We start from the raw sequence: 69,923 nt of genomic DNA, 5'->3' as shown, positions 1-69,923 counted from the left end.
TGGTCTCTCCCACTAGCAGTTTGGTTTGTAATTTACCATATTCGTGTCGAAAGGAAGCCTGGGGAAGGAAGGTGGGCCGTCTGGGCCTCACGTCGCCCGTCACCTGGGAGGTCGGGCAGTGTCGGTGGCTGTGCTGGGGGCCGGCTGCTCGTCAAAACCGCTGAACACGCTGCCCACCTTCCAGGGGACCCACTCGTATTGGTCTCTTTGGGAAGAATGTTTGCTCCGGGCACTCGGGATCCCTCAGAGAAGCAGACGGCCAAAGATCCCTGCCTGCACTCACCCCTGAGGTAACACTCTGGGGGAGGGGAAAAGACAGGCCACAAAGAATAGACATACAAATAAGCAGCTCGTCTCTGTGTGCAACGAAAACACAAAGAAGCAGGGAGAAATAAATAAATAAATGTTAAAAAAAAATTTAAAAAAAGGGGGGGCGCACCTGGGTGGCTCAGTCGGTTAAGCGTCCGACTTCGGCTCAGGTCATGATCTCGCAGTCCGTGGGTTCGAGCCCCGTGTCGGTCTCTGTGCTGACAGCTCAGAGCCTGGAGCCTGTTTCGGATTCTGTGTCTCCCTCTTTCTCTGACCCTCCCCTGTTCATGCTCTCTCTCTGTCTCAAAAATAAATAAATGTTAAAAAAATTAAAAAAAAAAAAACAAAGAAGCAGGGAGTGGGGACGTCATAGGAACAAGCTGGGTGGAAGTCGGTGGCCTGGGTAGACCTCATGGAGGAGGGACCTGAGCTGTGTCGGCCATGCGGGAGAAGGCGCAGGGAGCAGAGAGGAGCACGGTGGCCGGGTGCTCTGGGGCAGGACGTGAGACTGAGGGCGAGGTGAGGCCGGCATGGGCTACAGTGACAGGCAGTGTCTGTCTGCAGGGGAAACTGGGAACACTTTCTGGATTTGGCCCAACGACTGAAGCAAACTAAACCAGCGACTAAGTTACATATACGTGAAATACCATCGGGACAAAATGGAATACTAGTCAGTCGTTAAAAAGAAAAAACCCTGCCATGTGTGACAATGTGGATGGAGCTGAGGACATTAGGCTCAGTGAGGTAAGTCAGACAGAGAAGGACAAATTCTGTCTGTTCTCACCTACATGCGGAATCTAAAAGAACAAAACCAAGAGCAAATTCACAGAAATGGAGATGGCATTTGTGGTCACGGGAGGCCAGGAGGGGGAGGGGAGGAGGAAGGTGACCCTAAGGTACAAACTCCGGTTATTAGACAACAGGTCCCAGGAGGCCACGGGCAACATGATGACTGTAGTTCACGCTGTTGGGTGGCATATTTGAAAGCCTCTAAGAGAATAAATCTTCACTGGTCTCATCAGAAGGATGGACCATTTTTTAATTTATTTTTAACACCTGTACGAGGTGACGGATGTTACACTCACTGAGGTCATCATTTCAGGATATGTGTTGTCACGACATCATGCCATCACCATTCGCTTACACAGTGCTGTGTGTCAGTTATATCTCAATAAAAGGGGGGAAAGGAGAAAAAATAAGTAACGAGAGATGCGCAACGTATGTTGTACCTGGAGGAGGTTGGAGAGTGGCTGGTGCAGGGGTGACGGGTACAGGGAGCTCTGTCACCCGAGGGCTCTCATGCAGGCATCTGAGGGGGCTGATGAGGGAGCAGTCCGCTTACGGGGCCCCCAGGGCCCCCCACAGGAAGGTGCAGAATCACACGGAGCATACTTGAAAGAGTGCACACGGAAGAAGTTTCAAGCTCCTTTGATAATCACTGAGTTCCCAATTCCACGTGGAGTTGGTTCCTAAATCCCAAATTCCCGGGGAGTCACGTGGTAGGAATCCACTGAGACCATCCAAGGTGGCCATTGCAGACTTTTTAAATTGTGCTTGGACTTTATGAGAATACGGTCTGTATATTCACATGAGGGGGAATGAAGTCAACATCAGCAACTGAAACAATGGAAGACAAAGGTGAAGGACCCTGTGTAGTTTATTACCACTTGTGTAAAAGCATTTGCACATGAAGTTGGCCTTTAGAGGCTATGACCTGAAGGCTGCAGAATGAAATTTATTATTTCTTTATCAGCATGCCCTTCGGACCACGAGGGGCCCAGAGACACTCTCAGAAATCCCACGGGTCTTTTCCTTTACCAGATGTGTTTGACTTCGTGTTTCTGTTTCAGTTATATTTTCTAAAAACCGTAAGGACCTATTTCTTGTGAGCTTTGTTTCATGAATGAACTGGCCTTGACTGTGGCCTCTGTTAATAAGGAAAAGGAGGACTTGGGACTAGTTAAAAACGATTCTTCTGCACGAGGCAAAGTCCACTGCCACAATGGTGGCTAAAGGGATCTTTCTCTGTACTTTGGTGAAGAGAGGGATGGGGTTTGTCACCTCGTAACCCAGAGAAACAGAGCCTTGAAGTGGGAACGTACCCACGTGGGGAACAGCAACTTAAGCCAAACAACAATACTGATGCGACTCATCTAAATATCGCTGACAGTAAAGCTTCCTTTGCACCTGATTCTCAATTTTATGCGCAGAATGTCAGGCGCAGAGGGTTCACAGAGCGTTCTTGGTGCACGTTTTTAAGTAATAGAAATTTAAATAATTCATGTCTACACTAGGGATGGATGAGAAAGTGAATCCCCGTACAGAGAGCCTATGCACTACCCCATTCCAGAAACTGCTCTGTGCGAAATCTCTGCAGACCAGGACACCCAGGGCCCGTCGCCAACTCCTCGGGCCCCCTTCAGGCAGAAAGCAGAGCAAAGCCACCACGTAAAGGGCCGACCTAGGTTACACTGGTGCCGACGCTCAGGTCGTCTGCATTTCCCAGAAGACACGGGTGGGAGGCTCCTTTCTTCCTCCCTCCACCCCCGCGTCCAGGTCCAGCGTCCAGATGGGGTTGTGGGTACACGAGGTTGTCTCTACCCGGCCAACCTGAAGCGTAGTGTGTGTTCGTGCGTGCTATTTCTCCGTAGTCCCTGACCACTTTACTCCTTCCCTGAAGGGTCCAAGGGGATGAATAGCGGGGGGCATAAGGCAGAGCACCCCACCAAGAGCGGCTTCGGCGAACGAGGCTTTTCTACATCCTCCTGGAGGAGACGGCTCAGAAGCTCCACGGGGCCTCCCGGTCTCAGGATGGCTGTGGGATCTCAGAGCCCAAGTCCGCACGGCCGACCAGGAGACAGGGGGTTCTCTGGTGGAGACCTCGTTTCTGTTGCCACGCCAAGGACCCTTCCAGAAGAGTCCAGATCGGCTCCCCGGCCCACTGGTGGCCCGGGGCGCCCTGAGACCAAGGGAGCAGAGCCAGCTACCTGAGCAGGAAGGGCGGGAGGAGGGGCGGCTCGGCCACAAACGAGCCTTTCATTTTCATTTTTAAAACACTGTCACGCTGGCGGGTAATTGTAAGAAACCTAAGAATTGTAGGAAAGTCCAACATTTATGAAAACAAACTAAAGGTTTATGAAAATGTGCTCAGAATATCAGCCCGTTATATGTAATAACAAAAACACTCGTTTGGTGTATCCAATATTGTTTGGACAAGATTCAATTCTATTTTTAGGGGACTTCAATTTCCTTTCCCATAAACTCCATGAAATACAGTATGTGGCATATTTATAGTGACCCTTTTGAAGAGTGTTACACTTTTGGACCCTTTAATAAGTCTAGATGAGATGGTCTCCCCCTCACCTCGCTGAGCAAATAAATAGATGGCCGTGACAATCATCGGAATTAGGCACCGTGTCCCTCTGCCTCCCGTGTCCCCCATTGCACGGCTTCCAGGGCCTAGAACAAAAGCTCTCTCAAGACGGTTCTAAGCAATAAAGACAGTATTTAGGGCCATCTGGTGATTCCATTCAATTTATTTCTTTGACAAGACTTATAAATAAGAAAGCATAATTTCCAGAAGCGATCATTAAATTTACTATGCAAACAACAAGCCACAGCCACCCCCCCTGCACCTTTTCCCTCTAGTGCACATGTGGGGCCCACTTACAGCATGAGCATTTCACAGCCCTCTGCATTTTCAAAGCACTCTGCAAAATTAGCCAATTTACTCTCAGAGAGAGGAAGGTAGGGGTGCCTGCAAGGTGGTGAGGTGAGCTAGTAGGGGATTTTCCGCATCTGAGGAAAGCCTCGCTGCCCACTCGGCCGCCATTGGCGGCCACACGCTCGTGGTCCCTGGGGGGGCGTCTGTCTCACATGAGGCGACCCCTGGAGACACGACTTCTCGCCAAAGAGCAGAGCACCTTGTCTCCCCACGCTGAAGGAAGAGACAGCAAAGCCACTGCCTCACCCCCAAGGCAGCCCAGAGCCTACCCTCAGTACCATCCACCCCACAAGCACCAAGAGCCCAATGGCCGGCAGCCAACACGGTCCCCACACCCCCCTGGGATCCCCCATCCCTGACCCAGGGCCCCGGTGACTCTCAGGGGATTCCGTTTGCTTCTCTCAATGAACGCCCCCTGGATGTCGACTCGCGTGAGTAAGGTCTCTTGCGTTGGCATAAACTCATCCCGAGGACCCCGAAATCCCTCAAGACGTGGTGGGAATCCTTTGTGATTTCTTCCCGGGGATTGTGATAACGAGAAATGTATTTTTAATTTTTAGACATTTTTTATACAAGTATAATTAAAATACAATGTTCGATTAGCTCCGGGTGTGCAATACAATGATACAGTAATGCTGTATGTTACTCGGTATTCATTATGCAAAGCGTGCTCTTTTTTTTTTTTAAGTTTATTTTTGAGAGAAAGACAGAGCATGAGCAGGGGAGGGGGCAGAGAGAGAGGGAGGCACAGGCTCCAGGCTCCGAGCTGTCAGCACAGAGCCCGACGTGGGGCTCGAACTCACAGACTGTGAGACCATGACCTGAGCCGAAGACGGATGCTTAACGGACTGAGCCGCCCAGGTGCCACTGAAAAGCGTGTCCTTAACCCCCATCACTTATTTCCCCCACACCCCCCACCCCTTCACTCTGGTACACATCCGTGTGTCTCTATAGTTAAGAGTCTATTTCTTGGTTTGTCTCTTTTTGTTTGTTTAGTTTCTTAAGTTTCACATACGTGTGTCATCGTATGGTATTTGCCCTTCTCTGACTTATTTCCCTTATCATTATACCTTCCAGATCCATCCATGTTGTTGCAAATGGCAAGACTCCCTTCTGTTTTATGCCCAAGTAACATCCCATTATACAGACACACATAAATAATCACATATACACCTTCTTTATCCATTCATCTACTGATGGACATTTGGGTTTCTGCCGCGTCTTGGCTGTTACAAATAATGCTGCTGTAAAAATAAGGCTGCGAGTATCCTTTGGAACTACTGTTTTCATTTTCAGTAGTGTGACTACCGCATGGTAGGGTAATTCGATTTTTAATTTTGGGGGGACTCTCCGTACTGTTTTCCACCACGGCTGCAACACTTTGCATTCCCACCAACAGCGCATGAAGGGTTTCCCCTTGTGTTTCTGATTTTAGCCTTTCTGACAGGTGTGAGGTGATAGCTCATTGAGGTTTTATTTGTATCTCCCTGATGACGAGGGATGTTGAGCATCTTTTCAAGTGTCTGTCGGCCATCTGTACGTCTTCATTGGAGGAATGTCTCCTCATGTCCTCTGCCCGGTTTTAATTGGATTATTTGTTTTATTTATTTATTTTTTTTTTTTGGTGTGGAGTTGCATATACTCTTTATATAGTTTGGATATTAACCCCTTAGAAAAATGCGTGTTGGAAGCATCTTGCCCATCCATGCCACGGAATGCCACTCAGCAATGAAAAGAAAGGAGCCAATGGTACACACAACAACCTAAACGAAGCTCAAGGGATTACTGCTGAGTGAAAAGACAGCCAGGCCGCAATGTTTCCATACCGTGCGGATCCATTTACATAACATTCTTGAGGCGTCACAATTCTGGAAATAGGGAACAGACTGGTGTTTTCCAGGTGTGAAGGAGGGGAGGGGCAGGGATGAATGGTGAAAGGCAGGGCGTCGTGTGGAATCCTGATGGGGGTGGCCACTAGTTGTGGTGGGGTCTGTGCGTGGATCCTTCCAGCTGGTAAAAGTGCACAGAACTAAACGCACACACAATGAACACATGCAAAACCGGGAAATCAGGGCGGGACTGGTGGGTTACACCAACGTCGTTATCTAGTGGTGATTCCGTGCTGTGCTCACGCGGGGTGTTTATCACTGTGGGGAAGCGGGTATGAGGGGTCTCTCTGTACTATTTCATGCGGCTGCAGGCCGCAAATTCTACGATTTTCTCAAAATAAACTATGAAGCTTCACCTAAATGTGTGTGGCATCCCAGGACCTGGTTTACACCCTGGGCAGCATCCATTCTGCTCTTAACCTTGTTCTTGTGTTCTCACCCCTCTTGGCCAAAGCAGCTTGTGGGTGCCACCGCACAAATCAGCATCTGCGAGGCCTGTGGAAGGCTGGCCTGGTGGTGCCGGGCAGACGCCCCCCTCCTCCATCCCAAGCGGTGCCACTGCCTTCTGGTTGTCGTCTGGCCAAATCCGAGCCTGCGGAAAGGTGTGTAGAGGCGAGTTCCACGTCGCTGTTAGGTATTGTCTACATGTCGCTGGGGGAAACCTTCCCAGAACACTGAGCCCATGTGACTGCCCTCGCGAGCAGCTGAGGGCCTCAGGAGGAGCCGTGAACAACACCGAGAGCAGTTCTTAACGCTGCAGCCAGAATCATCCCATAACGCATAAGTGGGATCAGGCGACATCTCTGACCCAGGGTCCCTAAAAACCCCCATCTTTTCTTCATAAACACCCAAGCTATGACCATAGCTCCATGACCCCACCCAGGCTACCCCATGGACCACTTCTCTGACCACGTGCCCCCATCATTCGTTGGTTCCGTACACAGTGGCCTCCTCACTTTTCTCTGGACAGCCCAAGCACACTTCTACCCCAGTGTCTTTGCACATGTTTCTCCCTCTCTTGAAAGCTCGTCCCCTCAATACCTGCCTGCCGGGACAGAGCCAGCTTTTGAGTCACAGAAGCTTATACGGGGTTGAGGCGGGGGGAGGGGATGGGCCTTCTTAAAAAATGCACAAAATTGCCAACGGAAAATTAGACGCAAAAGTCGATATTTATTTAGAAGGATCGCATAAAACAAATTACAAATTTTAAAAGTTTGAAGACCACATATATCAGAAAATCCGAAATGATAATGTGTCTTCTTAACCAACTTCCAGACACCCTTCTATCGTAGCACTTTCCACATTTGTGTTGCTTCATCTTATGACAATGATTTACTAACATCTTCTTTGTACAGAGAGCAGGCTGATGATGGAGGCTGTCTGAGCGAAATTTGCTTTTTATCTTTGATGTCTGGAGTGTGGCCACGCAACAAGTCTGTCCTCTACCAACAAAGTCTGGTAAATTCCATTTTGGTCTCGTCCCATTTTTTTTAAGAAATAGAAAGAAAGAAAAGGGGGTTCCCCACATCGACAGTGGGATGTGCTGCCCAGGCAAGAATAGTCCTGAAAGCAAAGTCTCCTGTTTTGAGCAAACATGGAGGAGACCTGAGTGCCCCCCCGCCCCACACTGGAAGTTGTATAAACGCAGTAACTGAAAGAAGGTTCTGGCACGGTGCACTTCAGACCTGTGTCCCGTGCAGGCACCCACAGACACACCCGCCACAAGCCGGTCCCTCGTCCCCGGAGGCTTCACGCTGGGACCCAGGCAAGGGTTCCCACCAACTGCTATGTAACCGCAGTGTTCACAAATCACATAGGAACATTCACTAAACCCACCTAAGGCACCCCAACCCAACCTCAGCCGAATCAAAAAAGCGTCCGCAGCCCCAGAGCCACCTTGCCCCAGGGCAGTGCGACGGGGCGGAGGGGGAGGGGGGAAGGGGATCCAGAAGAGGAGGGTCCCGACCTCAGGACAAGCCTCCATCCTGGGGCACCAGCCCCGCCACACAGAGAGCGCCCACCCAGCTCTCCCTGACACAGAGCGGGTTTTCAGCAGGTGACCCTGGGGACACCTCCCTTCGCTGTCCTTCCGACCTCTTTATCTCCGGGCCTTTGCATTGTCTAACACCCTCTGTATTTTACATGAATGCACTGACTCTCCCACAGCTAGAATATAAGACGCTTCTCCTGTTAGGTTCATGCTCAGTCTCCGGGCCTAGAAGAATCTTGGCTCATAAAGATGGTTGGGTCAATATTTGCTGAATAAATAGATCAATAGCTCCAACGTCCCTAATAATCCCTCCTCTTGGTGGCGTAAGCGCATCTGGGATGCACGTCCACACACGAGGGCAGTGTGACTTCGGGAAATTCTACCCAGCTTCTGGGGTCGCCTGCAGCGATGGCTTCGCCCTCCGGCCCTTTCAGGGCCACAGGGAAACAACAAACACGGCACCCGGAAGAACCTGGGGCAGGAGAAGGTCTGAGGGCGTGGAGGTCTCGGGGGGGCGCTGGGGGGGTGAGGGAGCCCCTGCTGTGCACCCCATTACCTGGTCTGCTCCCCCCACGGTCCCCTAAAGGCAACAAGGGCCGAACCACTTGCCCCGCAGAAAGGAGAGCTGAGGTCCAGAGCTGGCGCCCAGTTCACGAGTAAGAGCGGCTCACGGCAGAGGTGTGGGCGATCCCCACCGTCCGCGGCTCCCATCGGCGGGCGGGCCCCCTGTGAAAGGGCCCCCATCTCGGAGAAGGTCTGCGGAAACACGCACGGGAGTCCCTTCTCCCCCGTGCCGCCCTAACCCACAGGATTTCCTTGCGCTCAGGTGTTTTTTGAGACATTTCTGAGGTCAGAGCGCATCTGGGAAGTCCGGTGATGAATTCCAGAAAAACTGTTATGAAGTTAATGGTGCATATTACAGTTGTCAGCACCTTAGAATTAGGGAAATGTGATATTTAATTATCCACTCTTCTACCATATTTCCCCCAAACACTCAGAACCGAGTGTAGGAAAGGTGGCTTTTGACGGGGAAGCCAGGGCACAGGGAAGGCTGACCGCCAGGAAAGCTCGGAGTCCGCCCCAACCCCTGGTGCCTTGGAGCACCCCCCCCCACTCCCCATGTAGGAACAGGGCCGCTGCCCCCAGAGGTCCAGGCTGTCTCTCCCGCACCCTCCCTCTCACCCCTGCTCCCCCTTCTGCCCCTCCTCCGGCTCTGAATCACCAGGGCTCACTGCCCTCAGAACAGGAACCGATGGGACCCTCACTGCCTTCCAGCGCCAGGAATCCAAGAGCTCAGCTGCCCTCGGTCTCGCTTTGCCAAATTCCTTGGAGACTTGCCCCACTTCTACAAAGGCTTATTTCGGCACAGACGGGGGTGTCCTCTCGGGGACTGTCTCACACCACGGTCTCCCCCACCCACTGGGAAGCCAAGGGAACCCAGACCCCTGCTGCCCGCTGCCAGGAACTGGGAAGGAGTCAGGCTCATCCGCCCCCGGCTGGACCCGAGAGTCTGACTCTCCGGAGGGGGCTGCGTGGGCCTCTGATCTCCTCAGGACACCCAGGAGAAGGATCCCGATTCCTTCGGGACCTAGGAGGCGGCTTGGGGCGTAAGCGCACCGAGCTCCCAGCACCGCAGGGGGCCCCGGGGCCCTCGGAAGCCCCTGCCCCCCATCCAAGTAGACCGCGACCGTGCAGGGTGGGCGCCCCGTGCGAGACGTCGGTCTGCATTCTCCCGTGCTGGGAGCCTCACGTGTTACTCCAGAGTGGATTCACTTGCTGAATTGTGCTCGAATTCACCACAAAAGCGAGAGCCCGCATTTTCAGATCATAAAAGGGCTTCCCACATGTCTTTGATATGTTGCCGCAGGAGGACCTAACGAAAAGCAGGATCGTTTGGGGGCTTTCTTTCCCCCTTGGTCTTAAAAGAGAACGCTTCCTCCAACTTACTCATTTGGTTGTGAATTTTGAAAACCTTCAAACCCAAGAGAAAGTTTTTTCGAATTAGCACCCTGAGCATCAACATAACTTTCCCCGGATATTTACCGGCCGCTCCCAGGGAGTCCCGCTGGCACCTTCCTCCGGGCTCTGCCCGTGTCCTGCCGCCTCTCTGTCCCCTGCGCGCACACTCACACACTCACACGCACTCACATGCACTCGCACACACATTCTCACATACTCGCACACGTACTCACACACATCTTAGCATGCTCACGCATTCACACTCACACACACACTCACTCACAGACACACACACTCACACATTTTACCTGGACCACTTGAAAATAAGCTATAGACGTCACAACCTCCCTGCCTGCGCCCTTCAGCACGATGGTCCCCTGTGTCACCAGCCAATGCCAACAGCACCATCAGCCAAGGGTTTAACTTCATGTCACAGCACTATCTACTGTAGGGCTCACAAACTTCCTCAGTTGTCCCCAAAACATCACTTAGAGGTCTTTTCGTCTTCAGTTCAATCCCGACCCAACCAAGGCCCAAGAGCAGAATTCAGAGGCCGTGTGTCCTCATTTTCCCTTCCTCCCCCGCTCCATTGTTTATTGTCTTGTCCTTCCTGGTCTTGACGTTTTGGAGGAATGTTCACATTCCGATCTGCTTTGTGTTTCTTCACGACTGGACTCAGGTTGAATATTTTAAGCAAGCACAACTGATGGGTGATGTCTTGTACTGCCCACCGCACCTGCCAGAAGGCCCTCGTGTCCTTTGCTCCATTGAGGGTACCATCCGATCTCTTGGTTGAGGTAACACAGCACAGGCACCCATCCACAGGGGAAAGCTTGAACACACCCCACCCGGTACATCCATGTGGCAGAGGGCTGCCCAGGCGTACAAAGTAACAAAGAGGCTCGCAATGTCACTGTGAATGATTTCCAGCTACGCCTTAAAGTAAAACGATCAAATAGAAAAAAAGTGTAGACACCATGCCACTTTTCAACATTATTTTAATGTTTATTTATTTTTTGAGAGAGAGAGAGACAGAGCGTGAGCAGGGCAGGGGCAGAGAGAGAGGGAGACACAGAATCCGAAGCAGGCTGCAGGCTCCGAGCCGTCAGCACAGAGCCCGACGCGGGGCTCGAACTCACGAGCTGTGGGATCATGACCTGAGCCATAGTCGGACGCTCAACTGACTGAGCCCCCCAGGTGCCCCCCAGCATGCTACTTCTTAAACACAAAGGAAGGGAATATAAATGAATGTTACATGTACTTGCCTACTTTTACAAAAAAGACGCGCAAGAAAGACACAACAGAAACTGACTTTGGGTATGTGTTGTAGGAGCTGGATCGGATGGGCTGGAAGATATAACAACGGGGGGCTAAGGTTTCCTGAAGAACCCTCTGGCATGTGGTTTTAACTTTTGGACACAGAAACACCTTTCAAGGTCAGAATAGTAACATTCAACTAAAAATGAATGCTAACATTGAATTCACCAAGAAAAAAAGTATAACTGTGACCCAGTGGCCAGCACAGCCACGAAGTAAAAAGAATGAATTTCAGCCACCTGTGAGCCAGTGGCCGTCTTAGCCAAAACGCAGAGCCTGGCCTCGTGGGAACGGCCGCGTAAGGACAGAGGGTGGGGACAGGAATCCTCTTTCGGGTGTGTTGGCTGGTGTCTGGAAGGACCTTCCCATTTCCTTGTCGGGACGTACCCCACGGAACAGCATTCGGTTTCATGATTATAAATCGTGCAGGACGTTTCATCTCAGGAAAACTGTTGCCTGCGAATCTGGTTAGTGCCAGACTGGGACCCGACTGGTCCTGGAGGACAGCCGGACCAGCGTGGTGGCCGTGCCGCCCCCGTGGACAGCAAGCCGCCCTGCTTCTAGCTCGGGGTCCAGGCGGGGGTGGGGGGGCTGGAGGAGCCCGGCCGGCTGGGGGCTCCAAGCCGGCCTAGCGCTCCGCGTCCTGTAACAACTATGCAGCCACAAGGCGGCCAAGTGCCCCGGGAACACCATTTCATCTCAACAGATGTGGTTTAGAGGCAAATAAGTGGCACCCACTGAGAATGGTAATGGACTTATTTCCTGGGCTCTAAATCTTGACATAGCGTTTACTATCTGGATTCAGATGAAGGCCATGAAAAATGGACAAACTCAGACATCTCTGTTAGACAGGCCATAAAAGGCACGTGTTGAATAGCTTTTCAATACTTCCCATGTCCCTCTCCCCACAAGGAGAATTAAGTGGGGCCCTGATGGCAGGCGAAGGGGGCTGGTTGCCATTATCACGGAGTTCTGCCCGGGATTTAACGAAGAGTGAGATGTAGTCGCATGACGCGCAGAACCCCCGGCGGTCTCATCATTATGGGCCCTATTTCTCAGTGGGGTGTGTGCGTCTCCTCGCACGTGTGATGCGATGGAAAAAATGTGATTTCAGACTCCAGCACTCCCGGGGGCTGTTTTCAGGGCTGGCACATCCTCCAGGACAGCGAGGCCTCGAGGGATACGCTGCAGCGTTCCCGTCCTCAGTTTCGTCACCTGTAAATGGGTTATTCTCGTATTTGCCCCCCGGGGTTCCTGGGGATGAAGGAGGTGATAAAAATGGGGGTCTGGGAGTGCGCTCCACCTGTCCGCTCGCCCCCGCCCCGTGTCCTAAGCTGCCCCTCTTACAAAGTCAGGAAGCCAGGAAACAGGGACAAAACAGGGATAATGATTTCTGAAGTGCAATTTATAAAACCATAAAAGCAACCCGTAGGACCGCCTCTGAGTCTACGTTCATAAAAGGAATCTCACACACGATACGGGCTCCGCACGTAAAACTCCTTTCTCCTTCCAACTTGGTCTTTCTGTCATATTTTTCCCAGTGTAAGTTCTAACCAGTGCCATAGGCTAAGTTAACCAGGATGTTCTAATGGTGGTGCCAAGGCAGCCCGTCTGGGGAGCTCCAGGTTTGGTATTTTATAGTTCTGAAAAGCTACGGGGGGGTTACCTCTTTATCGGAAGTGAAATACGGGCACCTAAGCTTAATGATCGGGAAGAGCAAAGTTCAGTCGGTGGCTTTGTCATCTAAACCTGAGCCCACGATGAAAGCGCCCAGAGGCCTTCCCTCTGCCAGCTCCTCGTCCCATATCACCTACTGCAGGACACCTCAGTGCATTTGTGGGCTCATAAGGTGACTGCCTCTCACTCCCCATTTCCCAGCCATAGCCATGATTGACGTTACAAGATATTGTGGGCAGAGAAAAGCGGTGTCTAGGACAGAAACGCTCACTCTAAGATTACACGTTTCAAGATACCTTCATTTAAAGGGAATGTCGTCGAACATCAGGGTCTGCGATCGCTTCGGATGCTTGACACTGACAAAGAAATGTGGGGTGAGGGTTCCAGAGGGTTCCAGAGGGTTCCAGATGGAAACGTTCGCGTGTTTAGTCTCTCCAGGGAATTCTTTGGACCGCCAACGCTTCCTCGTCCTCCTGAACAGAGTCATGTCAGGGGCAAATATTCCCCAGATGAAATAGTGGGAAAACAGCAGCAACTACTTTGCCAGGTATGTTAGTAAAAACTCAACGGGAACGTACGGGGACAATAGTAGCCACGGAAGGTCTTACTACTGCCTTTTCAAGCATGTTCCAAATACTGAAATGCCGAATTCTATTGTCGCCACAAGTCCTGGCATGGGGACTGCCATATGTTTACATTTTTTTATGTTTATTTTTTTAAGGAGGTTCTATGCCCAATGTGGGGCTTGAACCCATGACCCCAAGATCCAGAGTCCCATGCTCCACCGACTGAGCCAACCAGACACCCCTTAGGGGTTGCCATATATAAAGCAAAATGATGGCAATGAAAAACACCTCACCTATTGGATATTTTACTTGCTAAAAAGGTTGGATTTACAATTTACATGCCAAGGCTAGTTAAGGAGTGAGGTTGGAGTCAAGACAAGCACACAGTGTTTTGAAGTCTACCCGCACAAACAGCTACCCGGGAATCTTGTTAGGCACCCAAGAATGCATGGGCACATCCGGAATGCAGCACGGATCGGGCCCAGATGGAGCTGAGTGGCTGGCCTGACCCCAGGGACCTCAGGGGACACAGTGGCACTGAGACGGGATGGACAGTGCAGTCTGCTCAGACACCGTGTCACCATCATGGGGACACGGTGAGGGCCACACAAGTGTGTCCCTGCCAGTTTCCAGCTGTATGACTCTGGGAAGCTCCTCAGCCCCAACCCCTCAGTCTGAGCATCTCTAAGATGGGTTCATGCCACCCACAGAGTTTTTGTAAGTAGTCAACTTCACCTTGTCCACAATGGGCTGGGCAGGATGCCAGGAGCATGGACTCCCTTCCTAGATGATGGCCCCTGGAGTAGGTATCTAGGGACATCTCGGTCTTCGACCAAATGGTCGTCCTGGACGCCCTCTTCTGTGCAGCGCAGCTGAATGCCCACGCGGACTGCTTCATTACTGGGACTGAAGGGTTTTCATGTGCCTCCCAAGCACAGAGGATCTGTAAGAAACAATGAGCAGAGAACCCACCGTGTTCCAGCAGCATAGGAGGATTCAGGGTCCTATCCCCCGCCCCCGATGTTCCATTGTAACACATCACCTGTGCAGAGGCAAAAGGTGTTTTTTGCACCTCGCCCACATAGATTTCCAAGTGCAAAAGAGTATCTGGTGGGTCAAGTTCACCATTCCTGACTGCCAAGAATGGAAAGCAGGGCAGGCTCTCACGAGCTGGGAGCCTCCGAGATGGCTATAATGATTTATATTTAGGTGTAACCCCAACTAAAAGCACAGAGCCGAGAATACAACCATGGTTTCTTCTGGAAAACAGTGGGGAAAAACAGCATGGCTGGTTGCATCCTCCAGGCACAGAACAACCACCTCCAATCCATCCGTCCAAGCAGTCAGGAAGGAGGAGTATTGTTACCACGCAGAGTTGTACCAAACACAAAGTTTCCGTGTACACGGAGGGGAGGAAATCTCATGGAAAGTTCAACCATTCCAAAAATGAAGCTCGTAAAATATTTTTGAGCAAATGACTCTGCTTTTAACAGTTATTTACTGGATTTTATAGCTCAATGTTAACCCAAGTCATAAAATTATAATGATTTAGACTGTGCAAAAGTAGCAATGCTTTTCAATTTTCATTCCCAGAATAGCAATGCATGGCTTTAATGTTTAGTTGGGGTTACTTGGATGTCCCCAAAAATGTGTTATGCATTGCTGTAGAAATTAGAATTAATTCAACAGAAAAATAAAAGACATTACTTCTCTCCCCTCCTTCCCACCTTCAACCCGACAACATGGCCCTTTGTCCTCCTGTCCCCCATGTGCCAGCCCAGCTAATGAGGCTGACACCAGGCAGGAGGCAGGAGCAAACTTTAATGACTTTCTCCTGGACTTGCCTGACATCCAAGGCAGCCATTTGCGTGATAGATCTTCTCCAAAGGGAAAACTTTGCTTTTGCTAACTTCCTAGCAGAATTGACTCGTTACTGCTCAAAGTGACAAAAGATAAGTGTGCCCTCAAGACAAGGCAGCATCAGATCCTGAAAGATGGAAAGGGTGGAAAATGCCCCAGAGGATTGCAAGTCTGTGTCTCACCTGGAAGGAAGCAGGAAGCGCTCGTCGCTGGGCACCCAGGGAGCCATCCCAGCTCCAGGTAAAGGCAGGAAGGGCTTGGGCAGTCCAGCTGGATGTCCCCACACCAACAGAAGGACACAGCCCTCCACTGTCCCTGCCTGTTACCCCTGGACCCCAGCTACTGCCATGTCTTCTAACTCCTCCCTCAGCTCCGTCGGGAGTGTCCCTGGGGTTTCTGAGCCACGCGAGCCATTTGCCGGGAGCTCCAGTCCTCGCGTGTGGGGACAGCTTCACCCCGAAGTCACATGGCGCAGCCTTGCCTCTCTGGCATCACTCCTGTGATGGAGTGGGTATTGCCACATGCCTGACTCTGCTGAGGAATCAGGTCAACGGGAACTAAACTCCGATTACAGCTGAGCGTCTCCTGACAGCCACCTGTCACGAGCCAGGGTAGTAAAACTACACTGTGTGGGGGGCGGGGGGTACCCGGGCTAGCCCTTGATTCTCGGACCCCTGCAGGGGTCAGAGGGGAGAGGAGAGAACAAAGGAACCCACACGACTGGAAGAGATTCCCCACTACCCCTGGGGACAAGCTCATCAACCCCCTTAGAATTCCAAACCTTGTGGCCGGAGACGGGAAACCGTCAAGAGAGGTGCTGACCATTCGCCAGACTGCTGAATGGTCCTCATCTGTACGACTTCTCCCTCCGAGGGAACAGAAAAACGCAGAAGGGAACCAACATTTGTGAAGCACCTACTATGCCCCAGAGGCTGTGCGAGGAGCTGCCCATGGCTCATCCCCTCATCGTCCCGTTGGGCACTCAGGTGGGTAGGGGCCCTGACACCAAAGGCTCGGCATCTTTCCCAAGGTCAGGCTGCTAGAGGGGGCAGCAGCGACTGCCACCCACATCCGTCTGCCTCGGACGGATGGAGGAGGGGCACCTCTTCCTGACACACGTAAGCTGGGCTTGCTGCTGCTCGCCCCCGGTCCTCACGTGGGGAACAGGGGGCGGAGGGCAAGCGCCGTCTAAAGATTAAGCCCCATCTCTGCCCTGAGACCCCTGTGTACCTGAGAGAGTACACGGAGGGGTAAGTCAACCCATGGCCATCTCTTCCGTTTCCTCGGGCCCCGGAAGAAATGGCGCGTCCAGGGCACTCCCTCGCCGCTGCTGGGGAACGTCAAAAAGAGCATCTTCGTGCACTGCAAAGAGCTGAGGCCAACCATGAAAAAAGCCTTTGCTAAGAGAAATAATCCCCACTTGCATCCTTGCCTTGTACAAAGCATCTTTTATCACGATACAGCCGGATGTGAGATGCATTTTCTGGGTTGAGAGCTCCGTGAGCTCCCACTTACGAACTAAAAGCTGCAGGAAAGCTTCCACATTTCTGGAAACAGTACCCACCTGGGCGCCCCTTCTGGACGAGGGGGCGAAACAGAGCTGAGGCCCTTGGGGGAGCGGGGGGCATCCCGGGAGAGGAACGTGGCAGCGAAGGTCTCTGCCAGCCCCCGCCCCCCGCCTCCCCGGCCCAGCCGGCCCTCTGGAGCCCAATGCCCAAGCTGTTTTCCTGTGATGAGGAAGGGGGTGCAGGCAGCCTACCCCTGACAGGTCCACGCAGCCTTCTCCAGGGTCCCTCCATCGAGGCTGGGGAGCCCATGTCCTGGGCTTGCACTGGGGACACTGATCGGTGTCGTCCTCCGCGGGGATGCTGACCTCTGACCTCGGTCCTCCAGAGGCACACACAGCACTCGGGGGCTCGATGTCACGGCCCCTGACAGAAATCGCGTCCAAATCGGGGACTCCAAAGGCAGGGTGGAGATTTCCAAATGCTCTAGGCCAGCTGCACGGTTTCTACTCATTTCTGGACTCTAGGTACTCCACCAGCTTTCCAGCTCAAATGACCGCTGCTGGAGAACGAGGGGCAAAGAGAGAGACGGGGCCACTCTAGCAACGCCAGGGGGCCCGGGACAGCCCCACCGCTCCAGCCCGTCCCTACAGACGGGGACGGGAGGAAGACCCGGGCTCAGCCACCGGGCCCTCCTGGTCCATGCGGGACGGTGGACACGCGCCTCCCTGCTGCCCGCTTTGCTTCCCAGTGCGGCGGGCGCTGACTGCTGGGGAGGACCCTGACCTCGAGGGGCGGCAGGGCCTCCATCACCACGTGACGGACCAGAGCCCGGACCCGTGGGCACGAGGGGGGACTGCCGGATCCCCCTCCAAGGGCTCTGACCGACCGCACACAAGTGCAGGGGTGGGCCCGCGGGGGGGGGGGGGGGCGCATGGGGAGAGAGGGAGGTGCCCAGGTGGTTTCCACCAAGGTGTTTCTCAGAGTCAAAGGCGCCCCCCCCCCGGTCTCAGCTTGGGCCACATGAGGAAGGGGTGACTCTGCACCCAGATCACAGGCAGCCCAGCCATTCGGTGCAAGACGTTACCGCTTAAAAGCAACACTCTGAAGGGCAGTTTAGCTAAATCCCTTCATCGTGGACTGTAATCCCCTTGCGACAGCGACATGTGCTCTTGGTGCCTCCACCAAGAAGACACTCCCAGGGTCCTCACTCCACAAGACGCAAGAAGTCTACACCCAACAAGGCTCAACCTCCATCGCCTCCCTCCACTGCCCCCCAAGAATGCCCCTCCCCCCACAGCTCCCATAAGAGCTCCCCTCCCCCACGCCCCCCCCCTCGGGCCCACGCAACCAAGTGCTTTCCCGTTTCCCCGCTCTCAGCTCCACAGGCCTCGGGTCAGAGCTGAGTGCTCCCCGGATGGTGCTCTGCACACACCTCACTTTCCAGGGGCTCCTGGGTGTCAGGAGCACTAACTCATTCTCTTTCCCGCTTCTCCCTTCGTGGGTTGTTGAAAGCGGGGGGTGAGTTTAGGAGCTGGCTGCCTCTCAAGAAGCCCCTTTTCCAGCAGCAGGGCAAGCGTCCTCCCCCAGGACGTCCCGGGGCAGCAGGGGTGAGGCCCAGGGACACAGGTCCAGTGAACCATGACTGAGTGGCGGCAGGGACAGGACCGTCCTCCCGGCTCAGGTCAGGTCTCGAGGCTCGCTCCCCTCGGCACGACGGGGCAGACGGCCCTTCCGAGCCCCTCGCGCGGGGGCAGAGTCAGCGGGCAGGCTTGTACCAGGCCCGGGGCCAGTGAGGATGGCACGGGGTGCGTAGTGGGACTGGCCTCCTGTCCGGAAGCTTCCGCCAGAACCCCAGAGTTGCAAACTTGAGGAAAATGTGTCTTCACAATTAAAGAGGGCCTGGAGGCTGAAGACTTTTTCCCAGAACTTTGCCAGTGCACTGGGTTGAGTAGTGTCCCCCAAAATGTTAAGCACAAGCCCCAACTCCCAGAATCTATAAATGTGACCTCTTTGGGAAAAGGGTCTTTGCAAATATGATAGTTAAAAGTCTCTGAATGAGACCATCCTGGGCTGAGGCAGGGCTCTATATCCCATGACAGGTGTCCTTACATGAGGGAGTCACAGAGAGATTTGAGCCTCAGACACACAGGGAAGGAGGCCAGGTGAGGACAGAAGCAGGGACCGGGGTGACGCGGCCACAAACTGAGAACCCCCTGGAGCCACCCTGAGCTGAAAGAGGTGGGAAGCACCGTCTTATGACACCTTAACTTTGGACTTCTGGCCTCCAGACCTGTGAGCACGTAAATGTCTGTGGCTGTAAGTTGCACTGGTGAGTGAATGAGTAGGAAAGCCCAGGAGATGGACCGATGAGAGGAACAGTAATGCTTACGGAATCAAAATTTGTAAAATACTTTATTTGTCCCAATTAAGCAAAGGAGAATCGATAAACCAATAACTGGAGGTCCAAATGGTGACGGGTTACAATTGTTCGTGCCCGTGGTGGGGCAACTCTAGACGCTATAAGACCTCCAGACCTGTTTCACAATCCAAATATCCATGGCAGGATCTCTACTGCAGGAAGCCAGAAGGTGTTAACCTAAGGATGTGGTTTCCCCCATCATAGCCCTTGTGAGAGGACCATCTGAGACATCCGTGAATGTCTTTATAAGGAGCTTCCACAGTAATTTCAAGAAATCGGTGTGATGTGCTGCTTGCCGATTATACTAAAATTCTGTAATACAAATTAGACCAGGCTCCGATGTCTTTGAAACGCACTGTGTTAAAAATGGTAGGTACAGGTTAAAAGATACAGATTCGAACACCAGGATTTACATGAAATTATCACACAGGCTTTGATAGAGTCCTGGACTGATTCAAAAGAGCAAGTTTCATATGAAGCTGTCTCATTCTCTTTGAAACGGCCTTGATCGCCGCATAGTCATCTATTAATTATATTACAGATAAGGTAAATAAAAGTGTTGCAATATGGAGATCACAGCCTTCTTTCTTCTTGTGGAGACGAAAGGTATGGTCTCCTGTGAAGTCTGCGGGCAGCGAGGGAGGATAAAGGTATCCTATAACTGAGAGACTGTATTTATTTTGACACGTGACGGAAAGATCTGAAGTTCAGTAGCTGAGGGCAGAACTGGAAGGGGGCAGCACAGACGTGGCACGGGGGAAGGGGGGCCAGCGAGGGTGCGGATTTGAGGCCGGAGAACACGGTGAGGGAAACCTTGGGTTTCGAATACTTTTATCCCTGCTGTCATTGTCGATGTTTGAATAGACTGTACTTTGTAGAGCAGATTTAGGTACACGGCAAGACTGAGCGGGAGTGCAGAGAGCTCCCATATACCCCGCCACACACACACACTGCATCCCCGCCATCAACACCCGACCCCAGAGCAGTGCACCTGTCACCATCAACGCACCTTCCTGGACAAGTCACTGTCACCCAAAGTCCATACTTTACATTAGGTCTTTTTGTAATTTTTTTTAAAGTTTATTTATTTATTTTGGGTAAAAGACAGAGAGGGACCAGGGGGAAGGGCAGAGAGAGAGGGAGAGAGAGAATCCCAAGCAAGAATCCCCCTGACATGGGGCTCCAACTCACAAACTGTGAGATCACGACCTGAGCCGAAATCAAGAGTCAGACGCTTAACCAACTAAGCCACCCAGGCACCCCTACAGTATGTCTTTTAAAATGATTAGAGTGGGAGAGAGCCAAAGCATAAGAGACTCTTCAAAACTGAGAACAAACTGAGGGTTGATGGGGGGGTGGGAGGGAGGGGAGGGTGGGGGATGGGTATTGAGGAGGGCACCTTTTGGGATGAGCACTGGATGTTGTATGGAAACCAATGTGACAATAAATTTCATATATTGAAAAAAAATAAATAAAATAAAATTATTTTCATCATACAAACCATGCCATATGTCCTAAACTGTGACAGAGTGCTGTCCATCTGTGTGTGTGTTCTGGGCAAACGTGAGATCCACCCCAGGGACCCCGTCACTCACACTGGCATGTTCCGTGGCCTTGATACTGAAGTTTTTCCATGGTGAAGGTGATTCAGAATATCTGTTCTCAAATTTTAGAGGGGAGAAATACATCCCCTTATCCACGGGGCAACATTCTAGAGTCTCCACAGTCACTTACCAGTGTGGTTCAGTAAAGCCACATTTGTCTTTTGGGGAAAGGGGAAGAGGGAAGGATGAATCCCAACAAATGAGTCCTTTGTCCTTCGCCATATCGCGCACCTCGGAGTGTGGTTCGTAACAGGGTTTAAACAAGTATTTGTCGAGTGAGTGGGTCCCATGTTGTGTGTTGCCTTTTTTTGCTCTTGTTGCCACACCCCTATTACACCATAATGTCGGTGCATTTGCCTCTACTCTCCACGTTCCCGATGCTACAGGCATACTTTACTAACCTTGTAGCTCTGCCTTTACTGTAAGCATCTGAGACCATTTCTAGAATAGATGGGAAATAAGGAAATAAACTCACTAGAGCAAATGCATGCTTTGGATATCTCCATTAGGCTTAATGTATTGCATACAGGTAGAAGTCAAGTTCATAGCCTTATTTTTCACTGTGACTGATTGTTTTTTGATTGCTTCAACTTGACGCACCTCAAAGAGCTTCTCAGAAAATACCACCCGCTTTAGGCTCTAAAAGGTTCTGAATGAATCATCTCCGTCCCCAGGTTTTCCTGTGATTCCTGCACACATCCATCCTGAGGAGATGTCTGAACGTTCCAGATGCCAGAGATGAAACCCTGCACCAGATGGTCATGGTCTCAGCCCAGAGGATGGGGCCTTGGTCTCCCTGGGAAAGGGGGAGCAAGGTAAAAGTCCCGGGGAGCTAGCAGCTGTGAATCTATATAAACGTGTTTTGAGAGTCAACCCGAAAATATTTCTAAAAAATAAACTTCATCAGAAACTCAGAGCCACTTTTTGGCACATTGTTGAGAAAGAAGTAATTACTTCCGGGTAAAGGCTTTGTTTTAAACAGTATCTTAGAAACCATCCGAATGAAGATGGAAATTACAACAGAGGAAGAGTAAGACACGGCCGTGGCCTGAGAGTCTGAGAATACAGAGGTCTTGGCGGTAGAGCCCTAGGCATCTAAAGAAGGCTGGTTGACGTCTGAGCTCCTCACATCAGGCTCCACGTTGCGATGCTAGCACAGCTGGGGAAGAGCGGGGGTGGGGGGTGTTCACGTGTGGCTTCTGTCTATAAGATGACGTGTCCATTCGTGCAGGTAGCCTCTGGAATTCGGAGATGTGTACCTGCAGAGCGGCCACAAGGAGCAGAAGAAGAGAAGGCCTAGTCCCTTGAGTCTCCATCAGGTCCCCCCAAAAATGTCCCAAATAAAACTAACTAAATAAAATCTCTCGCCACGGAAACACAGTTTCGAGACACAACCCCAGTCCAATTTCTCACCATAATGCCGCCCCTGGGCCCCAGCATGAAAACTCCAGAACGATCGGAGACTGACATCCCACTGTTCCATAGGAGCGAGGGGTCACATAGCCCAGGACAGAACTCTGGCCACAGCCTACTGTCAACACCGCCACACGGGCTCTGACTGACCCACCCACTAAACCGTCCTCTACGTTCCATTCGAAACCACTTTTCAGCTACAGCTTTTCACGTTATTTGTGTTTTGCTGATGCCATGACCGTAAGGATAAACAGCAACCACGACCCATTTGTAGCTATGGAGAACCCAATCTCATAAAACCTGGCTTAGCTAGCTGATTAATCACGATCTCTGCATCCGGAAGGGGGAAAAATTAAACAAACTCTGGTTAGCAGAAGTGGACACAACAGCATAGGAAGCTTTGTAATCTTAAAATGGCCGCTATCAACGCAACGACGGCATTTTGGGTGGAAGAGTCGATTTTTTTCCCTTCCCTCCCGTTAACCTCTCGAGCCATCTCCTTCGGTTCCCTGGGCTCAGATAACACAACTCACCGTGAAAGCTGGACAGAAGCGGCCCTGGGTGTGGCCACAGGAAACGCAAACCCATTTCATTAGCAAAGGCCACTTTACCCCCATGACCAAATCACCCCTTTCAATTCCACGGGTTAGTCCTCAAAATTCCCCAGGAAAAGAGGCACGTTGTTTCCATTCATAATGCAAGAAGGCATGAGTGCCAGTTGGGCGTTTCTGGAGAAGAGGCTTGTGGCTCTGAGATAACACAAACTCAAGGGCGCAGGGTGGCGAAGGAGGCTGATCTGTCCCAGGGAAGTGAGCCTGTAGCAGCCACAGGTGCTCGTGGAACAGAAAGCATTTTTCTTCTTCTTATACCGACGGGCATGGAGGCTGCGTGCTCAGCGTGGCGGTGACGTGATGGCTTTGGTGCCAACAGCGTGGGGTCCCCAGTGGAGGCAGAGATGCGTTGCTCAGACAGCTGGTGAGGACCAGAGGACCTCTCCCTGGCCCCTGAGCGCTGTCCACAGGAGTAAGCCGGCTGCCTTCACCCAGTCACACTCCCTCGTTGGGGTCCCATCCCTAGTTGCCCGGCCCCTCCCCGCATCCCTGGGAGCTCCCGTGGACGGGCTGCCCCTTCCCCTCCATAGACGTCCAGCACAGCTCTCCCAGCTCAGTCTCCAGTGTGCTCACCTCCCCCATCCAGGGTCCGACTGCCTGGAACCGGGCTGCACGGGCTCACCACGGGGTCCCGGTGCCTGTGGCTGTGTCACCCAGACAGCTCACGAAGCATCTCAATCTCAGTGTCCTCATCTGCAGAATGGGAATAATAATAGCACCTGCCTTGGAACTCTTCCTGCCACACAGGGATTGAATGGTTTAAAACTTTAGTTATTATTACACACGGGATTACGTGATGGCCTGAGCACGTTATGGCCAGAAAGGGCTCAGGGTTTTTTTCCATTGATAAAACGGACACTTCGTGCTCTCTCTTGAGAACCACAGCGGAAAGTGTGTGAGTGTGTGAGTGTGCGTGTGTGTGCACTTTATTTTTGGCAAGGGACAGCCACTGGGAGCACATGATGATCAGAATAATGTGAAATGTGATATGAGTTACATTTGAAAAGCCCTCCCTGGCTGCCCTTACCGTCAAGCGGCAAGACAAGAGGAGAGGCCAACAGGCTTTTCCAGTAACCCAGGTAAGAGCAGGTGGTGCAGGGGACAGGCTGTGGGTGAGGGAGGGGCCTGGGATCAGGGAGAGAGGTGTTGGGGGCAGGCAATGGGGTGAAAGAAAGAGATAGCCCTGTGTTTCCCACCTGAGCACGGGAGAACGGCGGACCTGTTCATTTCGAAAGGTAGAGAACGTGTGCAGCAGGTCTGAGGCAAAGGAGATCAAGGACACCTTTGGACACTGGGGCTGCAGTGCCCGTGGGACATGGACGTGCAACCACGCAGGGGCATTCAGCCAGGCCCAGGCTACTTGATCCACAGTTCTGTGCACAGTGATGCTCCTTAGGGTGGCCAAGTGGACACAGTCGCTGAGGGACAGTGCAGCTGGGCGTGAGAAGACACCCTCGAATCGCCCCAGAATTCGCATCCAGGAGGAGCCGGTAGGAATGACGGGAAAGAGGCGGCCAGGGAGCTGGCGAGGACAAGGGACAGGTGAGCGATGCTGGCACCCAAGCTGGGACAGTGCTTGCAGCCAGAGGACCAGCGGTGCCAAGGGGCACAGAGGGGAAGGACGCCAGCACGGTGCTTGACGGGGGGTCGCGGTGGCCTTGGCAGGAGCCGGGTAGGCAGAGAGGTGAGGCACGCGGTTTCTTCAAGGCAACTCAGGAGAGAACAGCAGGAAGGGGCGGAGGGACGGCGGGGCAGCCATCCCAAGGCGTTTGGAATGAAGACACAGCCAAACTGAACAAGGGCATAAGATCAAGACAGCGGGGCATCTGTTTGTTGGTTTTAGAAGAAGATATTAGAATATGTTCGCGTGCGCATGAAAACAATCCAGGAGATGGAAAATACTGCAGAAGAGAGAGGCTGTATGTGGCAAAGCGGAGACTTGATACAAGGAAGGGTACGTGGCCCCCGGCAGGAAAGCGGCCTCTGGTCTCAGCGCGGGGACGCTTCCTCCCCGTCACAGGGAGGGCAGGTCTGGGGGCTCCGGCTTGGTGGTCGGAGGCTGAAGGGGCTCTTGTCTGACACGGGCCGTCAGCGGGAGTAGGGGTGCCCGGCTTCAGGAAAGAAATGTACAGGGGTCACAATAATGGGAGAACAATTCACAGGCACAGACAGCAAGCCATGCTTCAGCTCCATCCGTGGCTCCCAGTGGCTGACCATGGGCTTGGATGGACCCCACACGGGAGTTGTGTCCCTAAGTGTGTCCTGTGTTGCTCTGTCTACGTCTGTAGGCAGAGCATGGCTAGACTTCCAGATATGAGTAGGTTCGTCGTAGATGTGAAGTCTTGCTGAGAGTCCCATGGATGTCTAATCTCACTGGCCTCGTGGAATCTCACAGACAGAGGGAACGGTGGGCAGGCATTGTGGCTAACACTTGGCTCGCCCCTCCACCTGTCCCCACCCCATTCACTCCAGTGACATGTCTCCGGGACAAACTTCACATGGCACAGAATCCCGTCTGGGCCAGGTCAACCCAAAGAACAACCTGCCGTTAGGCTTCTGGGAAAGGCTTCCTTTGCTTCTAAAAGCTCAAGAGTTCAAGAGGCAACATCTGTCTTCCTTGAAAGTTGAGGTCACAGGCATATGACCCCTGGAACTGCCCAGGCTTGACTGTGGCCTTGATGGACACATCTCCTCACCTCCCTCTGGCCAAGGAGGCAGGCCAGAAAGAATGGAGGGCCTGGGTCTCTGGCATCACCACGGGTCTGCTCACCAAGCCCGGGGCCACCTGTGTCTCGAGGACAGTACCGTGGGACAGCAAATCTCATCAGCGCTCCTTCCACTTGTACCTGAACATCATCCCATACAGAAGACATGCTACGCGCTGTGATCACAGTGGTGTGCAGTCTAACCTCATTGTACATATTGACTTCTTCAGTCCTAAGTGTGTATGAACATATGCGTATGGGTACAATGCACACGTGTTTATTTAGGGGCTATGAAATTGTCTGTTTTGTACTTGTAGAAAAGAAAACTGGGTTTGACTCCATTGTACTAAATGACACCAGGATCCTGTCCCGATCTAAGACGTGGGGGAGGGGCTGAGCCAGCGTCCCAGGAGCAGAGGCCTCAGCACAGCCTAAGCTCTGCACCCCCGTGTCTGTGCATTTCCACGCAGCTCGCTTTCTCCCATGACTGGGGAGTGTAAAATAAGCATGTGTGCCAGTAATGAGAAGAACCTTCCAGAAAGGACTTCCGGAAAGGATTCAGTGAGAGAGAACTGAACAAGGTAAATTTAAAAATGGAAATTGTTGGGGCACCTGGGTGGCTCAGTCGGTTAAGCACCTGACTTCAGCTCAGGTCATGATCTCACAGTTCATGGGTTCCAGCCCCGCATGGGGCTCTGTGCTGACAGCTCAGAGCCTGAAGTCTGCTTCTGATTCTGTGTCTCCCTCTCTCTCTGTTCCTCCCCCGCTCATGTTCTGTCTCTCTCTCTCCTTCAAAAATAAATAAGAAAACATTAAAAAAAATTTTTAAATGGAAATTGTAATTAACTTGTCATCAGTCAGGATCTCCTAACGTAACTAGTAGCGATGTGTTTTTTGCCCCGTGGATTGACTGCAAAGCCCAGGACCGTCTGTCATCATCGCTGCGCCCCCAGGATGGTTTCCCTGGCGTTAATGGGAGTCCGGTGCTTGCCTATGAAGGAAACAGAGACTGAGTGAGTGCAGGGGAAGGAAGGCTTTCCCCAAGAAGCCAGGAAATTCCGTGCTTTTTTTTTTTTTTTTTTGCTAAAGCTCTTTTTAAAATTCGCCATATCGCTAACACATTAATTTTTATCAGTTTGTTTTTGGAAACTGAGAAGTGCCATTGGAGGCTTTTACCTGCGACATAAGCCTAGTGACTCATATTGTGGGTTGGGGGACAGTGAGGACCCGACCACTGTTACTACAGAGATCCCACTAGAAGCGGACAAACTCCTACAGGTGCTTTGTGGAGTTCAACACCTATGAGACATGCATCTGGAGAGGGTGGGGAGGGGTCCTGTCAGGATGCACATCTTTATGCCTAAGCATGTTTATAGGAGATGGTGTGTGTGTGTGTGTGTGTGTGTGTGCTTTTGGATGAGATGGCCTTTCGTCTCGAAGCAGCACTTGGAGTAGGGAGCTCTCCATTTTCAGTCTCCCACAGTCCCGCGAGGGTGTCATCTGTCCCTGGAGCACAGCCCCACTCGGTGTGACGGCGGGTCTATGCTCCCAGCATGTTCATTCTGTACACGAATTCATGGGCTGGAGCACACACACGCAAGAATCATGTCTGATTTGACGGGACATTCTGCGCATGAGCCCAGATCTCAGAAAGAGATCGTTTAATTAATTTTATAACTTGGAGTTTATTTCAAAAATATTTTCAGTATTACACTTATTTTTTCTAATTGAAAAACTTTATTTCTCATTAAAAAGATGTCAGAAACTCATATAAGTGTAAAGAAGAAACATAAATCAGTAATACCCCACCACTTAAGAGGGAAGGCACACTTAATATTTTTGCAAATTCCTCTCCAGGCTCTTTTCAGTATATATGGGAGTCAATATGGAAATACGGTTACATGTATATTTTTTCAGAATTGGGATCAAAGCATAACCACAGTTAGTACCCATCTTTTTTCATTTGTCATTAACACATAAACATGCTCATATTATTAAGTGGTTTTTTTTTTTGAAGCTTGCTTTTTAGTGCCAGTATCTTTTCCCATTGGGTGGTTGGATCAAAATCCATTGAATTAATGTTTTCCTTTGAGACTTTCAAGTTGATTCATGCTTCACTCTCATAAATAATGTGGCAAACACGTATCTTTCCCCGAAACACTTGAGTGTCCTTTTCTCTCCTCACCCTTCTATGTACTCTTCGTCCTTACCCTTCTTAGGTTTTTCTCATTTATTTTTTTAAAACATAAACAGGAAAAATGCCCTTGGATCGCTCTGGGGTTGAAAGTCAAAATCAGTGCCATTGCCTTGGGGGAAAGGCCATTTCTGCAGGATTAAGAACAGATCCAAAAGGCAGCGCCTGAGGTCAGAGGGGAAGTCAAAGACAGAGCCACCTTGATGGCCGTGCTGGAGGCCAGTGGCTCCCCATGGATTTAGAAAGGTCACTTGCTTTGAGATGAACAGGGCTGGCTCTCCAGACCCCACCTGCTCCTCTAGGTCTGAACAGAGATGAAGCTTGGGGGTTCACTGCACAGACTGTCTAGGTGACACGAGGGACCACAGATAGCACATGGCGGGGGGGGGGGGGCGTGTTCTTTTTCTCTTAGCACGATTGGGCATTTCAGCTCCGTCCTGTGACCTCCACAGTTAGCACTGCCAATCTCTTGTATTGGGCATCTATAAGTTCATCATTTTATTTAAAAACAACCCCTCGAAAAAATAAAAAATAAAAAATAAATAAAAATAAAAAATAAAAACAACCCCTCGAATTCCGTCTTCTTTTACTGAAACCCATTAAACAAAACTGGAACATATTTCAGGCGCATGCCTTTTGAGCGATGGGAAAAAGCCCCAAGAGGAATGTCTATGCTGCCTATCTAGCCTGTAAGACTAGTAAACAGGGCCTGTTTCATCGCTGGCCTGTGGGGCTATGCCAAATGGATCGTGATTTTATACCTTTTACACGAGGTCACCCTGAGCCTGCTTTACCCGTGTAGGTGGGAAGTGTCTCAAGTGTTGGCTCTGGCCCCTGAGCTGTGTTCCCGGGGGCTCATGTCCCCAGAAGGTGGGCTCCAAGTTGCTGTCACGAGTGGGGTCATCCAATGTCCTAGGCTCCCTGGAGGTCCACGTTCCCATGACAGGACTCCACATGTCCCAGCTCCCAAATTTGAAGGAATGGGGTCCCAGCGAGCTCCCCAAGATGCACAGGGCTTGGGCTGCTTGTCAGTGACCCCAACACCCTCATGGCTGCTCCGGGTGAACAGCCCAGCCTCCCACCACTTCCCTAAAACATGGGTTTGGTTGCTTTTTGAATGTTCTAGATTTCATTTGTCGGTATTTGCTTCCTACTGTGATCGGCTGTTTGCTGTAGACTTTTTTTTTTACCCTCCTGTGATTGCAATGTAATGGTTTCCATTTCCTGAAGCCAGGGTCAGGTCCCAGGCGACAAATCCCGCTGTGAAATCAGATTTTCTCCCCATACACCGGACAGGTTGGGGAGCAGAGTGCTTTTCCAACAGGCTTCCTAAGGCAGGAAAGGCAATCGGTCCATCTCTGCCCTTTCACAAACGCAGGTGGTTTGGTCTCTGATCCCGGTGGCAACTTAACAAAATGCATGGCAGTCCCCTGGCCCTGAGATGTCGTCAGCATAGCATGACACAGCCATACTCTGGGCCCGGGGATGGATGGCGTGTGTGGTCGGCAGCTCCTTGCACAGCTACCTCTTGGGTGCACCTCTGCCCAGAAGGCTTTCACCTCTCTCCCTAACTCATTCTGCTCATACTCCCAACTTCTTGAGTTCCTTCTTCCTAAATTCTAAATTTTTCTTCAAGGGATAGGAAAACTCAATTCAAGCTCTAGCAATACACGGGCGCCTGGGTGGCTCAGTCGGCGAAGTGTCTGACTTCCCTTCAGGTCACGATCCCCCGGTTCGTGAGTTTGAGCCCCGCGTCGGGCTCTGTGCTGACACCTTGGAGCGTGGAGCCTGCTTTGGATTCTGTGTCGCCCTCGCTCTCGGCTCCTCCCCCGTTAGCACTCTGTCTCTTGCTCAAAAATAAATAAACATCAAAAAAAAAAAAAAATTAATGAATGTGGCAGCCAACATCCCACCAGTGGTGGGCGGGGGTTGCTAGAGCTTAGCTGTCTCCAGAAGCCTCCAAGGACGCCACAGTTGCTCACACTAATGTCATTGAGTGGGCGTCATTCATCGGAAGCCTCTAGCTATTAAATTTAAGGTTAAGATTTCTATTTCCTTTTGATTGCTATCATCTGGGCGCCATTGCACAGTCAGAGAGCGTGCTTCCTTTCAAACGACAACAGGATGCTGTCCAGCTCAGTAACTCTCTGCAGAACGAAGCACGGGACAGCAACAGGCTTCTTGTCAATCTAAGCAATGCCTCTGCGAAGCCAGGAAGAATGCAGTGGCTCCCATCCAGGTAAACTCCGTGGTGCACGCTCCCACCGGCACGCCCTCCTCGGACTTTCCGAAAACCGAGGGTGGCCGGAGGTCCCAGGGCTCGTGTTCGGCAGTGATCGGATGTGCACGCGTGATTTCCGCGTGAGCCGTGTTACCTCTCCTCTTCCCGCTCAGACCACTGAGCATGACATAACTTCACCGGTAGAACTACTGAGGCAGGAGTGGCTCCTCAAGAAGGCAGGTCCCCGACATGGGCCCTAGAACGTTCCAGAAGCTGCCTCCCTCCTCTGTGCCCTTCAGCCTCTATCTCCCCAATTCATCCGAGGTCCCTCTCAGTCCCTGTCCAGAAAACACATTAGGATCTATTCATTCTGATTTGGTAACATTTCTGTTTGATTCACATCCCAGGACTAAGGAACCCTGGCGTGGCCCCTCCTTACAATGGTTACCTACAGCAGTAATAGTAACGGGGCAGAGTAACTGGGGATCACGTGGCAGTTAAAGGCATTTGGTTCCCTGTGAGCCGAGCACCCTTATTGGAGAGGGTTCCAAGGGTAAAGTCGCAACACCACCTCACTCTTGCCACCCTGCGCTGAGGCGGACAGCTACAAGGCCGTGCCCCCACTGGACGCACACAGGCAGGTGCGAATGGCCTGCCCTCCCTTCTTCGCCTTATTTCAAAATGTCTGCCCACCATCACCAAGCAGGTTAGCGCTTCAGAGCCAGAAGGAGACAAATTCGGTTTAACACGGAAGAAGCATGCGTTCTCCGACACGGACATCTTGCAACTCTGTGGTGAGTGTGCATCTGGACCACAGACAATGACGGAAGAATGACAGCCGTAGACTGAGAAGCCCATCAAAAGTGGACGCCCTATGGAGCCCCTGGGGATGACTATCCATGTGCAGTTAAAAGACGGTGTGGACCGAGCTGGCGGAGTTTGGGAGCGTAGGAAAACCCAGCTCGCAAGGCGTCCGTGGTAACCCCGCAGGGATGCGTTCGCTGAAGGTCCGATTGGAATGCTGCAGGAAATACTGTTTTCTTTTCGGTCTAGTGGTATTGGCCACTGACAAGAGCTGCCACCCAAAGTTTGGCATTTTTGGGGGGATCCTCCTGTGACATGAGGTTGGTCACTGACTTCCACCCCATTATAACAGGTCACATTTTTGACCACAAGCTCATACATTCCTAGACATCGTTCTTACAGCCAAAGATACATTTTGTCAAGACAGAGCCATTGGCTTGCCCCCAAATCAAATCACTTAAGCATCATTATATGCCTGACATATCACTTTCATTTATGGAAATGATCAAGTATCTATCTGCATTAGGGAATGGATTATTTTCCATTTGCTATGGTGCATTATTAAAATATACGCATAAAACTTTAATATTTATTTCATGTTCTGTTATTAGGATACACATCTTGGACACATCACAAAAGTTGGGAAAGAAAGAAACAGTTGTACGTATTTTGTAGTGACCTGAATTCAGCATCAGATGTGAGAATCATGACATGAAATTTTGGTAGAGAGATAAAAGTCGGACCACATGCCAGACGGTATTGGTGGCAGATGTGATCTTCAGAGGGGTGATGGCATTTCCTCCGAACGGGTGAATGTGCAGCTCCGACTGGGGATGTTCACATGATTAGCAATGAAAGTATGCTTTGTTCCCTCGCCTTCACATGGTCTCAATATTGGTAGTTATCGTTTCTTGTATTTTTTAAATCACACATTATCCCACCCCACGTGCGGACGCTGCCTCAGTGCTCCTTAGAAGTCCACCATACAGACGGCTGTTCATAAATATCCAGATCCATGTGCTAAAAATAAGTGCACTGGGATATGTGCTTTTCCTTTCTACTTAATCCAGCTATATACGTATACATGCATACATTCCTATAGATACATAAATACCTGATTTTTCTCCGTTGGTTTCTATGGTTTTCGGCCCCAGGACGATTTTCCTTAGCGCCAACGCCCCCCGCGCATAGCTGTCTGCCCCCAGACACCCATTAATTGACTGCAAACACAACTTTATTGCAAAATGACTGCAGCTTTATTAAGCAAGTGGATTTACAGGCAATAACATAATCAATATAACATTAATATAGCACATAATTAAATAAGATTCCTACAAGGTCCTGCCTGTATCCCGAAATAGACAGACGTTAATTGTTTTCACCGATGGCGTTAACCGGCGGGATTTGAAACCAAAGTTGGAAGAACAGAGTCCCCAGTTGTTCTCATGTAAGTATTCCATCTGCTGGAAGAGGGAACTATCCCCACAGCCCCCAGGAACACCAGAGCACCAAGCATCCCCCCGAGACTCCCTCCCGCCGGCACCTGGGAGACGACAGCCGCTCCCCCAAAGGATGCTGTCAGGACGGACTAAGGGGCAAAAGGCAAGTAACAAGTTGTATTTAATGCGTTTCCACCAGTAGAAAGAGGGGCCGTCCACCGCAGGCTCTTGGAAAGTTACCGTAGAAGGTGCCACATCTTTTGGAAATGGAAGAGCTCAGGCTCCTGAATGAAACCAGCCAGTGTTGTCTCTGGACTCGTGCGTGCTTATTAAATCCTGGGAAATCCCCAAAACTGCTTTTGCAGGGGGTGAGGCCGCACAGGCGCGCGGCCCAAGGACCAGGAGAAAGACCGGCACTGTCGACGGGAAATGCCCCAAGGAAGAAGGTCATTACCTCCATACCTGTGCACGCCGCTCTCACTTAGCTCAGCTCTCGGCCGCGCTTGGCCCCCACGGGAGCTTCTCGCCTCTGCCGGCTGCATTTCCAGTAACTTGGAACTCGCTGCTTTAACGTTCCATTTCCCCTCATTACCGCCTTCCCTACCACCAAAATTAAGTGGGAATTCAAGGAAAACAGCTGAAGTCGGGGCTGCCCTCGAACACTGGGGTGGGCGTTCGGTGCGGGGCACGGCTAGACGTGAGCAGTGAACGAAGGCGTTCTGGGCTACTTTCCCTCAAGATCCACGCCGTCCGCGACACGGACAGGCCACTTTGCAGAAAGGTCCCCGCCCTGGAGAAGGCCTCCGTCTCAGGAGGAAAGCAGAGCAGCCAATACCAGGACCCGAGACATGTCTCGAGGAAGGGAGTGCTTTGCACACATTTAGACGTGGAGCCCGGACTGGTCCAGAAATAAAGCAACGGCTACCGGCTGAGTGCACTTCAGCAGGTCCTTGTAAAATCTGTCTCATCGAGAAGGTCACACAGTCTCGATATTTCAGGAAAGCGGAGCCGTTCACCCGCAAAGGACGCAAAGGTGGCATTGGCAGTGGTGGGGGTGGGGGTCGGGTGGAGACAGCGGGCCGTGGGGCGCGGGGAGGCTGGACGCTGGGGATGACACAACAGCAGCCCCCCGGGGGGTCCAGTTCCAGCCCCTGCGGGGTCACGGGGATGGGGGCTGGTCCCAGGGGAGGAGACCGCAGTTCCGTCTGGGCAGGAGCCGAACCTGGCCTGAGGTTCCACCACCCCGCAGATCAGGAGGCCACGGCCACCTCTGGCGCCCTGCCCGGGTCTCTCCACGTCTGCCCTGCTCTCTGCCCCTCCGCATCACCGCAAGTTTCCCGACGCCCCAAAGTCCCCTGGGAGCCGCTAACCCAGGGCTCACACAGCCCGGTGCACGGTCACCATGTGCTCACACTGGCCACCCTGCTCCCCTGGCTGGAACCTCCTTCCCCCTCTCCATCCACAGACACACTGGAGGGTCCTCCCAGAGTGCACACCGCCCTGTGGGATTCCTTCCTCTGCCTGTCAATCGAGGCTTTGTGTGCCTTGCAGAGTCCGTGAGGCTGTGCGTATGAGGCAAAGCCAGTTTGGAGAGGAAACGCCCTCCAGGGAAGCCCAGCTTCGCCCTGATAAACGGGGAAACAGAGGGCTGTGGGCTTAAGTTACCGAGTTGGCAGCTACACGGACCGAATGAGCAAGGCCCACCCTTCTCTCCCTGCCCGCACCTTCCCCAGCCACCCCTCGACGTGCACTCACACACTGGCACACACACATTACACACACACCCCACTGACCGGGCTGTAAACACCTGACACCGAGGCACCATCCGGGAAGTCCACGAGGTCCCTCACATCGCAGACTGACGGGTGCGGTGTTGAGGGCGGAGGCCTGTCTGGCACCCTCCTTGCTGTGTACAGAGGCACAGAAGTTTGGAAAACAGGCAGAGGGGAAGTGGGGGCCACGGCGGAGTGCGGGGCCGGGGCCCTGGGGAAAGCGGCTCCTGGACGGCCGGGAAGCAGGAACTGACCACTTGTGTGCAGGGCTACGGGTCCCCCGTCTTAGGTGGGACTCCAGGGGCCGTGTCCATGGGAAACAAGAGACTCCTTCCCGTAGAGAAAATGTAGGAAATGACAGGCCAGCTCATCCTATTTGGGCATAAAAAGCCATCACCAAGATAAAAAAAAAATTGCATTGCCTCCTGATGACAGAAAAATCACAACCAGATTTTTAAAAGACACTGGCCTTGGGATGAAGCAGCTCTGTTCCCAGGGGTGGCGGAGGGCCTGACGGTGGCTGAGGCCCACCTCGGAATGGGGAGCTCTAGCAGACAGCAGCGCATGTCCTGGGACAGTTTCCAAAAGAAAGGAGCTCCCAAGGCCCTAAAGACAGTGCCGCCAGGGGCGCCTGGGTGGCGCAGTCGGTTAAGCGTCCGACTTCAGCCAGGTCACGATCTCACGGTACGTGAGTTCGAGCCCCGCGTCAGGCTCTGGGCTGATGGCTCAGAGCCTGGAGCCTGTTTCAGATTCTGTGTCTCCCTCTCTCTCTGTCCCTCCCCCATTCATGCTCTGTCTCTCTCTGTCCCAAAAATAAATAAACGTTGAAAAAAAAAAATTAAAAAAAAAAAAATTAAAAAATAAAAAAAAAAAAAAAAAAAAAAAAAAGACAGTGCCGCTGATAGGGTGCAGAGAAGGCACCCCACTCCTTCTCCGATTCCAGGGGAGGGTAGCATTCAGGCAGCACAGAGGGGGCGGCTAGAGCCCTAGGCTTCCGGGGGACTCTTTACCCCAGTCTCCCCACCCTTAAAACTAAGCAAATAAGAACCCTAACCTCACCACCTTGCTGGCGGATCAAGCCCATTACCGCAGTAAACTGCACACAGCACCTGGCACCCAGCATTTGCTGGTTAAATGTCAGCAGTGATGATTATCATAATTTGGGTCCAAGGTAATCACATGTCTGTCCATGAGCTCTGATTTCCAATCCACCACATTCTCCCCTGTCTGCCCGCACGTGTGCGTATGGTTAACACGCACACTCGGGAAGGCATTTTGAAGTCACCTCCTCAAGGCTGCATAATGGTAAGACTCATTTTAACTGCCCATAATATGAATTGCTTTTACCCCAACACATGGCCCTGGCACCGATTTTGGCTCAGGAAAATGAGAATTAAATCCTTGAAATTCCAGCCAGCAGTGGAATATCTGGAGAGCATTTTCATCTAGCTGGATGGCTGACTGTCACGCCCTAAGCAAGAGGTGAAGAGTCCCAGCCACCTGCCCTGATGTTTCCTTACCTCCCCTTCCAAGATTAACACGTTCCTCACAGGAAAAGGGCATTTTTTAAATGTGGATCTACTTTGAGAGTGAGAGTGAGCACAAGCCAGGGAGGGGCAGAGAGAGACGGGGACCGAGGATCTGAAGCAGGCTCTGAGCTGTCAGCAGAGTCTGACATAGGGCTCGAACTCACAAACTGTGAGATCATAACCTGAGCCGAAGCCAGGTGCTTAACCGACTGAGCCACCCAGGTGCCCCTAAAAGGGCACTTTTAGAACTCTGATACTCCTTGAAATTTAACAGTTAAAGACTTGAGGCGATTTGCAACATCAGGGGCAGGAAGGCTGAGGGACTCTGAGGGGACGTACCTTCTGCCGCAGAGGTAAGAGACCACGGAACGGTTTGTAAAGCCTCGGACAGATTCTCGTACATCACGAGCTACTGGAATGAACAGTTTACTCTGATGACTGTAAATATATCAGAACACACGCATCCAATTCATCTTGTTAAAATCACACCCCACTGGGGGCGCCTGGGTGGCTCAGTCAGTTAAGCATCCGACTTCGGCTCAGGTCATGATCTCGCGGTCCGTGAGTTCGAGCCCCGCGTCGGGCTCTGTGCTGACGGCTCAGAGCCTGGAGCCTGTTTCAGATTCTGTGTCTCCCTCTCTCTCTGACCCTCCCCCGCTCATGTTCTGTCTCTCTCTGTCTCAAAAATAAACAAACGTTAAAAAAAATTTTTTTTTAAAAAATCATACCCCACTGCACAGCATTTGAACACCCTATACTTTCCCAAAATATTTGGGGTTTGAGGCAAGCCGACTGAGGAACGTCAAAGCTACAGGTTTCGGATGCATTCAGACTTAGGTTATCAAAATATTGTGTGTTTATAACAGTTATGTGATGTCCAGAAAGGACTGGGGTCTTCCTTGTAGTTACAAAACAGGAACAAACAAAATGCCTGCTTAGAAAGGGGAAGAAGTTATTTCCTCAGAGAAGACAACTCCAGTCCCTAAAGAGCAGGTCAGCTCATCCCGCTCTTTCCTTTTACTTTTCGACGCAGGTGATGAGGGGAGGGAAAAGGTGGAAGACAGTGGGCGCAAGGGATCTCATGGTCTGTCCATCTGTTTGCTCTTCCCTGGAAGGTGTCCTGTGCCTCGCTCCCCTCGACCTTCCGGCGAAGGCCAGCTGTGGTCAGCACCAGCTCTCCTGCTGCACGCAGGTGACTCTTCTGATGGCAGATTATCACTCCCACAACCAGAGGCCTCCTACGACAGCTTTCCATCGAGCGTCCTCGGCTTGTCGTTCACCGAACGAGACGCTGACTCGTGCACGTATTTAGTTCCGTCCTCGGCAACCGTCAGCTACCTTTTGCATTCTCAACTGCATGAATAGTAAAAGAGGGGAAATGCTACGCACAAGTGAAGGTTAACCACAGGCACAGAGAATCAGCGAGCCTCAGATGAAGGGGAGAGCCTCACAACGGACAGACTCAAGATTCGCGAGCGCAGAAAAGCCGCTGCTGACAAACGCAGAAGCTGCCAGGCGTGTGAGCCCCCCCGTCAGTGGGGCACGGGTCACGTTTTCATGTCCCTTCGCACTGCTCCGAGACGTAAGTGGCCCTGCTGGCCGGAGACACGGTCGGATGTCAGCCGGTGTCCCCACCCCCTTCCTCCCTCTCTCTCCGTCTCTCTCTCTCTCTCTCTCTCTCGCAACCTGGGCAGCCCCTCTTGGTCCCACTGCCTCTGCTCCCTGAGTTCACCCCACGGTGTGGCCACAGCCACCTGGGGACCGCCACCGGTCTGGATCCAGGAAGGCGGGGTTGGCCAGGCCTCAGCCTCGGTTCTCCGTGAGATGAAGCCACCGAGGGCCCATGCCCACCTGTCAGCTCAGGACCCAGACCTCTGTAGCCAGTAAAACCCTCCCATCGACAGGGCTCCGCAAATCCAACTTGACAGGTTGCAGTACCTAATAGTTCTCTCTGCTGCTGGGAACACACTTGATGCGTCTGGGGGCTCTGAAAAGTCCCACGCTAACTCCTCTGCACAGAAAAGGGCTGTCATTTCCAGCACACTTTGAAGTGCCTCGCTCTCATTATCACGACATCACTTTCGGCGTTCGTTTTCCCCACAAATAAGGCGCTGTCAGCCCAGAAATCTGAGGCTACATTTACAGTCTCCATCCTAACACGGGGCCGAGCAAGGAACCCCGACTGCCGACCTCAAACAGCCTCACGAAGAAGGAGCAGGAGAGCGGAGCCCGGGAAAGTGCTCCAGGAAAAGCAAATAAAAACCAAGGGACATGGAAGGAAACGGGGAGGGTGATCCCTACAGAATCGCCAGCCACGGGCTGCCCTGCGCCAAGAGCAGAAATTCTAAATCGGGGACTAACGCGTCTAAATATATCCGCAAAATGTTCCGAGTTGGAAGAGGCGTTCCCAACCTAATCAGAAGCTGGGGATCGAGTGGTCTGATGAAACAGCAGCTTCTGCATTTCTTTCTTTCTGAGCCCCGAAGGCAACACAGAGTACGTGACGCACACGCGTCCACTCGGCTCTGTGACACATGACCCCCACACGGCGGGCCCACACCACGTACCCACCCCGGGCCGCTGAGGGGTGCAGCCCAGCTAAGAGCCAGGATCCACCCTTCCTTCCGTGGTCTCATGTGGCTGCGAGAGCATCAAAGCAGTCCTCAGCCAGGAGCCCCAGGGGCAGGCCCCGGGTAGGGCGCTCAGCCGCCTCCTGGGGTCTGTGCTGTTTTAAGAGGCACATCCTTCGGCCGGAAACCCACCGCAACCCTAGCCACGCGTCTGCCCCAAGGGGGTTCCACGCAGGAGCGACAAATACACACACGCGTTGATCAACAAATAAGGGAGAACTGGAGGCAAGAGGAAAGAATCTTGCCAGAAACTTGAACTTTCCTTGCACATCTCCCTCTGAAACCCCGTGCTGTCGATGATGCCACGGCGAATCTGCGTCGATCCTAATATGTTTGCGCTGCTGGCTTTCGGCGGATTTTTTCCACAACTCGCCGCAGGAGAGCGAAGTCAAAAATATACCACACTGATCAACGGGACACATCTGCGGTGAATCCACACAGAAGCAATTAATTTCCTGGTGGTATTTTTACACTGGGGGCCTGATGCAAGTCTCCATTATACAAACAAAAACTCCCGACAGCTCCTGCTGCCTGATAAAAAATAAATCAGATGGCGGAGGGCTGTTTGGCCTAGGACTGCTACAGGCTATGACTTGTAATGAGGCTCCCAACACTAATTATGAAGCTTATTAAAGAGAATTGGACAAGTTGTCCTAAAGTGCAGGCTGCAATCATGCTGAAGAAGGCCGGCCTCCGACTAAGCAGCCGGCAGGTCACCGGCTTCAGCGGAGGGACCGGGGCCGGCCCGGCCGGGGTGCGGACCAAGTCGCAGCACCGGGAGGACTGTGTTTGGCAGATCGGTCAGGGTAAATGTGACAGAGGGGCAGGGGAGAGTCGAGAGTCGCAACTGCCTGCAGACAGTGCTCATATCACATCAGAGCCTTCCCTCCCCGCAAACATCCACCGGGGAAGGAGCACGGGGAGCGTCCGAGGCGATGCTCGCCAGCTCGGGGTTCTATTGTTCGCTACACTTACTCTCAACTCTGGGTCGTCTCTCGCTCTGAACGCAGGAGCGTGATTTCAGTGCGCTCTTTCAGGAGGGAGGGGAAAGAAAAGATTAATAAAGATGTTATGAGCCTGAACCGCTGTGAGATTTGTTTAATTATTCCCCACAGGACTGCCCCAGCAATCTGCTGACATTTAGCCCCGACCTTGCAAATCCTCGGTAAATATTAATATATCAACTCAAACAGGGACCGTTGTTTTATTGGTTCACGGAGCTCAGAGAGATTCGCCACAGCGGTAGGAAATAATGTGTAGAAGTGAGGAAGGCGGCCTGCTTTGATTCCACCTTCTGCTGCGCACATGAGCTGGGGACATCAACAAAATGGCAATGCTGTTCCTTTGCCACAGCTACAGAGTGATGCTTCAGATGCCTTCGCTTCCCTTTGTACAGCCTGCTGGCATAATCCCAAAACCACGGTGGCAAGAGATTAGAAAGGAGGGAGAAGGGAGGCCGGCAGAGCAATCGCACGTTATTATCTGCAAGACTGGAGATTTTAATAATGGGGAAGGTCCGCCCTCCGATCTGACGGTCTTTGCCGGCAGAGTGGGCCTCGGCTGAGGGCAACGAAGGGACGAGCTTGCCCGCTCTGGCCCGGCGACCGGCCTGCCTCCACCTCTACATCACTGCCCTCCTGCAGCCATCCAGCCCACACCATCCCAGGGGCCGGTCTGAGAATGAAAACAACAGCCCGTTCTGAGTTGGCTAAAGGGAAATAAAAAATAAATAAATAAAAAATTAAAAAAAGATTGCTTTTTAATTCTTCCCTGTATGTGCTGTTGGTGGTGGTATTTTTGGAGGTTTTATTTCCTCATCTCAAAGTTATCTCTTATTGACTCATCTCCTAAGTATTTGTAAATTCCTCTGGCTGAGTGCTTGCTGGGGGGCCAAGGAGGCCCCCAAAGTTCTCAGGGGTAAGAAAGGGGGCTGCCTGGGCCCCATTTGGCTTTCAGATGTACCGTGCTGCAGAGTTAATGCGTGATTAATTTTATTCATAAAAATGTTAATCACTTCATTGTGAGATCTTTTTAACATTCAGTGCAGCGAGCACCTTTTTAATTTCTCTTGCCCACCGTCTCGCAGATGTATTTAATATTTTCAGACATGGCTGCAGCTATCCGAGGGCCTGGCAATTAAGCATACGCTTAAAATTCAAACAACAGGCGAAGCTACCGCGGCAACAAACAAGCAAACGGGAGGCACAGAGGAAAGGCGCACGGTCTGCAAGTGTGCAAGCCACCTGCGGGCCCCAGGCTGGCGGTGCGGGGGCGGCCTCCGGCGCTCGCAGCCTGCGGGGACCCTCCCCGCTGCACCTCTGCGCAGCCCTGGGAGGACCAGTTTCAAGTCCCAGGAATTAGGAGTAGAAGCTCTTCCGGCGGAAGGCTTCAACTGTCACCGCGTAATTCTGCTTCCTGGCTGGGACCGCAGTCTCTGGGGAACGTGGGGACAGTGGGATGACTGACGACGGGGTGGGCGTCCAGAGGTGAGCTCGGTTCATAGCTTCCCCAGGCGGGCCCCCGGATATTGCCGGGCCATTGTGTCCCCGCATTCGGGCCCTGCGCTCTGGCACCAGGTAAATGGGTTAGGGGATCAGAGACACCCGCTCCTCTTGTGCCCCGCCCCCTGGGTAGGGGACTTCCCCCATGGGTCAGGACAACAGCCCGGGAGCCCCTGAGAAGCATGGGTCCCCGCTGCCCCGCCCCGTGTCTGAGAGGTCATCCGCAAACACGGCTCCCCTCTGTGCTTGCCTTCAGTGTTCAGGCCCACGTCACTCCTCTGACTTCTCATTCAAGATAATTCCAGGATTTTAGGCCACTCTGGGGCCTCCTCCCTGACTTTCGTGGGCGGTGGGCCTCTTCCAACATTGAAAACCAGGGTTAAAATATGAATGTTACAACTGCTGTTGGCATAAAGATGAATATACGGATAGGTATTAACACATTTTCTTTGGCCATAATGTTACTTTTTCCCTTTTCATTTGAAAAGAAATTAGCACACGTTCGCAGGTCTCTAAAAGCATTGTGGGCCCCAGGTCCTGTCACCGTCCTGACAGGTCAGCCCACCTCCTCTGTCCCCCTCTGCTCACCCTGAGAGAGCCCACTTTCAGAGGCCTTACTGAGTGGGGGAGGGGTACGTATCCAGCTTTCTGAGCTGGAACACAAAAGGACGCCAGTGGTCCCCAAGGGACGACCTTGGGAGACCTTCCAGCTCTGGAGCTATAATTAGAGCCACAGGCTGGTGGGCCAGCGGCAGGAGACATGCAGAGCTCACCCGGCACCCGCCCTGGCAGGAGGAGGCACGGGATCTCTGCAGGGCTTGTGCAGGGCGGGTATGTTTCCAGAGGCCAGTGCTCCCTCCACAAGGGCTTTGGGGGACCCCTGCAGGGGGCTGGGGCCTGCCATCTTCCCCAGGGCACACTCCCTCTACTTGCTAGCTCTTTCTTCCCGCCACCCACTCCGGATTCCAGATCCAGAGCCCTGTCCCGGCTTGCCCTCCCCACCTGGAGCCGCGTTCTGCAGAAGAGGCCATCAGGATGTGGCAGGACTCTCCCCCAAGATGTTTCCCAGGGCCTGGTAAGTCATGGGGCAGCAAGACATGTGCTCAGTGTCAGCTACCCAGGAGTTTCCCTCGGATGCCTGAGAGCCCAGCTGACTAGTCTCTGTCCAGCTGACCAGTGCTCCGTCCTAGGATGTGGCCCATGCAGCCCAAGTCTCGTGGCCAGAGACAGTGGGAGGCTCCAAGTGCCTTCCAGGTCCCCACTGCCCGCATACTCCAAAGCCACTCAGAGCTGGCCCCTCACCTGCTCTAGCCCCCAACCCCAGCAAACCTGGGCTTGGCTTCCTCCCCACCTTTCCAACCTCCACCATTGGGGATGCAAGGTCAAAATCCCATTCCTCACAGGAAACTGGGCCCTGTTACTTCTGAGAGAGCATTCCTGGCTCGTCTCTCCAAATCAGTGGCCCTAAATCCTTAGCCTCCAGCCGGTGGCCCCAGTCCCACCCAGACCTTGGCTGGGAGCAGCCAGGCAGCCTCTGGCCTGCTTGTACCATTCAGAAGGGAAGGAAAGAGGGCAGCTGGGAGGACCAGAACCTGATTCCCTGACTCAGGAGGACAGTTCTGGCAGAAGGGCCAAGGCCAGCCCAAGCCTCCACATCGGGGGCCGAAGGCCAGCGTCGGTCCCAGGGCACCCGTGCACAGTGGCCACCCTGCCCTTTCTCTATCCTTCCTCCTCCCTCTTTCCCTCTCTGGCGTCTTGGCTCTCTGGCAGAGCCCCATCTACAAGGACAACTGAAACTTTATAGGGCATGATTCATCGGGCGGCGCGCCCCTCGGAGCCATGGCGCATATTACATTAATCAGTGTCAGACCACTAAAACCGAGATATGAATATGAATTCTCCATATTGCAGGGGAGATAAATGTGCTTGTGAATATAATTGATCAAAGGAGGGAGGGAAGGATGGTGAGAACAGAGATTTCAGACTCCAGGTCAGTGACTTGGGAGGGACCTGTGCCCACTCCCCAAATCTTCAAGCTGGGAACACGGGGTAGGAACAGGGAATCTAGAAGGGGTGTGCTTCTAATGGCTTCCCTATCATGGGCCCGAACTAGAGCAGAAAAAGCAGGGTTTCTGCACAGCACTTCCTACCCTTCCTTACCAGAAGATTCCACAGACAGAAGTCCTCTGCCCCAGACACGGGCTGTCCTATTTGCCCATCAGAGGAAGGGGCACAAATATTAATCCTGTAGACGTCCCTCATTCCTATCCCTTTTTGGGCTTCAATCTCCTCCTTGCTGGTCTCAGAATTACCACCACCGTCTGAAACTGTCCCTAGGCAGGCATCGAGTATGAGAGCACCTTAGCACGTGCAGAAAGTTCCAGAAGAATTTTTGCTTTGGCTGTGTCAGAAAAAGAAGGTTCTATGTCTACTCCCAGATATTTCACGAGCTGGAACACCACGCACAGGGGCCGCTGGGGTGCCGCACGCCCTAGGCGTGCACACTCGGGTGGCTGAGCTGGTCGGGAAGGATGGAAATAAATCATGCACAAAGAACAAAAATGATTTTTCAATGCTTGATTAAAAATTCATTTCTACCTTTCCACTCGAGAAAAATAATTCCAAGTCTAGAGATCTGATTTCTTTGCATGGGAAACTTTGGTCAGCAGGGCAGGAGGGAGGGGCACAGACCCTCCAAGACTTCTAGGCCACTGGGTTCTCAGGGCTGGGACTCAGCTGGTGAGCACATCTGGTGCAGCCCCCTGGACAGCAGCGTTTGGGGACCCCAAAAGCATTGGACGGGGGAAAAAGAAAAGAATGGAAACAGGGGGCATGCAAACAGTGACGCCTGCACGGGGTCATCTATTTGGTTCTGGGAAGAGAGTCCTCCGCCAGTGGCACAGACCCTACCGCCCACCTGACTCCCACCTGATGCTTGCAGCGGTCACCCAGGGGGGACCCATCAGCACATCCCGGCTGCCACAGCATGTCTGTGCGCCAAGAACGCCATTCCTCATCCGAGGAGCGAGAGACCGCTGGTCAAAACTCTCCAGACCGCACTCTTGCCAAGGACGCGGGATCCATCTGTGGTCAGGGGAGCCCCACGTCGAGCGCAGACCAGGAGCTCCTCTCTAAATTCCCACCCAGACGATGGAAACGCCCTGCGTCGAATTGGGCACCCCACTCCTGCCCACCAATGCCAGCAGCCCGACCAGCAGGCCCGCCATCACACCCCCGAATTCAAACAACCGGTGACACCCAAGATCACAGAGACAGCCCGACCGCCACAAATGGAGGCTTCTGCGCGCGGCCCCTCCGAGGCCCGGCACGGCACCCGGGATCCTGCGCCCCGGCGCCCAGGGAGCCGGACCAACGCCACGGTCAGGACCCCATTCCGCTTCCAGCCCATAGAGGGCGCGCCGAGCACGTCCATCCGGACGCGAAGCGCCTCCACCGCGGCCGCGGCCCCAGCGTGCCCGCCTGCGGACGGCCCTCCCCGGCGCCGCGGCCCGGCTCCCCCTGAGCGCCCAACGCCCCGCTCCCCCACCCCCGGACCGTCCGTGCGCGCTCTCCCGCGGCCTCCGCGCCGCCTCTGCCACGCTTCCTCCAGCCTCGGGAGCGAGGACACCCTTAACTCTCGTACAAGGACGGGGTGGCGTGGGGGGCCCGGAGAGGGGCAGTCCCCACGTCCTCGGCGCGAGCCGCCCCTCTCCCGCCGCAGAGAAGCCAGCGGCAAAGCCCCAGGCCGCCCCGGACGCTCCCCTTGGGCAGACCGCCCCTCGCCGCCACCGGCGGGGCCCGACAGCTGCTGCTGCTGCTGCAAGGGCTCCGGGGCGATTACCCGGCCTGGGTGGGGGGTGGGGAGGTCCCGTCCGGCACCGGGGACCCGGCTTCCTTCCCCCCGCGCGAGTTCCCCTGCGGCTCACGCCCTCACCCCGCGGTCTTGTTCACGCTTGTGTTCCCAGTTTTCGCCAATTCTGCATCAAGTCGTCCGCGCCCCGTTTGAAGTGCAGGCCGCTACGGCGGGTCCGCCCCAAGTGCCCGGAGGCCCTAAGTCCTGACCCCGAGATTTCCCCCGGCTCCTGGGCCAGGTCCCACATGCGCCTCGGAAGCCAGCTCCGTCCCGCTTCGTCCCACCATCGCTCCCAGCTACCGCTCAGACCTGGACATCAGTGGTTTATTTTCCCTGGGCTCTCTCGGCGCGCCCAGCCCAGGGCGCAGGGGTCGAGGGGGCTTCCCTGGGAGACCAAAGCCACCTCCCCTCTTTCTCCGCAGCCCCCAGGCCCACACGCCCAGAGAACGCCCGCGAGGCATCTCTGCCCACACATCCGGACAGTTTAAAAGAGCCTTCCAATCTCTCCACGTTTGATTTAACCAAGTAACTAAAAAATACACTCAAAGCCAAAATTTCATACTCCATTATGTCCTCGCTCTACCCACGAAACGACCAGACGCCAGGATGCACTGTGTAGACAACTAGTTATAAACTGATTTCAAATCTGAAGTTCTCCTTTGGGGACGTAATTGGAAATTCTTTTCATTTTTTTTTTCTCCCATTGTTGTCCACTTTAAGAAACCGTTTTATAAACTGCTGAAAATCGAACTCATTGATGTCCCGAGAAAGGCATGCCCCAGATAAACGTACAAAGGTCGGAAATCAAAAATGCCAACAAGAAACTGCCCGAGTGACAACATTAGCAAATTCAACGACAACCAAAACGGGCTGTGAGAAACCCCGGCCTCCAGCCGAAACTCCCCAAGGAGCCTCTCTGCCCAAGCCAGGGGCACCTGGGCCCTGCCGGCATTCCAGGATTCCGGACACTCCTGCGGACGCCCAGCCACACACAGCAGCGGGAACAGCGGACAGCATTTCATTTAGTTTATTAGACAAAAATATATGATTTAGACAAGTTCGCTGACGCGCTATTTACAATCTGAAATCACTCTATATACAGAAAGAAGGAAAAAAAAAAAAAAAAAGACACAAGCACGTGGGGCGTTTACCGAGCGGATAATCAACCGGAGCCTGGTGACAGGCACCAGGGCCCTGGGCAGAGGCCGGGCTGCCTGGACTGGAGCTCCGACGCGGACGAGCCCCTTTCTGCAGGAAGCGCTGGATGGGAGTCGGTGACGTCGTGGCCGTATTTGTCCTTTACACCGGTCTGAAATATTTGTCCTAATTCCTCCCTCGTCCCCTCCCTCCCGAACTCCTCCCCCCTCCCCCCGCAAAAGTAAAAGACGACCCTGGATCAGGCGGACGGGAGGGCTGCTAGGATCCGCGGCGTTCCCTCCTGCGGGGCCAGCGAGCTGCGGGCGAAGCACAACGAGACAAGAAAGCACAGCAGTGTCAGTGGCCGGACGCTGGGAACCGGCGTCCCCGGTGCAGCCGGCCTAGCGCCGGGGGGCGTGGCCGCCTGCCCCGCTGCTCCCGCGTCGGGAGAAACCCGGTGGAGGGGGCGCCCCGCGCGCACGGCTGGCGGACAGCACCCCCTCTACGAGGCCCGAGCGACCCTACCGCCGCCCCGAGTCCTCCGCCGGCACCCCCTCCAGCCCCGGTCCCGCGGTCCCAGCAAACAGCACTCACTTGTCGCGCACGGGCTGGAAGGGGGATTTTAACTGCTGTGCCGGCGACTCCGGCCTGGGGACGAGGTCTCTCTCTGCGGGGGAGGGGCAGAAGCACAGCGTTAGGAGACTGGGGTGGGGGGTGGGGGGAGTGCCGCGGAGGTGCGCAAGCCTCTTCCGCACCCACTCCGCTTCCTTCTGCCACTAGGATGGGGTCTCCAAGAAAAACGGTCACCCCTCCCCGGGGGAAGGACTGCAGACAGAACGCAGCTCTCCGGACAGAGCCCGAAGGCCTTGGCCTCGGTCCCCGAATCCGGGCAGAGATCACCGCTCAACCCGGGGTTTGGCCGCCACCCGCCTCTCCCCTCCGGGCCGGCGCTCCCCCCACCCCCACGCTTTGCGGGGGGGTTCCGGATTCCGAGCCCGGGCGGACACCCCTCCCCCCACCCCCCACGCCGGGCGCCTCACCTGGAAGCGCGGGGCTGCTTCGAGCGGAGGCCTTGTCACCGTGGAGCACCCCCGCGGCAACGGGGACGGGCGGCTGCGGCGGCGGCGGCGGCGCGGGCAGGTGCGGGCCGTGGGGCGCGGCGTGGGGCGCGCCGACGCCCAGGAAGGAGCGCATGTTGAGCAGGGAGCCCTGCGTGAGGAACGCGCCGTTGGTCCAGTTGGAGAACTTGCCGATGTGGCAGGTGTACAGTCCGTGGCTGGGCAGGAAGGCGGGGTGCTGCAGCGGCGCGCCCGCGGGGGGCCCGTGCGCGCCTGGATGGCCTGCGGGCGGAGGCGGCGAGGCCTTGGGCGCGCCGTCGGGGCTGGTGGCCGTTTCGGCCAGGGACCAGATCTTGGGCTTGCTGTGAGGCGCGCCCTGCAGGCCACCCGACGCGGCGCCGGGACTCAGCAGGCGAGTGCTGCCGGGCTCCGGGACCTCCTTGACCAGGCCCAGGGGCGAGTCCTGGGACTTGAGCGCGTCGGCGGCTGCCAGCGGCGAGCCCTGGTCCCGGGCGAGGGCGGTAGGTGCCGCCGGCGGGCGCGGCGCCTCGGCCTTGTCCTCTTCGTCCTCGTTGCTCTGGTCGCCATCGTGCTCGTCGATTTTGTCGATGTCAATGCTCTCTAGATCGATCTCCTCGTCGTCCTCGGCCTTCTCCGGGTCGCCCTCGGTGTCGCTTCCGAAGAGGGCGCCATCCTCCTGGTCCTTGCTGCGCGCGCCCCACGTCACCTTGTTCTCCTTCTTGAGGCGCCGGCGCGCGTTGGCGAACCAGGTGGACACCTGCGTGAGGGTCATCTTGGTGATGATGGCCAGCATGATCTTCTCGCCCTTGGTGGGGTACGGGTTCTTGCGGTGCTCGTTCAGCCAGGCCTTGAGCGTGCTGGTGCTCTCGCGCGTGGCGTTCTTGGGCCGCCCGGGGTCCCCGTACTGGAACTGGCCGTAGGGGTAGTACGCCGGCGCCGTGTGGGCTGTGAAGGTGGCAGGGTGCACCCCCGGGTTGTCTTTGAGTTCGTACTGTGAGCCCTGCAACCACATAGCCCACCGAGGGAGGAGAGGGGCAGTAGGGGTGGGGGGGGGGGAGAGGGAGAGAGGGAGAGAGAGAGAGAGAGAGAGAGAGAGAGAAAGAAAGAGAAAGAGAGAGCGATGAGTCCCCCGAACTGGGAAAGTCCCCCGAACTGGGAAAGTTGGGGGGCAGCCGCTCTTGTGCAGTCAAGAACAGGAAGCCCCCCACCCCCCAGCACACCACCCTGGGAGGGAGGGAGGGGTCAAATCGTGAGCCGCCTCTAGAAACTCAACTTCCAACCATCGTGAAGAGGTGTTTTTGTTGTTTTGTTTTGTTTTGTTTTGTCACTCAAGAAAAGTTCCAGAATCCGTGCATCTCCAGAAGGCCACAGCGGGAGCCTTGGTCCCATAGAATTTCCCCAGGCCACCCTCCGTTACCCCCCCACCCTCCCCCCACAACTCCAGCAGCCAATTTCCAAGTTTATCTCACACTAACTAGAAGGGGAAACCTTTTAACTACCCAGATAAAACAGATCTCCAAATGTAAAGAACCGAAGCCCCCTCCCTTCGACCCTGAGGGGGTCAAGCAAAATAAACCATCCAGGGTTTTCTTTGGGTCCAAATCCTCCAGCAATTTAAAAAGAAAGCACACTCCTTTTAGCTCCCAAATTAATCTGCATATAATGGCTCCCCACACTTAAAGGTTGCAGTGGTGACAGGTAATTTAAAATTTTAATCCCGGCCATCATCAACAACAATAACTAAAACACCATTTGTTTTTTTTTAAATACAAAAGGAGGGCTTAACCGGTAAAATATTAACGGGAGGGCCAGGAGCTGCCAGCTGTGAAGAGGGAACTGCCTTCCGAGGCCTCTCCTCACTTACTTTATCTGGTAAGTTTGACTTTGATGTGGCCAGAGCAAGCACAAAGTGTTTGCAGGCATTTAGAGGCCGTGATTTATTTGCAATCAATATTCTTTTTATCATCGGTAGTAAAACACAGCAAGTCAAATTATCCCATCAGGTTTTTTGGTAAATAACATTTTATCTTTCTAACAACCTCATTAGGCCTCATTATTACCATAAATTGTCCAGACAGACATTCACTCACAATTTTATCTTTTGACTTCCAAATCCCCAATCAAAACGGCTTGGAAACCTAGGCCTAGAATCAAGAGTTTGGATTTAGGTTTACTTTCTGAGAACCAGCAGGAGACCACTAAGAAATACACCACACCGTTTTTTTTTTTGGGGGGGGGGGTGGATTTCTATATGGTTTCCCCTACTAAAAACAAAACAAACAAAAAATCGAGCATCTCCGTTTCCCACCACAGTACAGTAGGAACAGATCCATAACCACACAGATCCCTTTTTCTCGCACAAACACGAAGGGGGGTGGGGGGGAGGTTCCCAAATGGCACACATCTGTATTCAAAATTTCTGTAAAAAAATTACAATTCTCCACGTAAAAATTATCCATTTGGTACGTTAGCAGAGAGGGTTTCCGGGCTGAGAAAGTTGCAAAGAGCAGAATATTTCTTTGACTAGTTAGTTTGGTGGCCGATGCCACAGAGAAAAGGTTTCCGTGGCCAGATTTCGTTTTTACCTAATCTTTGCAAAATGTACTCTGCACTTTTCTAATTATTTAGGTTGTAACTGCGAGGACGACATTCCGGCCTCTTCTCCGCTGGGAGTTCTTTTTGAAAGGATACCTTGTAAATCTCTCAGCGCTTCCCTGGCATCCCCAGCCGCCAGAACAAAATGGGAGCTGATCTTTTTGGAGAGCAAGCGATCTGAACGGCGGCTGGGGCCGCCTTCAGAGAAATAGCCTTTCTTTTCAAAACTACAAGAAAAAAGTTACAGAAAAACACACCCGCCGCTTTTCTCGCGTACAGTCGGCCGGTATTTATTTCCTGCCTCTTCTTCGAGGAGCGGGGAGACGCGAGGGGGGGGGGTGCCTGAAAATTGCGTTATTCCGCCCGCAGCAGCGCAAGAGAGGGCGGCCTCCCTGACCCCCCCCCCTCGCCCGCGCCCCGCCGGGCGCGCAATTCACCAGCAGCCCGAAGTTTAAGCGCGACCTTGCAGTCAGACCAAGGAAAATGGATCCTTTGCACCGACAGAATGGCGAATGCCCCGCGGAGAATTAAATTTGCAGCTCCCTCCCCCATCTGACACCCACTGGGACGCGAGACTAAGAGGACAGCATTTATTTTAAGCCCAGGGACTCCTGTTTTCTTTAATCCTCCATTATGTAACGCGGGAAGAAAAGTGCTTTTCATTCGGTGCAAAAGAAATGAAAACTTTGGCAACTCACGAAAGTCCAAGCAAACACCGTGGCACACGCCGAAATTATTTCCACCAATCCCCCCCCCCCATCTCAAATTTGCACACCCTCCGCTAACAGACCCCATCCGGCCCCTCGGATCTCCCCCATTGTTAGGGCGATTTTGACCCAGTCGACCAGGCTTCACCAGGTCCCCCCTCCCTTCCCCCCCCCCCCCCCCACCGCCCCGGCCACCTCGGACACAGCCAAGGAGGTCCACCAGCCAGGGAGAAAGCCGAGGCTCCCCGGCCCAGCCCCAAAGCCCGAGAGGTCGCGCGACCGGGGTCCGCCCGCCGCTCCCGGGCGTCCTGCGGACCCGGGGCCGAGCTGCCGGAAGCCCGCCCGCCGGCCCCGCCGCCTCGGCCGAGCCTTGTGGGGGGTAGCGGGTGGGGGGGGGGGGGGGAAGAGCGCCGGCGACTTTGGCCCCCAGCCTCCGGTTCGAGCCGCGCGCCCCGAGCCTCTGTTCCTCCGGCCTCCCGGCTCCCCGCCGAGCCCCCCGCTCGCGGCCCAGGCCTCCCGCCTCCCCGGGCCGGCCCCCCACCCCCCCACCCCTCCCCAGCCGCCTCGGCCCCGCCGGCCGGGCCTCCCCCGCTCCCCGCCGGCTCCGCCCGCGCTCCCGCCGCGCCGCCAGGCCACCCGCGCCCGGGGCGCCCGGGGCCGGCGGGGAGGGGTGGGGGGTGGGGGGTGGGGGGAGGCGGCCGCGGCCAGGGCCGGGCGCACTCACCATCTGCGAGAAGAGGCTGAGGTCGGCGGCGTAGGGCAGGAAGGCGCTGTAGTTGGGCGCGCCCGCGTACGGGCCGGCCGCCGCGTACATGCCCAGCACCGAGGTGACGGCGGCCGCGCCCGCGCCCGCGCCCAGCTCCGCCGCCCCCGGCCGGCCCGACGAGGCGGCGGCGGCGGCCGCGGCGGCCGCGGCCAGCACCCCCGGGCGCTCGCCGCCGTAGGCGCCGGGCCCCGCGGCGCTCAGGTACTGCGGGTAGCCCAGCTGCGGGAAGGACATGTCCGCGGATCGGCGGCGGCGGCGGCGGGCGAGTATTAAAGGGGCGGGGGCGGGCGCGGGGGCGGGGGTCGGGGCGGGCGCCGGGGGGAGGGGGTGGGGGCTGGGGTGGGGGGGGCGGGGTGGCTGGGGAGCCGGCGGCCGGCCGGCCGGGCGCGCTCGGCCCGGCCCGGAGGCGGGGGGCCGGTGGGCTGCTCTCGGCCCGGTGCTCGCTGGCGCCCGGCTCCCGGCTGCGCCCGGCTCCGCGATCCCGCGCCGACTGCGGCGGCCGCCCTCCGCTCGGCGGCGGGGCTTTCAGACACAATTTGAAGTTGATGCTTTGATTGGCATCCCCTCGAGCGCTGGCCCCGCCCCCGGCTCCCCTCCCGCCCCTTCCCTGCCTCCCGCCCGCCCCAGCCGGGCCGCTCCCGCCCCTCCCGGCGAGCACGTGGTGTGCTCCGCGCCGTCCGGGCCACCTCCGCCCGCTGTGGGCGCGCGAGCGGCCCGGCGGCGGGTGCGGGCCCGGCGGCCGCGGGCTGCCCGACAACCTGTCGACACCGGCTCGCAGCTGTCGGACCCTGGGCTCTGCTGTTTTCCAAGCCGAGCTGTGACTGCTCTTTCAGGAAGACGTCTCGGCGCCTGATTCTCCGCCGTTGGGGCGGCGGGGCCGGGACTGGGCGGGTGACAGCCGGTGTGTGGGGGGGGGGGTGGGGAGGGGAGGGGGACGGCCCTCTCCTCCCCACCCCCGCCCCCAAGGCCGGCGCTGCCTTGGCCTCCCCCGGACCCCTGGGCAGAAGTGCACCCCGGTGCCCTGGCTGCGCCACCGAGCCTGGCGTGACACCGTGACGCGGGCGTGGCGTCCGCGTGGCCCCCGCCCGGCAGTGACCGGCCTCGCTGCACCTGGAGAAGCGGGAAGCGGCCGAGCTCTGTGGGCTTCTCCGTTCGTGAAAACTTTGAGAAAGGGCAGCTGAGAAGCCAGTTCAAGGGGACAAACAGATGCCGTCCACAGTGACAGGTTCTTGGAGGTGGTAGCGGGCAGGGGGTGGGGAGACCTTTTCTTTGCAGGAGAATCACCGTTGCAGCGGGAGGGAAACGTCTCGTCCCCACCCCCGCGAGGGGAGAAGCTAAGAGTGGCCGGGGTGGCGGGGGGGGGGGGGGGGGGGAGGGCTCGTTCGACCACTAGGTGCGCACAGGTGGGAAGCAAACTTGCGCGAAGAGCGCCGGCCCGAGGCGGCGGCGCCGCGAGCCCGGGGACAGGCCGTCCCTCCTCCCCTGCCCGGCCTCTTCATCCTCGGCCCCGCGGGAAGAACAAGCAGCGAACCGCTGCGGGATGGCTCCAGGTCCGCGCGCGGCCCTCCTGGCCTCCCGGTGCACGGGACGGGTCCGCCAGCCCGCGTCTGCCACACGCTCGCCGGCTCCGTCCTGGCGTCCCGCCTAGGGAGTTGCCCAGGGTGCTCGCCCCCGTTCCCGGGGACACTTTTCGTCCTGTCTCCTATGAAGCAGCAGGAGCCTGGCGCGCACTCCCCTCTGTGGCGCACGGACACACTGGACCCCACAGCAATTTCACCCCAACACTTGGGGGTGAGCCTTGGTCTCGCCCAGTTCGGGAGCCCCGAGTGGAGTGCAGCTGGTGACCTGGGCCACCCGCACCCTGGACCCGGACGTGTCCCCCATCTCCTAGTTCCAGTTGCCAGCAGCGTCAGGGAGGCCCAGGGACTCGAAGAATCGGGAAGGCTCCCGCTGACCCAGTTTGGGACCTGAGGACAGATACCGGGAGCCACCGCCTATAATTAACAACAATAACGCCCATAATAGTAATTACTAATTACCAGCTGCATAATCAGGCTTCAATTTCTCTGCTCAGTCAGGGTTTTCTTTCTGTTCCTTCTGTCCCTTTGCCCCCCACCCTGCCTTTACCCCCCACCCCACTCAGCTAACCAGCCCTTGCTGGCTGCAGAAACTCCCTGCAACTGCCTGGGCACCTCTCCTGCTTTGGCACAGAATCCCGGGCCCTGGAGGTGAGCGCTAACCACTCCCAATCCCGGAAGTCACTAACTGGCACCTGCCAGACCTCTCTCCCTGCATCCCAAACAAATGGATGGGCCACCCCACTACTGTCTTGTTTGGCAAACTCCAGTGTCACATTTCAGGCCGACAGGTAAATACAGGTGACATAAGCCCTCTTCTGTGACCTGGAGAGCAGGTGGAATTGTAAGCCCAGAGACACGTGTCAGTGTCAGGATTCAGCCACACGGACTGATCGCCTCCGTATCACTCCCCCCCCCCAAGCAGCCCACTTCAGTTGTACTGAAGCCATCAGAACCTGGGGGGCAGGGGGCAGCAGACTTTGTCCCGACCCCTGTGTCCTGCTGTGCCCTCCCTGTATCACCTCCATTTGGGTTATGAAATGATAGTTGGTTCTAGAAGACATCAGGGAGGTGAGTGGGAAGGGGCCTCTAGAAAGGCCTGTTGACTTCCCCCAGGAAGCTCTAGAAAGGTGCCCTAGTGGTGACTGTGACCATTCCCCAGCCAGGGCCAGGGCTGGACCCCAGCAGAAACTGGGCCTGATCCCTGGATCACCCCCTCCCTTCCTTCTCCTTGAGTTTACCCAAAAATTTGCAAGGGGAAGACTAGGAAACAACCTGGACAAAAGGAGGAGGGGGAGAGGAAGAAGAAAAAGAAAACTGCCTCCAAACCGTCCCAGTGGAGAGGAAGCTAGACAGGGAAGGATCCAGAACTTCCTGCCTCAGCATCCCCATGGGGAGTGTCATCTCTTCAGCCAGGTCTCTAATCCTTTTCAGCATCAAATAGTTAGTGGGGGGCGGTGGGGGGGCGTGGGTAGCTGAGAAGAGAAGATCCAGGGTGCCTGAGCCTGGACCTTGGGCCTGACTGGAATATCTGCTTAAAAAGATTCCAGAACTTTCCCCAAAGAAGACGATGTCCTGGCTCACTTGCTCAGGCTCAGCTCCAGCCTTCCTGGGATCCTGGTCATCCCCCTGATGGTGCAGAGGCACTGGCAAATAGGAGGGCCCGGCAGGGTCCTTTGCAAGCTGGCTGTGCTGGTTGGGGACAAGCTGTGGGGCTCCATCAGCCCTACCATGAAAACCCAGCAATCCTGGATCTGGAAGCTGGGGGCGGGGGTGGGGGGGACACCTTCCCAGACCCTCAGCCACTGTGCCTGCCTTGCAAGGGGTGGCTCAGGCAGGCCCCACTGCTGGTGTGGAGGCCGAGCTGGGTCTGAGCTGCCCACCTCCTCGTGGCCAGCCCCAGGACACTGGACACTGAGCCAGAGGCAGGACCTCGGAGTGGTACAAAGCCAGATCTAGGGGTGGCTGCATGGCCTAATGGGAGCCCCAACTGGTCAACTCCCATCTCTGGTCCACGAGGGAGCACTAGGAGACGCTCTCCCAGACCCTTGGCAGTTGGACCCGGTCATGGGCACGACCACACAGAGCTGGGCAGAGGCAGTTGGCCAGGGCCCTCTGGCTGGAAAGCCAAGGCCTTCAGCGCCCCCCCTCCCCCTCCCCGCTGGGACCTGGGCCTCTGGATGCACCTGTGGGTGTGCAGGGCATGGCTCTGGAGGAAGGGGACTCTGGGGACGGGGGAGAGAGAAAGGCCCTGAGTCCCAGGTGTGCTGGTGGGGAGGGAGGAGGGAGAGTTGGTGAAAATAGGATTTTGCACAACTTGGCTTTTAAACCGGCTTCAAGTCCTGATGGAAAGTTTACTTGCTGTGTCATTAGGTTGGGGAGGGGGGAGTTGTTTTCTAAATAGGAGGGGATTGTTATCACTGCTCCGAAAAAGAAGATCTTTTGTTTTTCTCCCGCCCTGGCCCCTGGGCCCCTCGGTAATGCTTAGGTTCAGCTTGCTACCCTACCCAACCCCTTTATATTTGCATGAGAATAAGATTGAACAAACCACAGGGCACCCCCATTTACAACTGTATTTCTTCCGAAATAATTCTCCACTGATTTTGCGGCTCCACTGACCCAGGTCTCTGAAGAAGAGGAGGAAGCCGCTGAGGAACCGCCCCACTCCCAGGAGCCATCATGGGGACCTGCCTTTGGCGCCTGGGATGGGGGCGACCTTAGCCCAGTGTCAGGGATGCAGCGGGAGGGAGGGGGGCGCGGCGGCCCAGTGGTCTGCGCTTCGAAATGGCCATTCCTTCCGATGCAAATGGCGGGGCGGCCACGCAGGGCGGCGGCTCGGTGGCAGGGCTTGGCGGCCTGACCTGGCCCGCGCCCCGGACCGGCCCTGCCTTCCGCCCAGACGCGCGCCGCCTGATTTATGAGTCTTGTTAAATCCTCATTAGACTTTGCACCTTTCTCCGGCAGGACCCAGGAAGCCGCCCTGCTCGGCGACGGCGAGGCGAGTGGGAGCAATCCCAGGCAGCGGCCGAGAAGCGCCCAGGACCGCGGGGGCCGTAACCGGGTGCCCTTGGGCGCCAGGCGGGGACCGGAGCGGGGCGGCTGCGGCGATCCCCGTGCCCTGAGGGCCTGGCCTGCTCTCTGCTGCCGCGTCAGGGCCGGGCCTGCGCCGGGTCAAGAGCGGCACCTGTGAGCGCCCCGAAAGCGAGGGCCTGGGGACCTCACTGCGGATGTGCTGCGGTGGGACCAGAGCGGGGCCGGCGGGAGGCGACTCCGAGAGACTCCAGGAAGACCCGGGAAAGAAAACACCCGGAAGGCGCCCCGGGATGGTCTGAGGCCCAGGGCAGTGCCCGCAGAGCAGGTGCCAGGATGCAGCCGGGGCTCGGGTCCCCGGACTGTGGCGGCGGGAGACCAGCGGCCCAGCGCGCGGAGCTCCGGGACCGGCGGCCGGAGGAGAAGAACGGCCCGCAGTCACCTGGCCTGGCGTGCGATGTCGCCGTCCCCGAGCGTCGGAGGAAGTGAATTACATGCGTGTGAACACACGTAAATATTTTATAAGCCTCCCCTTAATTAACCAAATCGTTTCCATTATGCCTCCAATGTGATCAACAGCAGCGGTGCGAGGGTTTTCAGGGTTTATAATTCGATGTCACCAGACGGTCGCTCGGGGGCAGAGGCACAATCGCAGAGCCAGCTGCACTTGTATTTACTTGTTTTTCTACCGAGTTCCTGTAGGGCTCCATTATGCAGTTTTTAATTAGTTTGTGTTTGTATTTCACCCGTCCCAAATCAATGCCATCCCGGAGCAAGGCGATGTAAATTCTCGCAGTACAGGTGTAGCTGCTGGCTTGGGAACACTCGGAAACACGCGTCTGACAAATGAGAGCGGGCGCCACACAGCCCACTGTCGGCTCCTGGCAGCCAAGAGGCGCAGACCAAAGCCAGCGGGGACTTCTGCGCCCCTGTGAGCGCCAAGCCCACGTGCTGGGTTCCTAATTCCAGTAGAGGGAGCCGCACAGAGCACGGCGTGGGGGGCAAAGTGACTTTTCATTTTGCCCGAGTCCTGCGGTCCTTGGGCCTAGTGGGCGAGGCTGGAGCCCGCGTGCAATTAATCTAGCTCCCCCGGAAGATCACTGTGGCCCCTGTCGGGTTCCGTGGAGCCTTTTAACAGGACCCAAGGCAGACAGCCCGAATTTCTGGAATCTCCCGGCATGAGGACCGCCTCCCCACACCCCCGCCCCCTTGTGCTGGCTGTCTCTTCCTTCTTGAAATGACCTCTGTGGAGTGCCTGTAAATCTATCCCTCCAGCCACGGGGGAATTCTTTTAAAGCTTTCTTTTTTGTCAGGAATAAGAGATTGTTCATCTTTAACTAGACCACATAGAAATTATGATTCAACAGCAGTGTGTATTTAATTAGAGTAATCTCACTTGAATTTAATTACCTAATGAATTATTTGTTTAAAAGGTAGAATGTCTTGTTTGCCAAGTGCGGTGCAGACCTCCGATAAGAACTTCTGTTATAAGGACATTACAGCTTAAAAGCAGTCATGTGTTAAGGTTTATATTTTAACTCCTTGAGTGTGTAACTGTTAACTGTTAATGTGCCACTCGCACAAAAACTCTGATACGGAAGGATGCCGGGAGAGCACACACAGATTCTGTTCTGTGCCCACATCCTTTTGGAAATTAGCAATCCTCTACCTTGCCACCTGAGCCTATTTTTAAACTTCCTGCATTTTGCTTTCAGTGGCACTTTCCTTTTTTCTGCTGCACGATGACAGCTGTCTATTAGAGGGCTCATTTTATGATTAGTATTTGCAATGAAGGGCACATCCTTCAGCAAAACTCCCGCCCAGCTCCACTGTGTCCCAGAGGCACCCACAATAGCAGCAGGAAGCCGTTCTGGGCTCATCAAACCTCATGGGAATGGAAGGTACCGAGGCCCAGACTTTGACCTTAACCCTTCATTCCTAAACCATGGAAGAATCTCCTTGCCTCTTGGTTTCCAAAAGCAAGAGCCCAGAACTCCAGGCCACGCCACCCTTTCTGGGAGGCTCACAAGTTGACTTGTCTCTCGGTAATGCTAACGATTTTTGCAGCTAATGCCGAGTTCGAAATCCCAGCCAAGGGAGGAGGGTGACGTGCTGGAAGTCTAACATGATTTCTGTGTTTTTCTATGGCTAAGTGGCTACAGGAGCAGACTGCTTCTCCTCCTCTATCCCGTGTGATGGACAGAATCGTCTGTCCCTGTGTGATGGAATTTCAGCAGAGGAATGAATGGATAGGGTGAGGGAGGCAGCAGGAAATGTTTCGCCCACTCACTGAAGAGAGACCAGGAAATAGGAACGCCTGAAATCTGCTGGATTGAATTCCACTGTCATTTTCATTAATATTTCATCAATCAAATAATTTATTTTAATTGCAGATTCGGGCACTATTATCACATAAATATTAAATAGTATTAATATAGTGTCCATCTAAGTAGGAACGAGCTTATAAGAAAGTACAACACGTTGATAAGAATTGTTAATTTCTTGTTTCTTTCCTGTATCCCTGATGTGTATCATAACTGTGCATTTTGCAGTTGGGTGTCCCAACAACCAATAGTGGTTAAATTGTAACATAAATTTGGGACTCTTGCGTGGCTCAGTCGATGAAGCGTCCGACCCTGGCTCAGGTCACGATCTCAAGGTTCGTGAGTTCGAGCCCCGCGTCGGGCTCTGTGCTGACAGCTCAGAGCCTGGAGCCTGCTTTGGATTCTGTGTCCCCCTCTCTGTCTGCCCTTCCCTCACTCGCACTCTGTCTCTCTCTGTCTCTCAAAAATAAACAAACATTAAAAAAATTACAAAAAAAAATATCATATAAACTTAATCACATTCAATTATGGCTACAGGTAGTACCTTTCTTCCAAAAGAACCAGATCTACATGAATACATCTTTCAAACTTATTTATGAATTTACTTTGCATATTCTTCCAAATAACAACTGACAGTAAGAACCAGAAAGGACATGAGATAATGGCTGAGGAATGATAATACGCTTCTCAGATCTAAGCAAATCCAAAGATGATTTGCTAGTAAAACCCTCAAAGGGAGTGATATGTGTGGGATGGAAAAAGGTGAAAACAGTAAATGGCATCTTTATGTTTGACTCTTCAAGAACTATTTGAAATTTAGACCAGACCATGACTTCCTATCAGCCCTCAATCACTTACATTATAAAAGATTAAGCCTACCTACTAGAAATACCTTTAAAAATTTTTTTTCAATGTTTTTTATTTATTTTTGGGACAGAGAGAGACAGAGCATGAACGGGGGAGGGGCAGAGAGAGAGGGAGACACAGAATCGGAAGCAGGCTCCAGGCTCCGAGCCATCAGCCCAGAGCCCGACGCGGGGCTCGAACTCACAGACCGCGAGATCGTGACCTGGCTGAAGTCGGACGCTTAACCGACTGCGCCACCCAGGCGCCCCTAGAAATACCTTTTAGAAGTATCAGTTGACAAATATCCACCCACACAACATCCGAGGCGGAAAGTGTTGTGCATTCAGGGTTTGGAAAAACGTGTGCCCCAGAAGTCACTGGTGGAGAGGTTAAAATCTGTTCCCTTAAGGGACATCAGTGGAACAAAAATGCCCAACAGGGGACGCTCCGGGAGTTCGGGAGGTTTCTCAGAGGTTCAGAAGATTCATGGGATCCACCAGCATTTTCCAGGACTGTTCTGGTAGAAAAACAAAATCCAAGGTATGAAATCAGTCTAAAGGAGGAAAGAGAAAACATCCTTAGACGGAGGGTCCCTGACGTGCTCTCGCTCCGACGTCTCCTTCCACCTTACTGGCACCAAGGCTGTCTCCAGAGCAGCCAGAGGTTGTGGTTCTTGGCCGGGTCCGTCCCTCCTCTCCCGCGCAAGAGGGACTAGAAGGATCATGAGGCTTCAGGCCTTTCTGGCCCCCAGTGTTGTACCACCTTCAAGTGTGGGTCAACGTGGAAGGTGGTGATGGCTTGGTGGCTCTTCTCCCCGACACACTTCCAGGAGACACTTTGACCCAGAGGACGCGACACCCCCGCGACCAAGAAGGAGGCCGATCTGGGCAAAACCCCAGGGTCAGGAAGTGTCTTTTCTCTAACTTCTGAATCCCTGTAGGTGCCCTTCCTTCCCGTGCCCCCCAGCTCCTGAAGGCCTCATGCTGATGAAAGCTGCCAAGACCCATCTTCCCTGGCACCCACCCCCCAGTGAAAACCCACATGGCTTGTGGCCCAGTCCTGGGAGTAGGCTGAGTGATTGGCAGGCTAATCATAGCTCCTAATTGGACCTAGGGTGCTTGTTAACTGACAGTGATAGGTGAACTCAATCTTTTGCACAGAGAATATTTACATTTTAAGATGGGACCTTCAGTGCACTGACCCGAAGCCTCCAGGACGGAGGAGCCCCACGCGCTGAATGGGGGGGTGGGGGGTGGGGGGGGCAGAGGTTTCACTTCTTTGAAGGAAGGAAGGTCTAACATCCTTTTGGCCAAAGACTGTTCTTTCTCGGATGCAGCCAATGGCAGAACCAAGCTTAGCAAAGGTCTTGAGAATCTTGCTTGACTTTTTACGCTGCTCAGTTATCATAACAAAACACCACAGACTCGCCTTGCACGAGGAAGGTTTATCTTCTCACAGCGCTGGAGGCTGGGAGTCCGTGACTGAGAGGTCACAGGTTTGGTTTCTCCGGAGGCCTCTCTCTTGCTGTGCAGACACCCCCTTCTGCCGTGTCCTCCTTGTAAGGGCACCAGTCAGATTAGATCTGAGGCCACCCTACTGGCCTCATTTTAACCGAATCACATCTTTGAAGGTATAGTGTCCGAACACGGTCACCTTTCGATGCACTGAGGGTAAGGTCCCCAACATGTGCATTTTAGGGGAGACACAACTCAGCCCGCAACACCATCCAGGGCCACCTTCCCCCCCTTCAGCCCAAACGGCATAAGGGTTCATTAGCTAAAGTTCCATTCATTTCTGACACGGGGACACAGCCTTCGGTCTGGGGACAAAGATCTCGTTAGAAGCCGTAAATATTCCCCGTCTTCCAAGTTAAAGAAAATGAGGTTGCCTTCATTAAAACCAAAATGCAAATAGGAAGGGGTGAGTGGGATATTATGCTCCATACTGTAATACTCTTTAGTGTTGGTTATTATCAAAGATTAGATTTGGCCACCCTGAGACCGTTCAACTCTAAAAGGCCTTTCAAATTTGCACGCTTTGTAAACTGTCCAGTCAGGAAGAGACTTAGATCTGCAGTAAACACTTTTGGGAACCTGACTTTTATCCTGAGCCCCACGAGACTTCTCCTGCTTCTCCGCATTGTGTCCCAGGCAGGCAGCAAGTGCAGGGCTGAGGTGGGGGGGGCGGGGGGGGGGATAACCCCTTGCGAGGAGACAGGTGCCTCCCTGTTCCATGACCAGATGCACCGTCACCCTCTCCATGCCATTTGGGGCGGGAAAGTTTCAGAGGGGTCAGTGAGGACCCGTTTCCCAGGTTTCAGAAAAGAGGAAATCTACAATAGCAAAGGCCATGATGCAGTCCGCCGTGTCCCCCGGCCGCGGCCTGGTGTCGGCAGGTCAGGCTTTGGCCAAGAAAGAGTCGCCGAGAAAACGGACACTCGGAGTGGGACCCTGTCTCATCAGCGGCCGTGCCTCACTGCCAGCAAATGCATTATCACTATGGCGGTGAGGCGGTGGGAGAACATCGGTGATCATTTTACAAGCTGAAGACCGCGCGACATTATCTCCAGGGTTGAGTTAAGTGGTTTGTCTGAGGTCACTCGGCAAGTGTGTAATAAATCCGGAATTAGAACCTCGTCACACAGTTCAGCTGTCTGCATGCTGGGCCGCGGGCAGACAGACTTGTGGATCCCTTGATGGGCCCCTCCCTCCCACCGTCCCCTTCCAAATCCCGCAGGAGCCCCTGCTGCCCCCCTCCCTGGGCCACCTCATGGTGCAGGGGGTAGGGGGAGGGGGGCGAGCACCAGCATCGGCTGCCCAGGCCGCCGGACCCCCTTCCCCCCTCCTGCGCTTCTTTTTGCCCTCTTTATTCCCCCCTGCATCCCCTTAGCAAACATTTGTGCTGGGCTACTCTAAACAACGAGCTGTGAGGGAAGCAAAGACAAAGCAGACAGTGGTCGAAATAAAAATCCAAAACACGTGTCTGAGGTAAGTTAGACAGTCGGACGAACCGCATTCGAGCACCTACCGCAGACCCACGGCGGAAGTGCGAGTGAGGAGGGCTACGCCAGCTTCAGCCCCCCCTTCCGCCTCCACTGTGTGAAGCCGGGCCCCTGCAGGCCTCACCTCCGTGTAGACTCCGCCAGGAAGGGGTGCGGGGCGGGGGGAGCTGCAGGGCGCGGCCTGCCTTGCCACCCCTCCACCACGGGCTGTGACCTCAGCCCCGCCCAGAGTGCCACTTCACCTGGGAGCAGCAGGTGTGCACGGTCTGGGGGGCTGCGAGCACCCAGAGCCAGACCAGCGTGTTTCCCAGCAGCCTCTCTGCCTCGGGGAGGCCCGCGAAGCTTTCCTGTTTCCTTCCCTGGGGCCCGGGGCCGCTGCTCCCTGCGGCTCCCGCGGAGGAAGGTCCCTGTTGTCCCTGTGACTTTTCAGCCAGCCGATTGACGATGCGGTGTACTGGGAAAGGACAGAAACTTCTTGTCCCCCAGGTCTGGGGGTTAGAAGCCCACGAGGGAGGTGTCAGCAGGGGGCAGGGGGGTTCCTGTGGAGACAGAGGGGGATTCTGCCACAGGCTTCCTCTCCCACCTTCCGGGGGTTTCTGGGAGACCCTTATTTATGTCCCTTGGCTTGTGAACACATCACCCCAATCTCTGCGTCCACTTTCACACCACCTTCTCCTTGTGAGGGCGTCTGTGCCCCAATCCCCGCCCACCCCCCCACCCCCTGCTTCTTTTTCAAGGACACTGTTAGATCCGATCAAGGCCCAGGTAGGACCTCATCTTAATAATTACATCGGCAACGACCCTGTTTCCATATCGGGCCACATTCTGAGACAACCAGCGTTACAGCTGTGGTGTGTGAATCTTGGGGCCGGCACAATCCAACCCGTAACAATGCCTCATTAAAAATTCTTGGGGCGCCTGGGTGGCTCAGTTGGTTAAGCATCTGACTTCCGCTCAGATCTTGATCTCACAGTCCGTGGGTTCGAGCCCCGCGTCGAGCTGTCAGCACAGAGCCTGGAGCCTGCTTCCGATTCTGTGTCTCCTCCTCTCTCTGCCCCTCCCCTGCTCAGGCTCTGTCTCTCTCTGTCTCAAAAATAAATTAAAACATCAACAAAATTAAAAAAAAAAAATCTTCACATTCTATGGACAGCTGTCACGAGTTTCAGGGAGCCAACCACAACCAAATGCTTGTTGTTTGTGGCTCAAGGCATGCCATGGCCACCCGCTGTGCCAGCACAAGGAGGAAGGGGTAGTGACAAGCGGATTTAGGCCCCGATTTTTGAAAACGTTGTGCGAGGGGCCCCGATTTTAGGGATCGAAGGAGGAAGCCGTTCAGTCGATCAACTGAGGAGAAGGCATGATGGCCTGTCGCTTGAACCAGACTTTGAGAGCTGACTTGGACCGGGAGAGGTCAAGAATATGAGCAGAGGGTGTCCCTGCACTGGCATTGGCACGAGGGGGCCCCGGATGCACGTTGGGGAGCCCGCGGCGGGGCTGTCCTCAGGGATGCCGAGGGGAGCAGAACGGACTACAGCCTGGAGCAGAGAGTGTGGGCTTCGCCCCTGGGCCACGAGGAGATGTCGCCGGTGTCTGAGCAGGTTGGGACAGAGCAGGTGTGTCCCTCCTTGGGAAATCAAGAGAGGATTTGGGTCAGAGCTGCCGGACTAGATCATGACTAGTGTGCACCTGCCGAAGTCCTGGTGGGAGGGAGCCAGGAGGGCCCTATCCAGCCCTCCGGGCACCGCTCTGTGCACCTGAGGACCGGGCCGGCCTCCCGCCACCTTGTGCCTGGGGAGTTTGCTCTGGAGCACTGGGGACAGTAAGAGGAGGCCGGCATGTGGGCACTCGGGGCCCTGTGTCCTTGTCCACTAGGCAGAAAGCTCTGCTTTCCCTCCTCTGACGTTCTGCTTCCAGGTAAGATTTTGCTGCAACACAGGGTTTTGTGTCTAACCACGAATCTGAAGAATCACAGAAGTACGTGACTGTCAGGTTCTGATTCGATTCCCGTCAAAGGATTTGATGGTGCAGCAACCTCCAGCTGTTTGTGAAACGGGGCCCGTTAACCCAGCCTCGTGGGTCAGATTCAGCGGCTTTTCCACCCACGGCCAGAACACAGAGTCGCATCCCTTTTGACACAATGGTGAAGTGTTTGCTGGACGTCTTATGATGTATGAAATGTTAAATTAAACAGAAATCTGGAATGACACCCACGTAAGGAGGGAATGCTTCAGACGGGGCGGTTGCCATGATGATTATCAATACAGATAAAGGAAGGTACTCGTAAGCCTCCCCTTGGCATCAGCAATTCGGGCCATGACACGCAGGCCGAGGTGACAGTTTCATCACGAGGGAGGGAAGACAGCCATGGCGGCTCTGCCCAGGGCAGCCAATCCTGCGTTGTATCAGGAGACTGCTGCCTGATGGTGAAGAAGGAGTAGTTCACCATCACGGGGGGAAACGGCGCTTCTAGGCGGACGGCGGTCTATCCAACTCCGGCACGTGTCCACGCAGCAGGCCCTTGATGGTCACCTGCCATGCAGCGGACTCCGTCTCAGCCGGACGCTGTGTCAGCGGCCCTCGGCATCGTCACTCGGGAGTGAGCTCGGTCTGCCTCCACCGGCAAACCTGGCTCCATGCGTTCCGAGAAAGACAGGACAGTCCCTCGTCCACGTCCCGCAGCAGCCGGGGAGGACAACGGCCCGCGAGGTCGGTCGGAGGAGCCCTGTGTCTGCGCGCACCTACCTGTCCCTGCGTGGAGAGCTCTGTCCCCGCACAGAGACGGAAGCATCCGCTGGTCACCACCCCTTCTGCCTTGTGCCGGCAGAGCACGTGGCCATGGCGTGCCTTGAGCCACCAACAACAGGCGTTCGGTTGTGGTTGGCTCCCTGAAACTCGGGCCCTGCGTCCAAGTGACCGGCTTTCTTTCATCATCAAGCCAACCGTCTGAGGAGAAACCACATCCTCAAACCTTAATACGTCCCCCCTGAAACCCAAATCTGCCTTACCGGAAGAAGCAGGGCACGTCCTGCCCTTCCCCCACCAGCCAGTGTGGCCACCTGTGCACGTGTCTCCTGCTGTGCCCCACTGCCATTCTCCTGGACCCTGACACGGCTGCCCACATACACCTTCAGTGACCTGTCACCTCCGTCTCAGGAAAGTCTCTCAGGTCCAGGCTCTGCCCTCTCCACTTCGGGCCCGGCCCTTGTCAGCCTGGATCATCCCCAGGCCTCCGGCGTCATTCGTGTCCCCCGTTCTTTTATTCCGGGGTGCACCCAGTCATTTCGCCGCTGACTCCCCTGCCAAGATCTCCTCGGGCCCCTCTTGGCTGCAGGGTAGAGAGGTCCGTCCCCTCCACACATCGTACGTCAGCCTTCGGGCTTGAAACGTCCCCCCTCGAGCTGGAGGGGGCTGAGAAGCTGTGGCCTATGCTCCCGTCGCCTGGAAAAGTCTGCACTAATGCAGTTTTTCCATTAGAAGACAGAGTGTGCTCCCCGTGAAATATTGGATCTGGCCTTGCTCTTGGGTCATCGCGTGTTCACTCCCATCGCCTCTACCTTCCAACCCACGGTCCGAGCCCAGAACCGTCTCCCCGTCCGGCCCATCTTTCATTCTTCGTGCTCAAAATCCAGCGGAAAGCCCATCCATTATCCTAGAATTCCAGAGATTCACAGTCCCTTGGAAAGCATCTTCAACTTCGTGGCCCTTGCCTAGAAATCTTTTGATTCATTAGGTGTGGGGCTGTGTCCAACTTATGACTTGTAAGCAAGCACGGAGGTGACTGGGGCTTAGTTGATTGGAAAAACACATTTCGTAAAAACACGTCCGAGATCTACACCCAGTTTGACCCTTCAGACCCAACACACTTCACTGTGTCCTCCCGTGGACCCCAAATCACGCTTGAATGCCTCACCCTGGCACCTACCTTCCCTGGCACCGCCCCTCTGCAAGCACCTTCTGTTTCTCTGTTCACTCTGCCCTTGTCTTCTTCGCCCACCTGCCAACCTCCCTCCTCCCGCGGGCTCTGTCCTGCCGCTCACGCCCATGTAGGCATCCTTCCTGGAAAAGTCCTGGACACCTGCGTTCTTGCCCGGGGGCCCCTGAATCCGCATCTCATCTCAATCTCAGCCATGGGTCACAGACCCAGATCTTCATCTGCGTTTGACTCCTCTCCTGTGGACAACCCACAGATGCACTGCCACTCTCCACGTCCCCGAGATCCCCGTGAAGGGTGGATCTCCGTCCGTCTGGCACGGAGTAGCCGGGACCCGCACGGCCGGCCTCTGCCTCCTTCGGTTGCTTTCCCTCACTTCTGTCTTGTTCAACAACAAGATCTGTTGCATGATCATTTGTTGAGCACCCACGATGCTCCTGACAGCAGGCAGCCCCGGGGCCACAATGGCAAACAGAGAACAGGAAAGGTGCGTGTGGCCCTGCCCTCACGGAAGCGTCAGAAATAGGAGACTTCGCAGATGCCTCTTCCTCCCATCCCACGAGGGAGGGGTCAAGGGTCAGGACCCTGTCAGTGCCTCTCTGGCCACCACGTTCCATTTCCTACAGACTGGAGAGCAGCTCATACGGTCACCCGTTAAGAACTCTCCGACTTTGGCACCGTCAGCATCTTCAACGGACTGGATCTTCGTCACGGTTTCCTAGGAGATCTCCCTGCCTTCGCTCTGGCTCCGTTTTGACGCACCTCCCTTTCTGCGGCAGGTGACCTTTCTACGTCACCAACGGATGGCTCTACTCTCCTCTGTTTCTCTGGTCATGGTCACAGGGGCGGGCCCACTGCCTACCTGCCGTGCACGGCACAAAAGCTTCCGAGGGGTTAGTTTGGCTCCCGTTCCCTTTCTGACCCAGCCTCGGCCTTGCCCGGAAGCCGTGACTTTCCAGCTTCCTTGTCCTTCTACGGGAGCTCGTGACACGTGCTCCCCGTCTCCTCGCCTTCCCCTTTTGCCCGCCAGACCCACTGCTACGGATGTTAATGGGTTTTTACTTCCTCGTGACAGAGGTAATACGTACATATTCTTGTCGTTAAACATTTCAAATAAAACTAAAACATCCTTTGACACACCCGTCTCCTACCTCACTCTGTCAAGTATCTATTCTACTCCCGGAAGCAGCCGACATGCCTTTCACGCTCAGTGTCCCTGTTCCTTTTCCCGCCCTAACACAGGTGGCGGTGCGCACTCACAGACAGATGTGTGCGCACACATACATACGTGAGTGTGCGCAGCTGTGCGTGTGTTTGCACAAGTGACCCCCACCCCCACCCCCTTGACAGACTGTCTGCAACTCAGTTTCCTTTAATGCTGCTCTGCCACTCGGCCCATGAAGATCCTGTTTTAAAAACTGTTGCTTGGGATCCCAGGGCATGCGTGTGCCATATTTTATTTAATTATCTCTCAATTAAAGGGCATTTCAACGGTTTCTAATTAGTCACGAGGCCGCATGGTGCTGCGGGAGGAGGCTCGGCCATTCATCTTGGCGTCCCCGGCGGGGGTGGGGGGTGGGGGGGGGTTTCTCCAGGCTGCAGGCACTTGCACATCTGGCTGTTAGGGCTGCCGCTGAGGACGGTGTCCGTGTCTCGTTCCCGACTGTGACAGGGAGCCCGCCTGACCCCCGGTGGGTGAGTCTCCGGGGCTGGCGGAGGGGGCCTTCTGGTGTGGCAGCTGCGGGCCCGGGGGAGACGGGGACGTCTGCCGCAGCCCCTGCTGGGCTTCTTTGCTCCTGCCGGTGACTGTCTCACCTTTGGGTGGGACAGGCAGAAGCACGAAGGGTGCTGCAGACAGGGGCACCCGTGGGTGGCAACCCACCCTGCAAGGAGAAGGAGACCAGGCGGGGTGCCCTTGCAGGCAGAGGTGGGTCCGAGAAGCACAGGACGCTTAGTGGCGTGGGTCTCTGGGCCAGCCCCCGCCCGCCCCCCGGGGCCATGGGTGAACACCGAGGTCCACTGGACCCAGCCCACGAAGTGGGCGATCTGGGACGCACTGAATGCCCTGAACCCCTGGAGGCTGTGAGTCCAGCACGGGGCCGGCGGCCTGGCCACCAGGGCCCGCCTCGGGGTGCTCTGCGTGGGGGGCCCACGGCAGGGACGGCACCAGGACCAGGAGGGCAGAGGGTGGCCGGCAGACCCACCGGCCCGGGGCCCCCATCCCTGCAGCCCACACTGTGTGTGCTGTGTTGTGGGTGCTCCGCGAGCCCCTGGGGATGGAAGGACCACAAAAGTCACGTCTCACTGGGGGCCAGTTACCAGCACGCTGTTTTCCAGAAGCCACTTCTTATGGTTGTTCATTTCAAAAGCAGGTACTGGATCTAATTCCAACGTGGCCATTACTCACAGACCTTCGCCGGAGTCTGTGCCCAAAATACAAAAGCCAGATTTGACATCGGACCTCTGCCCCCTCGTTTCGCTTCAATTTTGCGGAGCTGTTAGGATTCCTCCTGCCCTTGTGTTTATGGCCGAACGGGCCGGTGTGCTTTTGTCTGACAGGGAGTCTGTTGCTGAGGGGTGTGTTTTGACGGCGAATTCACCAGAGTCATTCAGTGAGCATTCTACCTCCGTGTTCAGGACAGGCGTCCTCTGTTGAACGTGTGTCTCCATGTGCTGAGTGACCAGCGGGTCGAGGGGGGTGGGGGGGCCTGGGAAAGAATTAACGGCCTTCGGAGCCCAGGGCCACCCTTTGAGAGGTCAGTTCGGGGGCAAAATGATGTCGTAGCCACAGAGTTGACTTCAGAAAACGTAGTTACGGTGCACAGCGTTGTCCGTGGGCTTGCTTGATGACATGATGCCTCCATGTGACCCCGTCTCCCACCTTAGGGAGACCAGGGAGGGCTCGCCACAGAGCAGACGGGCTGGTGAGTTAGGGGGAGACCTGACGGCCTGCAGGAGCTCTGCACCGAGCCAGCTGGCGAGCACGGCTGGGCCCAGACACTCACCCTTGTCCTGCCCGGTCTCTCCCTCTGACAGGGCTGACCCCACGGAGGTCCCGGGGTCCTCTGAGCCCCCCACGGCCTCGGAAGTTAAACCACTGGATAATTCAGATGCATCACGGGACATAAAACTTCACGCCAAACCCCGAAGAGGGTGAGATATTTATGACTTTAATCCCAGCTTCTTTGCGGTCGGCACATTGTTCTCCTGAACTTTTATTTGGGGATTCATGGAATATTCTGGAATTTCTCCCTCACATTCAGTAGTTACCTAAGATTTTCATTGTCTTTGTTCTTTGCTCGTGATTAATACACAGCGAAGCCAGAAGACGCCGCGGCTTCTGCTTGGACTTCTCCCATTGGCTGCGAACCGGCGTTCGGGAGAAGAGGACAGCACGGCCCTCGTCAGGGGGCAGCGACCCTCAACCGCGAATTCTGGAAATTAGATGGCGTGTCCTCGCCATGCTGGAAACCCAAGTGGAAACCTTGTGCTCAGCTGGTCAGTAGACAAAATAACCAGGGACTTCACAGAACATGGAAAATAATGCGAAGAAAGATTTTTTTAAGTTACCTTCATGTGTGTTGAAAACTTAAGACCTCGATGACTTACCGCCGGATTTCTGGCCCCAGTTTTACCCACAAGACATCAAGGCACGCAGCTTTTTCCTTAAGGAGGGTTACACAACAGCCTGAAAGACTAAAAGGCCACTGCTGCGCAAACATCCCTTGAGTGGCAACCACGAGCCAGACGTGGGGCGGGGCCAGGAATTCAGGGTTCAGGAGCCTCACAGGCTGGGACGTGAGGCTGGAACAGCCCATGTGCTGCCATGGGGGCCGTCTGAGTGCCCTGAGACAAGACCCGGCCTGTCTGGTGCCTCTCATTCATTGCTTACCCAGGGTCACCCAGGAGAGGGTCTCAGAGACACGACGAGTTCTGTGAGTGTCAGCGAGGCCCCTGGCCTTCCTGGGTGTCCCGGGCAGCCCCGTGGGGACAGCCAGGTCTTGGGCACCACTCTGCCTCCGCCAGAAGCCCGGGAAGGTGAGGAGTCCAGAGCTGAAGGAACCGGCTCCTTCATGCTCGGTGCTCAGCGGCAGGGGCCATGACACCTCGGAAGGGGCTCCCGGGGGGGTCTAGGGCTTGCCGTCACAGAACACCCCTCCCAGGGAAGCTTCAGAGCTGCTGTCTCACGGCTCCGGAGGTTGACATCAACAGGTGGCAGGGACACGCTGCCTCCAGAGGCTCTGGGGGAAGCCCTTCGTGCCTCTCCCAGCTCGTGGCGGCCCCCCGGGTATCCTGGACTTCCGAACCACGGCCCCCACTGTCGCCCGGCCTTCTCCTCTGTGCCTGTGGCTCCCTTCCTGTGTTTTTTGTTTATAAATGCACTTGTCGCTGGGTTCAGAGGCCATCCCGATAACCCAGAATGATCTCTTCACATC

General features: G+C 54.8%; 2 protein-coding genes across 5 annotated transcripts; one reads left to right on the top strand and one right to left on the bottom strand.

Annotated features, from left to right (window-relative positions):
• Positions 1-45,505: 45,505 nt before the first annotated feature.
• Positions 45,506-51,037, bottom strand: IRX1 (iroquois homeobox 1). The gene is made up of 4 exons (XM_058714665.1): positions 50,737-51,037; positions 46,672-47,710; positions 46,226-46,298; positions 45,506-45,948 (listed from the first exon to the last, which is right to left on the bottom strand). Exons 1-4 carry the CDS (start codon positions 51,010-51,012, stop codon positions 45,891-45,893), a joined length of 1,446 nt encoding a protein of 481 aa, XP_058570648.1. The 5' UTR covers positions 51,013-51,037; the 3' UTR covers positions 45,506-45,890.
• A 72-nt stretch (positions 51,038-51,109) lies between these two features.
• Positions 51,110-57,993, top strand: LOC131503041 (uncharacterized). Of its 4 annotated transcripts, none has more exons than XR_009257336.1 (4): positions 51,110-52,003; positions 52,172-52,569; positions 53,037-53,156; positions 55,320-57,993. XR_009257336.1 is itself a non-coding variant. In XM_058714415.1 (4 exons), exons 1-4 carry the CDS (start codon positions 51,985-51,987, stop codon positions 55,543-55,545), a joined length of 753 nt encoding a protein of 250 aa, XP_058570398.1. In that variant the 5' UTR covers positions 51,110-51,984; the 3' UTR covers positions 55,546-57,993. The 4 variants fall into 4 exon arrangements, 1 of the variants encoding a protein (XP_058570398.1); XR_009257320.1 differs by having other exon boundaries at positions 53,037-53,771; XM_058714415.1 differs by having other exon boundaries at positions 53,037-53,146.
• The last annotated feature ends 11,930 nt before the right edge of the window (positions 57,994-69,923 follow it).

The sequence above is a fragment of the Neofelis nebulosa genome, chromosome 1 (assembly GCF_028018385.1).
Source record: "Neofelis nebulosa isolate mNeoNeb1 chromosome 1, mNeoNeb1.pri, whole genome shotgun sequence".
Taxonomy (NCBI): Eukaryota; Metazoa; Chordata; class Mammalia; order Carnivora; family Felidae; genus Neofelis; species Neofelis nebulosa.
The sequence above is the reverse complement of the archived record's forward strand: the minus strand, read 5'-3'. Positions and strand labels throughout refer to the sequence as shown.

Excerpts from the sequence above, each read along its gene's own strand:
- IRX1 (XM_058714665.1), bottom strand. The coding sequence starts at position 51,012 with ATGTCCTTCCCGCAGCTGGGCTACCCGCAGTACCTGAGCGCCGCGGGG. Across the intron at positions 47,711-50,736 it reads TCAGCCTCTTCTCGCAGATG|GGCTCACAGTACGAACTCAA; the intron begins GTGAGTGCGCCC and ends ATGTGGTTGCAG. Across the intron at positions 45,949-46,225 it reads TTCCAGCCCGTGCGCGACAA|CTCGCTGGCCCCGCAGGAGG; the intron begins GTGAGTGCTGTT and ends CTTCGCCCGCAG.
- LOC131503041 (XM_058714415.1), top strand. Across the intron at positions 52,570-53,036 it reads TTTCACCCCAACACTTGGGG|TCACTAACTGGCACCTGCCA; the intron begins GTGAGCCTTGGT and ends CAATCCCGGAAG. Across the intron at positions 53,147-55,319 it reads GTCACATTTCAGGCCGACAG|GACCCAGGAAGCCGCCCTGC; the intron begins GTAAATACAGGT and ends TTTCTCCGGCAG.